The sequence below is a fragment of the Macrobrachium nipponense genome, chromosome 38 (genome assembly GCF_015104395.2).
Source record: "Macrobrachium nipponense isolate FS-2020 chromosome 38, ASM1510439v2, whole genome shotgun sequence".
NCBI classification, from domain to species: domain Eukaryota; kingdom Metazoa; phylum Arthropoda; class Malacostraca; order Decapoda; family Palaemonidae; genus Macrobrachium; species Macrobrachium nipponense.
In genome coordinates, this window is record NC_061098.1 from 15991803 (window position 1) to 16049342 (window position 57540).

The following is a 57540-nucleotide window of genomic DNA, read 5'->3' on the forward strand; positions in this document are numbered from 1 at the left end:
ATTGAGTAAAGTAAACAATTAAGGGAATAAAGCTTTGCATCTCATAATCATGTTGTCGTCTGCTGCTCGTAACTTTGTTTACGGAGTGAGTGCTTAGGAAACACGAACAGCAATGTGGTTCGAGTGCACTGTGGAGTGAATTAAGACCAAAATGTGTATAATTACAATCAAATAAGCACTGTGGAGTTTCAGTTGTGATGGCATAAAACACTGATAAAAGGGTAAGAATGAAATTCAGTTCCAACCATAACCCGGGAATAACAAGTTTCATACTTTGCACTAATATAGGCAACAAAATGTTGTTTTATTGTGCTGATTACAACTGCAATCTTGAGTAAGATCAATAAACGTTACATACATACGCTAACATTGTTCAAATGAGTGCTGGGAAGGCTGGGGAAAGATGGTGGCCGTCACTGATGAGAACCGTCCATGCAAAACGTAGCCGCCATATTGGATTTCAAAACTGCCTTGAAAACATATTTTACGAAGAGCTCACATGCTTATTTTAATTCGTATGGGGCTTTCATATATCACAATATGTTGACGAAACTTCAGTCTTTTAAATGGTATGCTTAGAGTTGCAATTGTATTCATGTTTCACCAATTAAATATCGAGTGAATAAGACCCGTCCACCGTGATGAGGGTTGGCCTGTCGTGATATTCTACCCTAGCTAGCTAGTTTAAGGAAAGGTCGGGTGTGCAGGGTAAATAACCGAGCGGCGACATAGCGGCCACCGATCCCATAATGCGGCCACCTTCCCGAAAAAGTACTTTAATTTGCTGCCATGAGCATCAGTCAAGAGCTGTGGCCCATCCTGGCAGCACACCGAGACATCTACGTTCCTCTCGAAGTAGGGTAAACAAACACGGACGATCCATCGTCACCATGCTGGCTGGGTCTTAGTCACTCGATATTTAATTGGTGAAATAAGAATACAATTACAACTTTAAGCATACCATTCAAAAGATTGAAGTTTCATCAAGTAATGTAGCCTAGGGTAAACAATCACGGACGATCCACCATCATCACTCTGGACGGGTCTTATTCACTCGATATTTAATTGGTGAAACAAGAACACAATTATAACTCTAAGCATACCATTCTAAAGATTGAAGTTTCGTCAACATAATGTGATATATGAAAGCCCCATAAGAACTAAAATAAGCATGTGACGCTCTTCGTAAAATATATTTTCAAGGCAGTTTTGAAATACAATATGGCGGCTATTGTGTGGCTGGACGGGTCTGGTCACGGATGGAAACCATCTTTCCCAGCCTTCCGAGCACTCATTTGAACAATGTTAGCGTATATATGTAACATTTATTGATCTTACTCAAGATTGCAGTTGTAATCAGCACAATAAAACAACATTTTGTTGCTTATATTAGTGAAAGTATGAAACTTGTTATTCCCGGGGTCATGGTTTGAACTGAATTCATTTTTACCTTGTAATCGGTGGTTTTATCCTTACTGCCATCACAACTGAAACTCCACAGTGCTTATTTGATTGTTATTATACACATTTTGGTCTTAATTCACTCCACATTACACTTGAACCACGTTGCTGTTCCTGGTTCCTGAGCGCTCACTCCACAAACACAGTTACGAGCAGCAGACGACGACACTGCAAAGTTTTATTCCCTTAATTGTTTACTTTGCTCATTATTTAGTTCAACTTTACTTTATTTCAAAATGTTTATTTAATTCATGTCTATTACCCCTTTTTTGCAACCAAATTACCCCAAAAAATTACAGATATTTCTAAAGTAGATACAATCCAATGTTTCTAACCTTGTCGTACATCTGGCTGCCGAAAACCATAGCGGAGCAGACTACGGATAAGTGGATTATAATTTTTTTTTTTTTTTTTTGCTAGCATTTTTCATTGATTTAAGTCTATATTAGTATTTTGATTTTTTTAAATAACTGTATGCCAGAAATAAATGTAACCTTTATATAATGTTTGCATGCTAAGAATGGCAAAATCATCGTTGCCACATTAGTGGAGCTTCACACATACGTCGATGCATTATTATAAACTGTTTCCATGAATTCTAGTTTTCATAGTAATGCAATAATGATAAAATTGCTTTAATATTTACGTATATATACTTTCAATACATAGGCTAATTTCACCAATTTCCACGTTTTGTGCCTTATACCCTGTTTGAAGGGTGAACACATACCAATTGACAATAGAGAGAGAGAGAGAGAGAGAGAGAGAGAGAGAGAGAGAGAGAGAGAGAAAGGAAGGCGAAGGAAGGAAGAAGGACAGGGGTGGCAGTGGAGGGGGGGAGGAGAGGGTAGGTGGAGCTTTTTACGCGTGTTCGTATCCATTTCTGGATAATGGAGTTTTTGTCTCTTGGTACAAGGACAAGTGTTGTTATTCTTTACGATTAGTGATTCACGATACCCTTATAAATTACGGCACTGGGTGTAATGCACTATAGCAAAATCTCGTTCTGATACGAGTGTTCATTACAGAAATATTGCCAAAAAACGTGCTTGTGCTGTCTCTGAAACCCATAGTAGGTATGCTGCTTAGTTGTCAATCAAGTTTTTTGTAATCAAGTATTTTTATGCATTCAACTTACCTGTCAGATATATACTTAGCTATAGACTCCGTCGTCCCCGATAGAAATTCGAATTTCGCGGCACACACTACAGGTAGGTCAGGTGATCTACCGCCCCGCCGCTGGTGGCGGGAATAGGAATCATTCCCGTTTTCTAAGACAGATTTTCTCTATCGGCCGTGACAGCAACATTGTTGTTGTTACTCCTGATTTGATTTTCGTGTTTTTTCATCGCTATTGATCTTCTAAGCCGGTTATTTTGGTGACGTATTGGATCTTTGGTTTGGCATACTCTTTCGTGGACTGTTTTTTGGACTTGGTTTTGGATATTTCTCATGATGTCGGATTCTAGCTTTACGGTTAGAAGACAGTGTGTAAATGAGGGATGCATGGTGAGGCTACCGAAGCTTCGGTAGGAACCCTCACACAGTTTGTAAAGGGGTGTAGAAGGAATGAATGTTCAATTTCTAACACCTGTGATGAATGTGTAAATATGAATGAGGAAGAATGGAAGAATTTAAATTCATATTTAAGGAAATTAGATATGGATAGGGCTAGGAAGGCTTCCTCCAGAAGCGTAAGTAGGTCTCGCTCTAACGAGCCTATTAAATTAACACCTAACCCTAAACCTCTATCTTCTTCCTCTAGTACTAAGACTGCAAATCCGGCAACGGAAATTGCAGATCTTAAAGCTGTGCTACAAAGGATGGAACGTCAAATGCTGACGTTGAAAGGTAAGCACGTGAGTGAATAAGTGAATCCCAAGTGTCCCTAGTGCAGTGGAGGGTGCGTCTGATCGGCTCTGTCTCGCTCCCAGGCCTAGACCTCTTCCAAGCTCACAGGCCCAGAGGAGAAGGAATGTCGAAAGCCTTACGGAGGTTACGGAGAATCCCCACCGATCAGGCGTCCCCGAACTGCCAAGGATCGCTATCGAAAAAGCATCCTAAAGAAGTGTTTTTCTTCGTCAGATTCTTCACCGAATGTAAGGGGATGGAGTTCTGATGAACTGTCACGCCCCTTAAGAGAAGTTGGAAGGCTCCAACTTTAGATTTCAAGCCCTGAGCTTTTCTCCGATCTTTCACCTTGTGAGAAGAAGAAAAGGAGATTGGTTCCTAAACGGAAATCGGAGTTTCCTTCCGCTTCTAGACATCCCTCACCTGAATCAGGGAAGGAAAAAGAGAATGCTGCTGCGAAAATTATCCTAAATGTGCAGGAGCAACTTTCGGCCTTAGTAGGAGTTTTTACTAAGGAAACTCCCAGGAGAAAGGACTCTTTCCTTCCTATAAAGAAGACGAAGGGAAGGAAAGAAGAAACGGAAGTTTCGGCTTATACTCAGAGGAGTATGAAGAATGCGCCAAAAACGCCAACCTGGCGCAATGCGCCAGATGCGTTTGAGACTCCATACGAGTCAGAAGAGCCAGAAGCGCCAGATGCGCCATATGCGCCAGAAGCGCCAGCATGGCGAAATGCGCCAGAGGCGCCAGAAGCGCCACCCTGCCGAAATGCGCCAGAAGCGCCACCCTGCCGAAATGCGCCAGAAGCGCCAGCTTGGCGCAAGGAATCACGAGCGCCAACCCGGCGCAATGAGCCACAAGTGACAAATAAGAGACGGACTTCTTCCAAAAGGACAATTAAGCCCAAGAGGAATTTGTTTAGCTTTCGGAAGGATAAACCTTTACCTGACAAGGACTCTAGTTGTCGCACAAGCGGCCGTATTCCTTGTCAGGACATAGGTGGTTCCGGAGAAAGCGATAGGAGAGGACATCCTTCGTCTGACAGGAGAGAAAGGTGTCGCACAAGCGGCCATCGCTCTTGCCAGGAGAAGGATAAGGTCGTTTTGCAGGATCAACCTATCTCTCGTAGGGACGCAAGTTATCGCACAGGCGGTCGTCGTTCTTGCGAAAGTGGGGTGGATGTTGCAAGAGGCCAGTCTCCTGATGGAAATAAACAATCCTCTTCGGAATTGGATTTGGAAGAGATTTCGGACTCTGAAGATCACTCGGCTCCGGGTTTGTCAGATTACAAGACGCTGGCAGCCCTCTTACTTCAAGAGTTTGGGGACTCTTTAAGCCCGACTGCTCCTCCTTCTCCAAGGTCCTTATTTACAAGCACGAAGGTCCCGAAACAATCATCTTTTATTAAAATGAAGCCAACCACTTTCCATGAACAAGGCTCTCCGATTCGTAGGAAATTGGTTGGAATCCAAGGAGAAGGCGGGGAAGACAGTCTTTACCTGCCCTCCTTCTAGACTATCAGGAAAGAAGGGAATTTGGACGAGACGGGCAAACCACGGGGTCTTGCTCTACCGTCCACTGCCGAAGCAGATTTTTTGAATCTGGTAGATTCGTCTAGGAGACAAGCCTTGTCATCAGCAAAGATCACATGGGGGACTTCTGAGATGGACCATCTCCTCAAGGGATTGTTTAATGTCTTAGAAGTTTTTAACTTCTTAGACTGGTCCCTTGGGGTGTTGGCAAAAAAGACACAAGAGAAGGAATCTCTTAGTCCAGAAGTCCTTCATAGTGTTCTTTCCTGTATGGACAAGGCGGTTTCAGGATGGATCAGGAGAGGTGGCCTCTCTGTTTGGAACTGGTATTCTGAAGAGAGTCTTATTTAGCTCTTTTCTGACGAAAGCAGTTTACTCCTACTCAGAGGTCATCTCTTCTGTATGCTCCTCTGTCGGACAATTGTTTCCTTTCAATCTGGTAAAAGATATTTCTCATTCTTTGACAGAAAAGGCCACACAAGATCTCTTGGCCCAATCTGGCAAAGAAATCGAGGACTTCGGGTCCTACTAAGAGAGACTCGGGCTCCTCAACAGCCCTTTCGAGGGAGTACCTCGGCCAGACCCTCTTTTAAGAAGAGAGGAGTGCAGAAGAGAGGTAGGTCTTCCTTCAGACCTATCAAGAGAGCGAAATGAGACAACAGTCCTTCAAGCACCGGTAGGAGCCAGACTTCGGAAATTTTCCGAAGAATGGGCTCGGAGACAGGCAGAAATTTGGTCCCTTTCCGTGGTAACAAAGGGATATATGATCCCCTTTCGAGACAGACCTCCCTTGGATACGAAACCCGAGGGAACTGTCAGCCCAATACAGGGACCCTGCCAAGAAAGAAGCATTATTGCAACTGGTAGAACAGATGTTGAGACAAAAGGCAAAAGGAGGCCAATAAACGCAAGTGGGTTCGGGAATCCGCATGTTCCCAGAGGATTCTACAACCGTCTTTTTCTGGTTCCGAAATCCTCGGGGGGGTGGAGACCGGTCCTGGATGTGAGCGCATTGAACCGATTTGTGGAGAACACAAAGTTCTCTATGGAAACATCAAAATCGGTTCTTGCGGCTCTTCGTCCAGGAGATTGGATGGTCTCCTTAGATCTACAAGATGCATGGTCTTTCTTATGATGTTAAACACACCAGAGGCTGGGGATCTGTGACGCTCGATTTCGTCCCGAACTTCGTAGCCAAGACTCAGAATCCGTCGATCCCTGACGACAGGTTCGAGTCTTTCACGATCCCCTCCCTTCTGGACTTCACCGATAATGATGCGGATGAGATGCTGCTTTGTCCTGTGAGGGCGCTACGGCGCTATCTGAAGAGAACTCGACACCTCAGGCCTGAGTGTCGACGCCTCTTCGTTAGCACTGGGGTTACCAAGAAAGAAGTTTCCAAGAACACGCTTTCTTTCTGGTCTCTCGTGAGGTGATCAGGAGAGCGTACGAGGCTGATGGTAGCGACGACATCCGTACGCTCCGACCGAGAGCCCACGAAGTCAGAGGTATCGGACCCTCCTTAGCGTTCCGTAAGAACTTCTCCGTGGCGCAGGTCCTGAAGGCAGGTGTCTGGGCCAACCAGACCACCTTCACGTCCTTCTACCTTCGGGATATTGCCCACAAGTCCTTGGATACTTTTTCCTTGGGACCTGTGGTGGCTGCTCAACACGTTGTGTAAGCTTACCCAGCACCCGAGCAGGCAGAACAGCATCGATTCCTGGTATGACTGGGAGAATGAATGTGCGAATGAGAGAGTGACTGGCTTCTCTTCACCATCTTTCTCTACCTCTACCTGTGGGCAGAGGGATACGGTCGTTACCACGCTGGAAGGGAGTCAGATGCAGGTAAGCTATTCAACCGAGCTCCATCCTATCTCTTTAACTAGAGATAGGAGTGTATATCCACCACTTTCTCCAACAAGGGGGAGATAGTGGATGCCTACATGAGACAAACCCATTACTTTATATTTGCTCATGTACAGGAAAAAGTTCTTACAATGCTGGTACGAAGAGATACGCTTGCCTCTCTCTTAGTACTCGGCCCAGAGGTCTGACCATTGATCCTGCGGTGCACACCCCGATCAATCGGACAGAGGCTTGGATCCCTCCCTCGCTCTTACGACCAGGGAGGCATTCCAGGGATGGACGAACACCAGTCTGTTCATCAAAAGACTCAGATTCCTCCCACCAAGAAGTGAGTCTTCCTATTGTTAAAGGACCGATGGTTTGTATTACGTATCGGAACAAATGACAATTTGTCGAAAATTGCATTTTTCCTAACTATACAAACCTGAGGTCCTTTAACAATAGGAAGTAGCTAGCGGCAGCTGGAACGGTCGTAAGCTTCGAACAAGGGGAGAACGGTAGTTAACTGCTTGTCCGATCGTCGCGCGGCGAGGTAAACAAATCACTTTTGCTTTTGGCCCATGCAAAATACGCAGAGTGAGGGGTGGCATGAGGAGGGACTATATGTAAAGGACCTCAGGTTTGTATAGTTAGGAAAAATGCAATTTTCGACAAATTGTCATTTTAACGACTTTCTGGTCACTGCAAATTCGGCCCCATTAATTTCTTATGGTGCGAAAACAGACAGAGGCCCAGGGACCGAAAGCGATTGTGTCACACTATGGCGGTAATCTGGCAGTAAAACATCTTCATATATCCAAAAAGTAAATAATAAAGATATATATGCACATTATGATTATAACAATTACATGAATAGCTGATAACAATCTGCATGAATAACTGGTAAACTGTTCTGCAAAAAAGTTGAGTATAGCAATTAATCTACAATAGGTACGAAAGTCAAGATGTCGTGACGTCATAATACAGGACTTAAAAGAACGTTCTAATTCCGAAAAACAATTACTTAAATTAGAGTCAGAATTGAGTTACTTTTTCAATAACGAATGTTTTCAAATTAATCATCATAAATATGTAAAATATTGATGTTTTACTATTTATTTAAATAATTATCTAGTGCACGCTTCGTCGTCGTCTTCTACCAAAACCATAGTTTCCTTAAAAACGTTGTGGTTAGGGACAGTGTTCCGATTGTTGTGATGAAAGTGCCCCAGCATCTATGGGTACAAGTGGTGTGCGGATTTATCACAGGAAATGGGAAGTTTGTTGACACAAGCGACTCCACAAACATCTAGATGGCGTCTATCTTCTAAGATATTTAAGCGTAAGTAAAAATTTCGAAAGCGTTTTGGTGAGATTTGCACTGCGTTGGACACCCTTTTCACTACCCTCTTTATTGCTTTAAATTTAGCCTTAATTTCTAACTTTGGAGAAAATACTTACTTCGAAAGGAGAGAGAAAGTATGAAACTGGTTATTCCCGGGGTCATGATTTGAACTGAATTAATTTTTACCTTGTAGGGTAAGCAATCACGGACGATCCACCATCATCACGCTTGCCGGGTCATATTCTCTCGATATTTAATTGGTAAAACAAGAATACAATCACAACTCTAAGCATACCATTCAAAAGATTGAAGTTTCGTCAACATAATGTGATATATGAAAGCCCCATATGAACTAAAATAAGTATGTGACGCTCTTCGTTAAATATGTTTTCAAGGCAGTTTTGAAATCCAATATGGCGGCGATCGTGTGGCTGGATGGGTCTAGTCGCGGATGGACACCATCTTTCCCAGCCTTCTGAGCACTCATTTGAACAATGTTAGCGTATATATGTAACGTTTATTGATCTTACTCAAGATTGCAGTTGTAATCAGCACAATAAAACAACATTTTGTTGCCTATATTAGTGAAAGTATGAAACTTGTTATTCCCGGGGTCATGGTTTGAACTGAATTCATTTTTACCTTGTAATCGGTGGATTTATCCTTACTGCCATCATAACTGAAACTCCACAGTGCTTATTTGATTGTTATTATACACATTTTGGTTTTAATTCACTCCACATTGCACTTGAACCACGTTGCTGTTCCTGGTTCCTAAGCACTCACTCCACAAACACAGTTACGAGCAGCAGACGACGACACTGCAAAGTTTTATTCCCTTAATTGTTTACTTTGCTCATTATTTTGTTCAGCTTTACTTTGTTATTTCAAAATGTTTATTTAATTCATGTCTATTACCCCTTTTTTGCTACCAAATTACCCCGAAAAATTACAGATATTTCTAAAGTAGATACAATCCAATGTTTCTAACCTTGTCGTACATCTGGCTGCCGAAAACCATAGCGGAACAGACGACGGATAGTGGATTAGAATAGTTTTTTCTTTTTGCTAGCACTTTTCATTAAGTCTATATTAGTATTTTGATTTTTTAATAACTGTATGCCAGAAATAAATGTAACCTTTAATGTTTGCATGCTAAGAATGGCAAAATCATCGTTGCCACATTAGTGGAGCTTCACACATACGCCGATGCATTATTATAAACTGATTCCATGAATTCACGTTGTCATAGTAATGCAACAATGATAAAATTACTTTAATATTTATGTATATATATATGTACTTCCAATACATAGGCTAATTTCACCAATTTCCACGGTTTGTGTAAGTCTTATACCCAGTTTGGAGGGTGAACACGTACCAATTGGCAACAGAGAGAGAGAAGGGAAGGTGATGGAAGGAAGAAGGACAGGGGTGGAGGTTGGGAGGGAGGGTAGGTGGAGCTTTTTACTCCTGTGTTCGTATCCATTTCTGGATAATGGAGTTTTTGTCTCTTGGTACAAGACCAAGTGTCGTTATTCTTTACAATTAGTGATTCACGATACCCTTATAAATTACGGCACTGGGTGTAATACACTATAGCAAAATCTCGTTCTGATACGAGTGTTCGTTACTGAAATATTGCCAAAAAAACGTGCTTGTACTGTCTCTGAAACCCATAGTGGGTATGCTGCTTAGTTGTCAATCAGGTTTTTTGTAATCAAGTATTTTTTACAAGCTAGCTATTGTATAAATTTGTATATTTCTCAATCAAAACATATGCTCCTCAATACTAACTTTCCTCTTTTAACGACTTTCTGGTCACTGCAAATTCGGCCCCATTAATTTCTTATGGTGCGAAAACAGACATGAGGCCCAGGGAGCAAAAGCGATTGCGTCACACTACGGCGGTAATCTGGCAGTAAAACATCTTCATATATCCAAAAAGTAAATAATAAAGATATATGCGCGCATTACGATTATAACAATTAAATGAATAGCTGATAACAATCTGCATGAATAACTGGTAAACTGTTCTGCAAAAAAGTTGAGTATAGCAATTAATCTACAATAGGTACGAAAGTCAAGATGTCGTGACGTCATAATAAAGGACTTAAAAGAACGTTCTAATTCCGAAAAACAATTACTTAAATTAGAGTCAGAATTGAGTTACTTTTTCAATAACGAATATTTTCAAATTAATCATCATAAATATGTAAAATATTGATGTTTTACTATTTATTTAAATAATTATCTAGTGCACGCTTCGTCGTCGTCTTCTACCAAAACTGTAGTTTCCTTAAAAGCGTCATGGCAAGGGACCGTTTTCCGATTGAAGTGATGAAAGTGCCCCAGCATCTATGGGCTATGGGTACAAGTGGTGTGCGGATCTATCACAGGAAATGGGAAGTTTGTTGACACAAGCGACTTCGCAAACATCTAGATGGCGTCAATCTTCTAAGTTATTTAATCGTAAGTAAAAATTTCGAAAGCGTTTTGGTGAAGTTTGCACTGTGTTTATTACCCTCTGTTTAAAGCTTAAAATATGGCCTTAATTTCTAACTTTGGAGAAAATACTTACTTCGAAAGGAGAGTAGAGGTCTTTAGCTTCGTCTCTCACCAACAACAACTTGTGACTGATGACCATCTCCGGTGTCAGGATGCTTTATAAGTACTTTTTCGGAGGGTGTCCAGCCGTGATCGTTGGTCAGTCCATGCGGTGTTTTACCCTAAGTGTTTTCTCCAAAATTACGAAATCATAGCATCGTTCAAACACATTTTTGGGAAGTGGCTGCATTCCGGGATCGGTGCCCGCTATGGGTAGATCTATACTATTACCATTCCGCAGCGGCCTCGACTATGGCAGTTGCGATTTTTCTATGCAGTCTTACCTCCTGAACAAGAATTTGTAAGTAATATTTATTCGGATAACTGTAATTAACCCCCAAGGGCTCGTACTAAACACAGCGAAGTACATTTGACGGCCCAATTCCTCGTGGCTTTCGTATTCACGGGGACAAACGATATGGTCATGCGAAATGCTTATATAGAAATACCCCGCTATGTTGCCGCTTGGTCATTTACCATAGGACAAGGATATTTAGTGCTCTTTGGGGGTTCCAGGGGGAGCTAGTCCCTTCAGGTTAGGAAGGTAAGGTCTGGTTAGGTCAGGGCATGGCAATCTAGGAATGTTTAGGGTTTCCTACCCAACTAAGGTAAAAACTAGGGCTGCAATATGCCTATTATGAATCCAGTCGCCCCCTGGTTTGCATTTTTCCAAAATGTTTCCTTCTAGCAAAAACTTCCATAGAATAAAAGTTATTCTCTGTGCTCTAAACCACCCAGAAACCAACTTAATAAGTGAATTTAAGTCAGATTGGTGATCGACAATTTTTTTATGTGAAAAGTAACTTTTTCTAAGTTTGCAACTGATGTAAACAGTGTTATACAACACCTGCCTCCTGTAGGTAGTTCTTGAGGTGATCATGGTGTGTCACCTCAATCATCCCAAATTCAGGTTGTGTGATATTTTATTCTTTAAATAAAGAGGGATCGTAAATGTTTCACAAATGGTAAATTATTGGAAGGGGAGGGGTTTGGTTATTTTAGTATATTAGTGGGTTACTTTATTTTATTGAAAAAGACCATTCCAGGAAGGTAATCCCCACATTCTGCAATCTTTCTCCATGGTTTAGATGTATATAGGGGGTTGCTTTTCCTCCATGAAATAGATGTTATAGAGATAATGCCTGTCTGCAAAATGTTTTTCCTCGGTGGTTTTCCTCTGCTCTATACAAATACTACTGTCTTAGTTTATTTATATTTATAATCAGTTAGATATTTTTGTAGTTATATCATCTTATCATTTGTAGAATAACTTACTGCAAATATTCAGTTGTGCTTTTTTACAGATTTGATCATGTGCATCTTGTATTCTCTACAAAATTGATATAGTTATCTTGGTTAAGATTTTGAAAACCTTTCAGGAGTTGTAATTGGCTATTTTTTATTACAGAGCTGCAAAGGAATTACAGAAACTGCTTGTGAAGAGAGAAGCGGAAGAGGAACCAAATATTAAGGGTTCTTCAAAAAAATTAAAATCTCATGTTGTTCAAGAGACCAAGTCAGAGCTTCGGTAAGTGAAGTCCTGGTTGTTTTGTTGATGAAATTTTATAATTGATTACTGCACCTCAGCTCGTTGAGTGAGTTGAGATGTGGTAGAGCTTAGAGTGAGGAGTATCTTCTAGAACTTGAAGGTTCTCAGTGCTGGGATGTATCCTTGGTGTCTTCATGTATTTATCAAGCCCAGTCATTGACCCCTCAGAGATGACATCAGTAGGACTATGGCCCTAAAGACTTGATTCCCTCTTTGCTGGACTTCAGCAAGAATGGTAAGTGTGAGTTCAGCAAGAGGGATAAGCATGAGTCACACTGTTTAAAGCAATATCTCACATTCTAGTGGCTGAAAGAGCTCATGAATGGGATAATTATATCATATTTAACCAAGCTTGAGAGCGAAGAATACAAAAAATGGTTTTGCCAACAAGAAATCAATGCAAGTGTGTGACCCTCCAAAAACCTTCAGCTTCAGATTACTGTGCATCTCTGGAAGTGCTGCCTGCACAAGTGGGCTGATGTAAACTGATGGGTTGTATTGAAAAATAAATGTTGTGCTCACAGCTCACAAAAAAGATGTAATTCCTTTCCTTTTGTTTGTAATAAATATTTTGTTGTTATTAAACCTCTAGCTGTAATTATTTTTAGCAGTAACATTTTTACCTTGTTCCAGGCAAGCAGAAGAAATTCCACGGATAGCAGTTCACAGCATAGAAACGTATGAAGCTTGCACGCATGAAGTTGCTGTTCCAGTTGGCCAGTCTTACATTCCACTTCAAGCCCCAAAGGACAAACCAGCAAAGTCCTACCCATTTATGCTAGATCCTTTTCAAAAAGAAGCCATTCTTTGCATAGACAATGAGCAGAGTGTTTTAGTGTCTGCTCATACATCAGCTGGTAAGACAGTGGTTGCAGAATACTCCATAGCAAAGTGCTTGCAGAATAAACAGCGAGTCATTTACACAACACCCATTAAAGCTTTAAGTAATCAAAAGTATCGTGACTTTAGTGATGAATTTGAAGATGTGGGTTTGTTGACTGGTGATGTCACGATCAATCCAAATGCCTCCTGTCTTATTATGACAACTGAAATTCTAAGGAGCATGCTCTACAGAGGCTCTGAAGTTACCAGAGAAGTTGGTTGGGTTGTCTTTGATGAAATTCATTATATGAGAGACAAGGAGCGTGGTTATGTTTGGGAAGAAACCATTATTCTTTTACCAGCAACTGTTCATTTTGTGTTTCTTTCTGCTACTATACCAAATGCCAGTCAGGTAAGTGGAGAATACAATAAGTTGAAGTAGTTCTTTAGCTTAACTTCTTTTGATTTGAAATTATTTGATTTACTATGATCCTTATAGTTTCCTTTTTGTGACAATTTACTTGTTCGCTAGTGTCAGGGCAAGCATACGTATTCTTTGTTAAATGTCACACACTAGCATTATTTGCCGTGTCACAAACCTCACTGCTACCTCAATTGTCACATGGTGTAAGAGACTTGAGAAAATGACAGAATTGCCTTTCAATGATAGCTTTAAGCTTTGTGTAAAGGATTGCACATCAAGCAGTATGCATGAGTAAAATCAGTATGAAATATTGTGGTTCCTTTATTATTTTGAAAATTTCCAGGATAAGTTTATGATAACTCTTTTGCATATTTTAACCTTTTCATAGTTAAATTGAATTTGTTTACAGTTTGCCCAGTGGATATGTTATCTCCACCACCAACCTTGCCATGTTGTATACACTGACTATCGGCCCACACCACTCCAACATTACATATTTCCTGCTGGTGGTGAAGGTATATACCTAGTTGTAGATGAGCACTCCAAGTTCCGAGAAGACAATTTCAACGCTGCCATGACCATTATTCAAAATGGTCCAGAACAGGTATTGTGACTTCATCGAAAAATACAATATACATAAGAGGTTTTGAATGTATTGCTATTGAATTGTTAATATTTTGAAGGTCAAAGTGAATTTTTTGTTTGAACCATTGTTTAAACAATATTCTTGTAAATGGAAAAACGTTTATAGTATAAGAATTGTAGTTTACTGTAATCTTGTCACATAACCACTTTTCCATATCTGCATTATGCCCTAAACTACATTCTGTTCAGTGCAGTATGTCATGTACTCAAGAAGATGAATATGTACTGTGTCGATGACATTAGTACTCATAATTACATATGGAATAAACATTAAATGTTCTTGGACCCAAAGAAAATATTTGTGAAACCATCCTTTTTCATTAGATACTTTTTCTCTATGTTTCAGGCAGCTCCAAAAGGAAGGAAAGTTGGAGCTCAGCAAGCTGGTGACTGTTTTAAAATAGTAAAAATGATTATGGAGAGGAATTTTGCGCCTGTCATTATCTTCAGTTTTTCCAAAAAGGAGTGTGAAGCATATGCCCTACAGATGTCCAAATTAGACTTTAATCAACCAGAGGAAAAGACACTTGTTGATGAAGTTTTTGAAAATGCCATTTCCATTTTATCAGATGAGGACAGGCAGCTGCCTCAAGTTATTTCTGTGTTACCATTATTAAGAAGAGGAATTGGTATCCATCATGGAGGTACAGTATTTCTAAATGATTTGTCTCTACTAATAAAACTGCAGTCATGTTTGGAACTTTTGGAAATAATGTTTATTATACTCTGGCTTCAATAAAATTAACCACAGTTTTACATGAGAAATGACTTTTGGACATCCTGAATGAAAAGCATACAAGCTGTTTGGGGATTTCGTTACTTATCAGGAGGGCAGACTCCTCTAACTCTCTGTGAAGTTTGGGTGCAACTTGTGGAGAAGTTTGAGAATTCTTTTAAAAGTTCCCTTATGAAATACCATCCTTCATCGAAGGTTTTCATCTAACTTTGTTTCTCTGTTCACCAGGACTTTTACCCATCATAAAAGAAGCCATTGAGATTCTGTTTGGTGAAGGATTGATTAAAGCTTTGTTTGCAACTGAAACTTTTGCCATGGGTTTGAACATGCCTGCTAGAACTGTCCTCTTCACATCTGTACAGAAGTTTGATGGCACAGATTTCAGATGGGTGAGATTATTACTTTACTTCAGTAATGGAATAGGTATTAGCTTCTACTCTTGATTGAAATAGAGCATGCTATTTGTTGAAGTGATATGTGATCGTTTTTCAAGTTGATGGCTGTGTGTGGTATGTGAATACATTAGTACTTAAAATAAAAACTCAGTGTTATAAGATATATAGTATATAGATATTTGTATTCTTCAGGTCACTTCAGGAGAATATATTCAGATGTCTGGTCGAGCTGGCCGACGAGGAAAGGATGACAAGGGTATTGTAATCATGATGGTTGATGAAAAGCTGAACACTTCAGTGGTGAAAAACCTTGTTCATGTAAGTGGAAATTTTTGTTGACTTTCTCGTTAAGAATATTTTTATACTAGTTATTGTAAGCTTTGCTTGTGTTTGTATGATTATATAAATGTTCTCATCTTATTCTAGGGAAAAGCAGATCCCATTGATTCAGCCTTCCATCTTACCTACAACATGGTTCTTAACCTGCTTCGAGTTGAACAGATTAACCCTGAGTACATCTTGGAAAGGTCCTTCTACCAGTTTCAGAATTTCTCAGCTATTCCTGAACTTTGTGATCGTAAGTGTACAGACAAACATTATTTATTTAGAAATTAAGGATATTTCATCTTTCAGGTTATTAAGCAAAGTTGAAAAAAATTAACTCATTTTATTCGTAGGCAACTACATATAGTCGAACTTCAACAAGCATCTTTCCATAAGCACTGTTTAAGTTTTAGGTTTTGTAATCCTTTTCAATACACATTATGAGTTGCTATGATCTTGTCACATCTTGGTTACCAATCTTTTAGGCTTTTAGGCTAATGCTGTGAAAATTTAGAAAACAGACTAGATGGAGTGTTAAACAGTTAAGTACGTACAGTATATACTTCCTACTGGGTTGGATTTTCATTTTCTTACTAACTGTTATACTAATCTTTGACTTGAATTTCATATCAAATGGATTTTTTCCTGTACATTAGTATTTCTTTCTTCATGTTTCTGAAAACTAGAATAATTTCCTTTTATTTTTCCTGAATTTTAGGTGTGGCAAAATCAGAGAAAGACTTGGAGAAAATGCAGATACCAAGAGAATCAGAAGTGGAGAGCTATTACAAGATTAAGCAAACCATCCACAATCTTAAAATGGAGCGTCATGCTTTCATGACAAGGCCAATATATATTATGCCTTTCCTGCAGCCAGGGAGACTTGTGTATGTAAGTGCATATGTCACTTTTATTTCATGCTAAAGTAGGGGATACCACCTACACTGCTAGCATGCCACACCACACTAGATGGTAATAGAGCCTTATATAACAAAGAAAATCTTATTTTTTCAAATTAAAATTTGAGAAAATACTTGCATTGTGAAAGAAATTGCTATGCTGTTGTTTAAAGATAATATTTTGCTCTAGCTGTAATAAGTTGTACGTGTAGTATTTCAAAGTTTTAACATTTTATTAGCTCTTCTCCTTTTTTATATAAATGCAAGAATGTGGAAATTAAAGTATTTGATTTGGTACTGTAATCTCACAGGGTCATTGGGATTTGCTAGTAAGCTAGTGTTATAGCAGTATATTACTCAGTGATGTACCATTTATTATTAAATCAAAAGTATTGTCTCCTTAGATAAAAAATAATGAAGATGACTTTGGCTGGGGAGTGGTGCTAACTTACAAGAAGAAAGAGGATAAGAAAAATCCATTGGAAGCTCCTGTTGTAACTATAGATGCCATTCTTCGAGTTTCAGAGGCGTCAGCAGCCAAGAAGGTAAGAATAAGTACTTCATATTGCAGTGCAGATATTTTACAAGTACTACAGTGGTGATGATTTGAAGCTAGGGCATGAGAGTTTATGGTACACGAAACTCTTATCCATGGGGGCTGCAGTTCCTTTTATGAGAACAAAAAGTCATTAGTGAGCAATCAAGGAGTTTCAATACTTAGGCACTAGTACTACTGAGAGTTCAAGGGTTAGAGGTTTCCTGTTGGGAAGGAGTATACTATGTTAGGCTACTACAATGGTTCTAGTAGCTCTCATGGAAGAGAGGCTGTGTATAATTCCATATTGCAAGGTTGTTTCCAATCATTGGATGAAGTTTAGGATTGTGTACTATGCTTCTTATTGTTGGAGGAAATGTCTTACATTGTGCCACAGTATACAAGTTTTGTAACTGCTTCCCATCGCCTGACTATCCAATTTTCTTATCGTTTTCCTTATTCCTGTTCGCTGTTATGGAAATTAATAACAGTGTCAAACTGCTGTGATTGTAGATATTGTTTACAGTGCTTCCCCTCACCTATAGGAAAAGTAACATATTGTTTGGAATTTTATACTACATAATTATTCATGCAAACATTTTCTTTCAGGTTACATCGGAACTGAAGCCTCCAAAGCCGGGAGAAAAGAGTGAGCCAGTGGTGATGTCTGTTTTACTAAAACTAGTTCACGATATTTCTGCAGTAAGACTAAAGTTACCCGAGGACCTGAAGTCACTTGACCAGAGAGTGATGGTTATGAAAATGGTTCAGGTAACGTTCAAGTTTAATCACAGCCTTTATTCTTATTCAGAATCTGTGTCTGGTGTAAATATGTATTAAATACTACTGTTAAGAAATGTCATCAAAATGTAATGTGGCACATTGTTACCCCACTTTTTCCCGCTTCACTTTGTCACAGATTTTTGGGGAACATATTTTTTCACATTTTTGTGGGAACTTTAACCAATTCGCAAATTTTTCTATGGGCTATATCTTTAAAATTATTACTAATTCGGTTTTTTCTTCTTAAATTAGTCAGTGAACTGTTAAAATAGGCAGGTATAAGAGGTACATGGTATCTGGCAGTTATAAGCGTTTTGAAAGGGTTTTTCACTTCCGCGGATCCACGACAGGTAGCAGTAAGGCGTGAATATAAAATTTTGCATTACTATGTCAATTCCTCTGTTTACAGGAGGCTCTAAGGCGTGTTCCTGAAGACCAGTTCCTTTTGGACCCAATCAGGAATATGAAGATTAAGGATGAAGTGTTTGTTGATATTTGTGACAAACTAGAAAAGTTCAGCGCTCGATTAGAATCTCACAAACTGCACAATGATCCACAGTGTGATGAGTTGTATGCTGTGTATGAAGAAAAGATGGAGGTGAGGCCAGTGCCTTTTTTTAATTACATGTACTATTTGTTTATAACTGTCCCAGCTTTTTGTATTTTCCACTAAAAGTGACTTGTTGATAATCCTGACAGAAAGCTTATATATGATCATTATGGGGGAGAATTGAGTAAACACACTCCAGTCTGTCTGTCTGTGTTTCTTTCCAACCCGTTTTATTGTAATTTCCTTGTTATAAACAACATTGGTAAAGCAAAGTGAATAACATAGGCATTGTGAAAACGTGGTAGGCCATGAGTCTGATGGTGATTGTGTGGATAAATTTTACATTATTTTCCTTGAGTAGATCATATTGAGTCAGTTGTCTTGGTATGTTTATCTTTTGTGTATGCAGATGTTTATGTTAATGAAGGATATTTCCAATCAAAGCAGTTTTTACTCGCTACTTTCACTCCAGTGTAGGAAATCATTGTTCTGATTCATATGCTGCTTTTACGAATCTTATATAATCACTGCACTTCATACATTAAGATGCAATATATATTTACTCCCAACTTTAATGTTAATCATTAATGGATTATTTTGATGCCGGTATATTAAATTGGATTACATTTGCAAATGCTATATATTTTCAGATGATGAAAGAGTACCAGAATGCTGAATATGACCTAAAGAAAGCTAAAAGTGTTTTGAAAATGGATGAATTAAAATGTCGTAAAAGAGTTCTGCGTCGTCTAGGATATGCAACGGCTCAGGATGTCATCGAACGCAAAGGACGTGTCGCATGCGAATTGTCAGCTGCTGACGAACTCCTCATTACTGAAATGCTTTTTAATGGTCTTTTTAACGACTTATCACGTACGTTTTGTGTACTTTTATCAAGTGTTTCTTGTACAAATGTAAAGATGACTTAAAAAATACCAAGTTTTAAAAAATCTATGGAAATATGTGAGATTACCATACAATATGAAATTTACACACATATGGTAGTATGTATTTGGAATGTACTATTAAGAGCATAACATCTTATCTAACATGATAACATTATATTTGCAGCTGCTCAGACATGTGCTCTGTTAAGCACGTTTGTTTGTGATGAGAAGGGCACAGAAATGCCCAGGCTTGGTGAGGAATTATCAGGTCCACTTAGACAAATGCAAGACATGGCCCGACGCATAGCTCGTGTTAGTCACGAGTGTAAACTAGAAGTACGTATGTTTACCAAGCTCTCTTTTCAGTTTTTGTTGACAAATTAGTGGTGAAATAGAAATACATTGATACTATATCCAGAGTAATGAAACAGCAATTTTGTAAGATGTATCCTGTTGAATTTCTTGATTAAAGAGTAAATTTTGACAAACACATCTATTTCCAGATCAATGAAGACTTGTATGTAGAGCAGTTTAGACCTTTCCTTATGGATGTTGTTTACGAATGGTGTAACGGAGCATCCTTCCTGGAACTTTGCAAAAAGACAGATATTTTTGAAGGTGAGTTTGCATCAGTTTTTAATTCATTTAAGTTTTCTTTTAAAATCCTTTTTTGGCATCTGTGCACACACATATGTCTGGCATAAGCTTGCACTTATTTCACTTATACAGAATACAAATTTTCATGGTCTCAAACTACCATACATTACACACATTCCAAAACTAATTTTTTGAAATGCTGATGAAAAATTCTTTTTGGATGACAATTTATAACTTGTGTTTGTGTATGCAATTTCAGGTTCGATTATCCGAGCAATGAGACGACTGGAGGAACTACTAAGACAAATGGTGCAAGCATCAAAAGCAATTGGAATAGATCTTGAAAACAAGTTTTCTGAGGGCATCAAGTTGTTGAAACGTGACATTGTTTTTGCTGCCAGTTTATACTTATAATTTTTGCTCTTTACACAAATAGGATTAGCATAAGTCTCTGTGATGTAAAATAATAGTTTGCATTATTTGTATAATATCATGACTTTTTTACAGAGAGAATACGTACATATTCATGTATTTTTGGTATGGTTTTCATTATTATTCATAGATCCAGTGAAAGTTAATTGTCATGAAAATTAACTTCTTGGGTCTGGAGATGGAAGTAAAGGCTGAGGTAATTTCTGGAAATGCAAAATGCTGAAGAAAACATCAGCTGTACAACCAGACTTAGTTGTATGTATGTACGTCTAGAATTTCAACTTTATTTTATTAAAGGAGCAAGACTTAATTGGTGAAACCAACATTATGTTATCGCATTTCTCTTTTCCATGGTTTAGGATTGCATGACTGTAATGGAAAGTATATTTTAAAATGCTTTGTCACCTCTGTACAAATGAAATGGACAGTGCCATGGATAACTGTATTGCAAAATCTATTTGAGCCTTAAAAAGTTGATACCAGGAAAACTATAGAACAGTAACCATATTCAAACAAGATTCCATGTTAAATTATAACCTGTTGTATATACATTTTAAGATTTCAGTTATTTTACACTTAAGACAAAACTTTTGAGTGATTTTCTTTGGTAAAAATATATTTACTACAAGTATCAGTCTTTTCAGTTGTATACATCAAATCACTTGCTAAAACTTTCATGAACTATCAAAAATTATAGCCTAATTTGGAAGTTTTCACTATACAACACCTCAAGTTGAGGTAAGAGATTGTGCATGCAACACAATCATTTTCTAATTCAGGCAAAGGATAGAGGAAATAGTCGTGAAGGGATGCTTAAATATGTGAAGGCTAATATGCACTGTATACTTAGCTAATAATTGATGTTTGAGAAGAGTTACAATGATCAAGAAATAATCCCTCTACGATTTTTTTTTAAAGGTCACACAAAGCTTTCAATGTATCATTACACAACCTAAAATTCCCTCTAAACAAAGGTGAAGCAAAAACTAATTTCACAACAAAGTTTTATTTAAATTAGTAAAACAGCTATATATTTTAATATATCATATACTTACTTATTTAGCACGCACTTTGCTTCTTTTCCCAGACTGAGAATTGCCAGCAGTAGTTTTTAGGGCTGCATGTCCTTCTGCCTTTATATGAGTGAAAAGCTTGTTCTTTGAGGGGAACTCAGCCCCACAAATAGTACAACGTAGCTCCTGAAAAGACAAATGATAAGCTGAATCAAACCTTTAGAAATGTATGAATAATACCTACACAATCTCATGAAAATGTAGTTAAATCCTTTAATAGTTGAAAATGGAATCAGTAAAGACACTTAGCAGCTGTAACTTTCAATAGCCAAATCTCTTGGTTAATGGGTTGCACCAAGCACTGAATCCCTGTGAACTAATTATGTTTTGTCAAATATACTTGGGCATTACCACAATGAAGTATAGGATTCTAAAAAGATGGATAAACATGTTTCACGTAGGGATTGAAATCTAAGTTGTTTTTTCAAACCAGAAGAAAAGTTCAATAATGACTAGTTATTTACAATAGCAAAAAAGGCATAAAGCTCTTAAAGTGATTTGAGTTTAGCAAGCAAAATAATATTAAAAAATGTTTAGTACACTTTCAAAAGGTTTTACAAAAAAAAATTAAATAACTCACAATGGCACTCCATATTTTGTAAGGAAATATGGAGAGTAATATAAAATTATAAAATCTTACAATAGTTTCTGGTGGTTTAGAAGCTGCATTTGCTTCTCTAGCTCTTCTTCTTTCTTCTTTTGCTTTCTTTCCCTTCTTTGCCTTTGAGGATACTTCTTGATCACTCTGCTCTTTAACATCGTCTCTAGATTCTTTGTCTATGTCTTTATTCTGGCTACTGTCCTCTGAGTTTTCATGGCCGTTAACTGTGGTCCTGTCGCTACAATCTAACTTTTCTGTATCAGGGGTCGAATCTGAGCTGTCTTCCAAGATTAACTGTTGTCTCTTCTTCTTCTTTGATTTTCCACCGGCTTTGCTAGTAGAGGTAAGTGGGGGGGTGACATCTTCTGTAGAACTCTGTTTCTTCTTCTTCTTTTTTTTCCTTGATTTTGGCATGGATGCTGTTGTGGTTTCATCATCTGAAAGAAATATTTAGTAGTATATTTAGTAACACAGAGAATAACAAATACGTTAGGAAATAGAAACAATAATTATATAATGTATAGAATTTTTTTTAAACAAATGCAAAGTACTTCTACAACAAATTTTAAATTCAAGATATGCTGAAGCAGAATTAATATGATAAAAATAGAAACCAACACTTGATGAAAAGTACATGGAGCAAAATATTTAGAATATGTACATGAGTATAACATCTAAAAATATTTAAAAACTTTCATTATCTGAAGATGTAACTGACCAGCTGATCCGCTATCAGCAAGACGTGAAGTGTTTTCTACAGGTTGTTCCTCTTCCAGTTGCTTCTCTTCTGCCAGCATTGTTACCTTCAGTGACTCCACGTTTTCTCGGTGCTTCCTTGATCGCTCATGGTTTTCCATCCTATGAGAAATGATACAAGAAAATTAAATTAGAATTCAAAACAATAAAAGCCTTGCCTAGCGCATGAATTCCCAGTATGTATGCTGGGGACCATGAATCATTTGAAATTAGAATTCAAAACAATAAAAGCCTTGCCTAGCGCATGAATTCCCAGTATGTATGCTGGGGACCATGAATCATTTGAAATAACTCAAAATCAAAGGGTTCAAAGGTAAGAGATACTTTTAAAAATACATGAAAGCGGGTTAAGCTTCTCGCAATTACCACACAATGGAGTTAAGTATATTTTAGTTTAACCAGACCACTGAGCTGATTAACAGTTCTCCTAGGGCTGGCCTGAAGGATTAGATATTTTTACGAGGCTAGGAACCAATTGGTCACCTAGCAATGGGACCTACAGTTTATTGTGGGACCCAAGCCATATTATATCAAGAAATGAATTTCCATCACCAGAAATAAATATGATATTGTTATAATACAATAAAGTTTCATACATACTTACCTGGCAGATATATACATAGCTAAGACTCCGTCGTCCCCGACAGAAATTCAAATTTCGCGCCACTCGCTACAGGTAGGTCAGGTGATCTACCGGCCTGCCCTGGGCGGCAGGACTAGGAACCATTCCCGTTTTCTACTCATATATTTTCTCTTCCACCTGTCTCCATGCGGCGAGGCTGGGTGGGCCTAATCGTATATATCTGCCAGGTAAGTATGTATGAAACTTTATTGTATTATAACAATATCATTTTCATACAATCAACTTACCTGTCAGATATATACATAGCTGATTGGCACCCTTCGGTGGAGGGTAAGAGACAGCTACTACTGGAATAGACAGGTAAACAACATCTGTTGTAGGTATAAATTAAAAACCTTGGTTCCTACCTGATAGGTGGTAGACTTCGTGGGTGTTTTCCCCGTAGTCTGCATCACCTCAAGAAACTTTAGCGAGATATGTGATCTATGGCACCCAAGAATTCTTGTGGGTCTGCCGAAGGGGTCTTATCCACTTACTCGGCAGAGCCTGAAAGGACTTTGTCAATGGGTGCTGATCCACTTACATGACAACACACCTTATTAAGGAGCAAACAATCAATCCCGACCACCTGATCCTAACCACCATGTTAGTATTAAAAATTGCTCAGAGTTATCCCCAACTCTTCGCAACAACCGTAACTCAAAACACAATGCACAAGCACACAATAATTTCAAAAAAAAATTTTATCTATTACAAGATATCACAGAGTTCCTTACTGAACTGAAGTGACTGGCCGCTTGTGCGGCAACTGCACTTGTTCAGCAGAAAGTCTAGAACATCTATAAGACTTAATAGTAAAAAATAAAAAAAAAAATTTAAGGATTGTTGTAAGCTCCTGTACCCAGGATTGTGCCCGCAGACACAAAAGGACCTAATGAAAAACATTTTTCATAGGTCACACGCACGTCCTTCAAATAGTGAGCCGCAAACACAGAATTACATCTCCAATATGTCGCTTCCAAGATATTCTTCAGCGACATATTTCTCTGAAAAGAGAGACGTCGCCACTGCTCTCACTTCATGAGCTCTTACTCTCAGGAGTTTTAAAGAATCATCCGTGCAAGCCTTATGAGCGTCCATAATTACGTTCCTGACAAAAAAGGCTAAGGCATTCTTAGACATAGGTCTTGATGGATCCTTCACTGAGCACCAGAAGGCCTTGTCTAGAACCTCCCAACTGTTCCTTTTTCTTTAAGTAAAACTTTAATGCCCTTACTGGGCAAAGAGACCTCTCCGGTTCCCTGCCGACGAGACCCGATAATCCTTTTACTTCGAAGTTTCTCGGCCAGGGTTCGAAGGATTTTCATTCTTCGCTAAGAATAATTCCTTGAAGGAACAGATGGCTGAATCTATATTGAACCCGACTTTGTCACTAAGGGCGTGCAGTTCGCTAACCCTTTTTGCCGTTGCCAGAGACAAAAGGAATAAACATTTTCTCGTTATATCACGAAACGATGCCAAATGTAGGGGTTCAAATCTCTCTGAAGCCAAGAACTTCAGCACTACGTCTAGATTCCAGTTAGGGGGAGAAGTCATTCTAGACTTCTTGGTCTCAAACGACCTAATCAGATCATGCAGATCCTTATTGTTTCCCAAATCTAGGCCTCTATTCCTAAATACGGCCGATAGCATACTTCTATAGCCCTTTATCGTGGCTACGGAAGAGCTGCGATTCTTCCTTAGAAATAACAGAAAATCAGCTATTTCTGTTACAGAGGTACTGGAGGAGGACAACTTCTTTGACTTACACCACCTTCTAAAAAACTTCCCACTTGGATTGGTAAACCCGGATAGTGGAAGTTCTCCGGGCTCTAGCGATCGAGCTTGCTGCTTTACTAGAAAAGCCTCTCGCTCTGACAAGTCTTTCGATAGTCGAAAGGCAGTCAGAGCGAGAGCGGGGAGGTTTTTGATGAAACCTCTCGAAGTGTGGCTGTCTGAGAAGATCCCTCCTTTGTGGAAGGGATCTGGGGAAGTCTACTATCCACTCCAGTACCTCTGGAAACCATTCTTGAGCTGGCCAAAAGGGGGCTATCAGGGTCATTCTTGTCCCCACTTTTGAAGTCACAAAGAACTTCCTGAGTAACTTGTCCTAGAATCTTGAATTGGGGGGAAATGCGGTAAAACGGTCTACCTGAGACCAATCTAGTAGGAAGGCGTCTACTGCTAGAGCTCTGGGATCTTCTACTACTGAACAGAAGACTTCCAGTCTCCTCGAGAGGAACGTGGCAAAGAGGTCGACATGAGGAGTTCCCCAAAGAGACCAGAGCTTGAGGCAAACTTCTGAGTGGAGGGTCCACTCGGTATGAAGGACCTGGTTCCTCCTGCTCAGCCTGTCCGCTCGTACGTTCCTTACTCCCTGAACGAACCTCGTCAAGAGAGAGATGTTCCTTTGGGATGTCCACCAACAGCAGTTCTCTTGTGAGTTCGTAAAGGGCATACGAGTGAGTACCTCCTTGCTTCCGAATGTATGCCAGAGCGGTTGTATTGTCCGCATTCACTTGTACTATTTTGTTGCATACTAACGGTTCGAAGCTCTTTAGAGCTAGGTGTACAGCTAGCAGTTCTTTGCAGTTTATGTGCCAGGACACTTGAAGAGCATTCCAAGTGCCTGACACTTCTCTCTTTCCCAAAGTTGCTCCCCCCAACCTTTTTCCGACACGTCGGAAAACAATACAAGGTTTGGGCTCTGTATTTCCAGGGAAGTACCTTTGTTTTCCCTCATGGGGAGTAACCACCATTCTAGATGTCGTTTTATCAGATCTGGAATGGGAAAGAAGTCCGAGAGGAGTCCTGTCTTCATGTTCCACGAACTTCTGAGGAAGAACTGAAGAGGACGGAGATGAAGTCTTCCTAGATGAAAGAACTGCTCGAGTGAGGAAAGGGTCCCTAACAGGCCTCAACCATTCCCTCGCCGAAGTCCGTTCCTTCCTTAGGAAGAGAGAGACTTTTTCTAAACCTCTCGCTAGTCTCTCTTGAGAAGGAAATACTCGAAAATCCCGAGAATCCTATCCGAATCCCCAGATAGACCAAGTTCTGGCTGGGGATCATTTGGGAGTTGGGACATTCTCGAGGTTCACGAGTAATCCTAAAGTCTTTATTAGGTTTAGTGTCACAGTCAGGTCCTCCAAACACTGTTCCTCTGACTTTGCTCTGATAAGCCAGTCGTCTAGGTATAGAGATATACTGATTCCTTTCAGATGAAGCCATCTCGCCACATTTTTCAAAAGGTTCGTGAAAACCTGAGGCGCCGTCGACAGGCCGAAGCACAAGGCTCTGAATTGGAAGATCCTTCCCCCCGTCATGAAACGGAGGTACTTCTTCGACGAAGGATGGATCGGGACGTGAAAAAAGGCGTCCTGGAGATCCAGAGACACCATCCAATTTCCCCCTTGGCGAAGAGCCGCCAGGACTGAAGCAGAGGTTTCCATGGCGAACTTCTGTTTTTGAACAAACTTGTTCAGAGCGCTGACATCCAGAACTGGTCTCCAGCCCCCGAGGCTTTCGCAACCAAGAAAAGACGATTGTAAAACCCCGGGAGCTTTGATCCAGCACAAGTTCTATAGCTCTCTTGTCCACATCTGATCCACCATTTGTTGAAGAGTATCTTTCAACACAGGGTCCTTGTAATTGGCGGACAATTCCCTCGGAGTTGACGTCAGGGGAGGATTGTCCAGGAAAAGGAATGAGATATCCCTTCTGAAGAACCGACATCGACCAAGGGTCTGTTGTCGATGTGAGTCCAGGCCTCCGCAAATCCCCGAGCCTGGCACCTACTGGTGTTTGGAGGAGCGCCACTTCACTTTCCCCTTTTAAAGGGGCGGAACGAGGCTCGACCTCTCTTCTCGGTCGTTTTCCTTTTAGCGGTAACTCTATGGGAGGGCCACCTCGAAAGAAAGGGGCCGAACAGGAGTAGATGCCACTTTCTTTTCTCCCACCATCACTGGTCTCTTCTTCCTGGACGATTGCAGGAGAAGATCCTGAGTCGCTTTCTCCGTCAGAGATCGGGAAATATCCTTCACCAACTGTGACGGGAAAAGAAAATCAGATCTATGGGGCGAATAACAAAGCTGCTCTTTGTGAATGTGACACTGCTTTCGTCAAGAAAGCGCTAAACACAGATCTCTTCTTAAGAGACCTGCTCCAAATAAGGAAGAAACTTCCCCTGAGCCGTCTTGCACCGCCTTGTCAATACATGACAAAATTGCCAGGAGTACATCCGGTTCTAGCCCTTCAGGGGCATGAGCCTTCTTGGACATCACCCCAAGGGACCAATCTAGAAAGTTAAAGACTTCTAGAATGTGAAATAGTCCCTTGAGGAGATGATCCAACTCTGAAAGTCCCCAAGTAATCTTAGCCGTGTGAAGGCTATGTCTCCTGGATGCGTCTACCAGACTGGAAAAGTCAGCTTCAGCTGAAGCTGGGAGAGTGAGACCCATATTCTCCCCAGTCTGGTACCAAATCCCTCTCTTGCCCGTAAGTCTAGGGGGAGGCATGCAAAAGACTGTCCTAACTAGCTCTTTCTTAGTTAGCATCCAGTTATCCAGCGATTGCAGAGCTCTCTTCATAGAAATCGTCGGTCTCATCTTCAAGAAAGCCGACGATTTCGGAGTCTTCGAGCATGAAAACAGTGAACGAGGCGAAGGAGGAGCGGCAGGGATCAATGCATCTCCGTATTCCTGGAGAAGGAGAGCTGTCAAAACTTTGTAGTTCGACAGTCCTTCTTTACCGTGAGACTCGTCCTCTGATTCCTCTTCCATAATCGGATCAGTAGGAGAGGCCACTTCCCGTTCCGGGTCTTCCTGTCCAACCACTCTCTCTACTGGAGACAAACTCCTAATAGGAGAGGGGCTAAGAGAGTGTACAGAGCTCCTATGCTTGACTGGCTCTTCGTACTTGGCTGGCTCCTCGCGCTTGGCTGGCGCCTCGCGCCTGGCTGGCGCCTCGCGCCTGGCTGATTCCTCGCGCTTGGCTGGCGCCTCGCGCCTGGCAGGATCCTCGCGCTTGGCTGGCGTCTCGCGCCTGACTGACTCTTCGCGCTTGGCTGGCGCCTCGCGCCTGACTGGTGCCGTCGCGCCTCTCAAAATCTCCTAGCGCCTGACTGACGCTTCGTGCCTTGTTGAAGTCTCGCGTCTTCCTGGTGCCACATCCTTGCGTGACAGATGCTTGTCTGGAGCCTCACGCTTGGCTGAATGCTCACGCCTGGTTAATACCTCGCGCTCGGCTGAAGCTGCTGATCTGGCAGACGTATCCCATCTGGGAGAATCCTCTGGTCTGTAATGCGTTTCTCGCTTGTCTGACTCTTTAACCTTAGAGGACGCTTCTCGTCTGTAGGACGCCTCGCGCTTGGCTGGCGCGACGCGCTTGCCTGGCGAATCAAAATCTTCCCACGAGTCTCTATCTGAGTTCTCAAAAGACTCACGTCTCACAGGAGCCTCACTCCTGGTGGGAGAAGGAAGACGAGTCTTCTTGACCGGCAGTCTGACGTCTTTTTCTTACGAGGAGGATCCTTCGAAAGGACTCCTACTAAGGCGGACAGCTGTTCCTGCACCGCCAAAATGATCCTCTTGGACGCTTCTCCTGCGTCTTCTTGAACGGGAGAGGGAGACCTCGAAGGCGTGTTGCCCCCATCATGGGACGGCAAAACCCTCTTCGCCTTCTTGATAGAAGGAGGCGCTTCTTCCGAAAAGCGTTCTGGGCTTGAATCCAAAACAGGATCTCTCCAGTGCCTTTTCAGGGCCTGGACAATTCCGAATCCTTCCACCCTCGTTTAGGAGAGGAGAAGCGGACGAAGAGAAGCACTCTCTGAGGACGCTTTTCGATAGCGGTCCTGAGCAGGCTGTCTATATACAGCACCTGCTGAAGGGACGCCTGACCGGGGGGAATTCTCCACAACCTCCGTACGGCTTTCGACTTTCCTTCTCCTCTGGGCTTGGGAGCTTGGAAGAGGTCTAGGCCTGGGAGCGTCGCAGAGACGGTCAGACGCCCCCTCCACAACACTGGGGACACTCACTTCACTAAAATCACTTTCACAGTCCTTACCTTTCATGGTAGCCATTTTTGATCTCATCCTGTGAAGCGTAGCCTTCAGATCAGCAATTTCCGATGCCGAATCTGAATGTACGGCCAGTGAGGGTCCTGATACAGAATCATAATTAAGAGAAGAGTTAGAATTATCCAAAGGCTCAATAGGCCTTGTACTACTACCCGCCATCTTAGATGCAGCCCTTCTGACTCTATCCCTTTCTAACTTCTTCAAGTAAGAAGTTAGAGTCCTTCCATTTCCTCAACATTCAACCTCTCACACTCATGACAGGTGTTAGAAATAGAACAATCAAAACCCCTACATTTGCGACATACAGTGTGAGGATCAACCGAAGCTTTCGGTATCCTCACCTTGCAGCCTACATTCACACACATTCTCACACAAACACTTGAATCAGACATTCTGAAGAAAAATCAAAAAGCAAGTCCAAATCCAGTCCACAGTAGCGAATGCCAAAACAAACGATCCAGGTACGTCACCAAAAGTCCACAATAAGATGATCAATTGTTTAGAAAAGCGAATTCCAGTCAAGAGGTGGCGCAGCAACGATGTTGATACCACCGGCGACAGAAAATATATGAGTAGAAAACGGGAATGGTTCCTAGTCCTGCCGCCCAGGCAGGCCGGTAGATCACCTGACCTACCTGTAGCCTGTTAGCGGTGGCGCGAAATTTGAATTTCTGTCGGGGACGACGGAGTCTAGCTATGTATATATCTGACAGGTAAGTTGATTGTATGAAATTCTCTGATTCCACGTTGGCAGAGCCGAGAATCGAACTTCAGACCACCGGATTGGCAGCCGAGAGCGAAAACCCCTTGTCCAACGAGGAACTACACCACACTAACGAACTGGCACATAAAACCTGTAGAGCATACTTACGCTCTGTCAGTCTTGAAAGTTTTATTACAAGCAACACAATAGAGATTATCAATAAGATAGTCGGCGATATCTTCGTCGTCACCAAGTTCAGCCACCCCATCACCAGCATCCTGACTGACCAGGGCCTCTTCATCATCATAATCACTCTCCTCACTTTCAGTTATTCCCCATTCCTTTGCAAACCGGGCCTCCATTTCCTATTAAATAATGTTCACTTGATTATCCAAGCATAAAAGTTATGAAAAATCTTGTCGTGTTAAAAAAAAAAAAAAAAAAGTACTGTATACTTGTCCAGATCATCATCTAAGAAAAAATCTTATCCGAACTGCTGCAATTTAATACCATACTGTATAGCACAATTTTGTGAAGTCTGGAAACAACCTTTGTTACAAATTACTGGAATTATCTGATGCTGTCTGATTAATCATGTAATAATATAACCATTAAGATGCAATTCGACCATTATTTGACCATCAAACACTATACAAAATGCTAATCAAAACCTACTTGACTTAAAATTTCTATCCAAAAACTTATAAGACTCCACTATACCCCTAAAAATGAAATGGTTTATACGGAAGCAATAGTAAACTATTCTATCTATGTAGTTAACAACAATACTGTACTAGGCTGGATCCAAGCTTGTACAGACATTAAACGAACAGAAGTTAACCTTGTAGAATGCAGCAAGTGTTTATTTGTAGTGAAGCAGTCATAAATTCAGGCCATAATAGTGAATACTTTACTGGTATATGTTCTTGACTATACGTTTACGTATGGAATTAGTAGGGTGTGTAAAAAAAAAAAAAAAAAAGATAAAACATTAAAAGTCAATGCTTTGGGCTTTCTGATAACATTAAAAAACAATGCCTTTAAAGTGCAGTTAGTAACACCAGGTGTACTCCTTGAAATGTTTTGTCAGTAAAGAACTGCCACTTACTGTTTCCTATAACTTGCACCTTTGAGATGAATCGAATGACCCTTTAGACCCTTTAAAGCTTTAACTTTATTATTCCCCCTCCCCCCCTCTCTGTCTTCCTGAAGGCCTACACTAAATCAATATGCTACACTTCCAAACCGTTTAGTTTTCACACAAAAATAATAAAACATACCCTTAACTGTTCTTCATATGCAGCCATATTTTCCCTTTCTTGCTGGATACTTTCTTCCATTTGTTTATTTCTTTCTTCCCTTTCTCTGTCCTGAGCTTCTTTTTGCCGCTTAGCTTTTTCCTCAGCTTTGGCAGCTTGTAATTTCTGTATACAGATACCAAGCTATCAGATTCATGTTATGATTAACAAAAATGATAAACATTATCTTAAAACAGGCAATGCTGATGAACCACCATTACAGTAGTGGAAACTTAATATTACAACACTCATATCTGGTATTACAAATTTAAATGACTATTTTAATGCAAAATTCAAAACTAATTTTTATACCTTACGCTCCAGCCAGCGTTTATCCCTCTTGCGAACGAAGGCCACCAAAGCCCTAACTTCTTCATTAAACTGCTTACGAGCTTTCTGACGGGCTTTATTGTTCTCTTTTTCAATTTTCTGAAAATTTGGAATGTGTATTAAAGATAGTGGCTAAGTTGAAGAGTCTCAGTATTTAAAGGAATACATCTAAAATTAATGTACAAGAAAATAGTGTAAACAATTTTTTTTAAAGAAACTTACCATAGTACGTAGTACTAAATAAATACATTAAGTACTTTGTTTGAAGATATTTAACTATGTATGTCTATTATATTTTATCTACAAAAAGTGGGTATTTAGGGGAATTTAAAATTCCTTCTTAAATTGCTCTAAACAACCACTTGCAGAAGGAAACAACACTAGTTTGTGTGTACAGCTGTTAGTGGAATTCATTACTTAAGGCTTTCACCATATTCTTTATGAATAAGACTATTGCTATGTAATGCAGACTTGGATAATAGTCAATTATAACTGCACAGTAGTTACTAATAACTTAGGAACCAATTTTGTTCGGGAGGGGTTTGGAGTTCAGTTTACAGGCAACTTATTACTAGAACCACAGGGTAACCATGACACTGACTCCTACCATATAAGATGCACATGGATTTTCCTTGACCTTTCGCTGGAAAAAGTGCGCCTCATATGCCGGCAAATAAAATAACTGATGGGCTAACAAAGACAAACCCTTAAGGTTTTGTTTGTGTGGTGCTTTTAGGTTGCATGGAACTAGTGGTTATTCAGCAACGGGACCAACGGCTTTACGTGGCTTCCGAACCACGTCGAGAGTGCATTTCTATCACCAGAAATACACATCTCTCACTCCTCAATGGAATGGCCGAGAATCGAACCCGCAACAACTGAGGTGGGACCTCAGCACCATACCAACCACACTACTGAGGTGCGTCAAAACCTTAAGGTAACCAAAACAAATATTCTAAACAACTTTAAGAAAAGTACATTAAAGAACAATACCTCTTTGGTGAATAATAAAGCATTCATATCGTATACTGGCCATAACTCGGGAGCCTTTTAGCTTGAAAACATTTTGGTAGAACTCACCTTCTCCACCCAACGTCCCATTTGATGAGCTTCTCTTATGTCAAATTCATCAGCCCACTCAAAAGCCATTGAAGTACAATACCCTGACCAGTAAGTGTAAAATCGAGCAACCTCCTGTTTTGAAGACAAAACAAATTTTAAAAGATTTAAAAAGAGGGGGGGGAGGGGGAGGGGGCACAAAGTTAATGAAATATCTTATTATGATCATGGAGCAACAATTCTTTTACCTTACAGATGATAAAACAGTTTTATGCTTTACTCCTAAAACCTTCAAACTGACAACATTCACCACCTATAGGTATTGGCTTGAACAATAAAGTAAAAGTACAAAATGATAAACCTAATGATTATTGTAGAAGATCAATATTTCAATAACAATTTAGATTAAAGTCTGAAACAAATAAGACTAAAATATCCAGACTATTTAAAAAAATGCCACGACTTTCCTTTTTTCCCACATACGTACCTCTAAATCCATGTCACTATGTCCGAAGCTTGGAATTATGATGTCATCTTCTTCATCCATATAATTCAGATCATTAACTGCAATTCTCTCAAACAGTTGTCTGTAAATTTTTCATCATCATTATTATTATTATCACCCATCATCTGATTCATTACATTGTTTGCAATACATCAAAACCATTGAAAGTAGTTTTTTTTATTAGGATTTTTGATGATTTTCAATGATGTTCCAGTTTATGACGCAGCGTACGAACAGAACACGTTGTAAACCGGGGACTGCCTTATACTTAAATAACTATGCCCTCATTCAGTACCTAAATTAACTACATTAAATGTTTTTAGTTACTACCTTACAAGCTACAGTCATTACCAACCCCTCATGACATGGACAATCATTCTGCAATGAACTCTTTAAAAATAAAATTCACCGAAAGCTGAATACCTACACCTAAAACATACTTGTATATTTTCAAAAACATTTTTTCCCATTTGATTGACATTTGATATGGTAACACACCCCCTCCGAAAAAATACCTTACCTATAAACAGTGTAAAATCCTTTTTCTGAATCATTGAAACCAGAGTAACACTGAGAGGAAAAGTACTCATACATCAATGTTCTGTAACCTTTACTATCCTTCATACCTGCAAAATACCAAAGAATAATCACATTAAATATAATAAAAAAATGACAATTTGTCCAAAAATGATATTGTTATGTTACAATAAAGTTTCATACATACTTACCTGGCAGATATATACATAGCTTAAGGACTCCGTCGTCCCGACAGAAATTCAAATTTCGCGCCACTCGCTACAGGTAGGTCAGGTGATCTACCGGCCTGCCCTGGGCGGCAGGACTAGGAACCATCCCCGTTTTCTATCATATTTTCTCTCTTCCACCTGTCTCCTGCGGGGAGGCTGGGTGGGCCTTTAATTGTATATATCTGCCAGGTAAGTATGTATGAAACTTTTTTAAAAAATTTGGGGGTAACATAACAATATCATTTTCATACAATCAACTTACCTGTCAGATATATACATAGCTGATTGGCACCCTTCGGTGGAGGGTAAGAGACAGCTACTATATGGAATAGACAGGTAAACAACATATGTTGTAGGTATAAATAAAACCTTGGTTCCTACCTGATAGGTGGTAGACTTCGTGGGTGTTTGCCCAGTAGTCTGCATCACCTCAAGAAACTTTAGCGAGATATATGATCTATGGCCAAGAGTTCTTGTGGGTCTGCCAATGGGGTCTTATCCGCTTACTCGGCAGAGCCTAAAAGGACTTTGTCATGGGTGCTGATCCACTTATATGACAATACACCTTATGAAGGAGCACACAACCAATCCCGACCACCTGATCCTAACCATATGTTAGAACTAAGGATTGTTACGAGTTATCCCCGAACTCGTCACAACAACCGTAACTCAAAACCACTACGCACACATACATAATTTTCCAAAAAAAATTATACTCAACTAATTGGATATGACAAGAATTCTCTTACTGAACAACATAGACGGCCGCCCGTGCGAGCCAAATCCTCCATTGTTCGAAGAGACTCTCGACCATATCCAAAAAGAAGAACAGATATACATTTAAGGATTGGTGTCGGCTCCCGTACCCAGAATCGTATCTGCCGATACGATAGGACCTAGAGAAAAACACTTCTCATACGTCACACGTACGTCTTTCAAGTAATGAGATGCAAATACTGAGTTGCATCTCCAGTATGTCGTATCAATGATGTTTTTAAGCGACATATTCTTATAAAACGAGAGAGACGTCGCAAACCGCTCTTACTTCATGAGCTTTTACTCTCAGTAGTTTGTATTGTTCTCAGGACAGACCTTAATGAGCGTCCGTAATGACGTTTCTTACAAAGAACGCCAGAGCATTCTTGGACATCAGTCCTTGTGGGGTCTTTTACCGCGCACCAAAGACCTTGTCTAGAGCCTCCCAACTGACGCTTTCTCTGAAGGTAGAACTTCAGAGCTCTAACAGGGCATAGAGACCTCTCTGCTTCTCTGCCTACGAGACTCGACATTCCTTTGACTTCGAATGACTTAGGCCAGGGATTCGTGGATTCTCGTTTTTTGCTAAAAACAGGGTCTTAAACGAGCAAATAGCCGAGGTCTCCCTTGAATCCTACTTTATCCTGCAGAGCTTGTAATTCACTAATTCTTTTTGCCGTAGCTAAAGATAAAAGGAATAGGCATTTTCTAGTTATGTCTAAAAAAAAAACGATGCCAGATGAGGAGGTTCGAATCTATCCGAAGACAGATATTTAAGGACTACGTCCAGGTTCCAGTTCGGAGGTATTGGTTCCTTAGACTTTGAAGTCTCAAAAGATCTTATGAGATCGTGGAGATCTTTGTTATTTGCCAGATCTAATCCTCTGTTCCTGAATACAGCCGAGAGCATACTTCTGTATCCCTTTATTGTGGATACGGCTAGATGAGATTTTACTCTCAGGAATAGCAAGAAATCAGCAATTTCCGCTATAGAGGTAGAGGAGGAGGACAACTTCTTGGTTCTACACCACCTTCTAAATACCTCCCACTTCGACTGGTATACTTTTGTAGTGGAGGTTCTGCGTGCTCTCGCGATCGCGCTTGCCACTTCGCAGAGAAAAGCCTCTCGCTCTGACAAGTCTTTCGATAGTCGAAAGGCAGTCAGAGCGAGAGCGGGGTGAGGTTTTGGATGGTACCTCTTGAAGTGTGGGGTTGTCTGAGAAGATCCGTCCTTCCTTGGTAGGGATCTTGGAAAGTCTACGATCCACTCTACCACCTCCGTGAACCATTCCTGGGCCTGGCCAAAAGGGGGCTATTTAACGTCATCCTCGTCTCTTTTGACGCCACAAACTTTTTCATTACTAACCCCAGGATTTTGAATGGGGGAAAAGCATAAACGTCTACTCGAGACCAGTTTATGCAGGGAGAGGCGTCTACCATATTGCTCTTGGATCTTCCACGACCGAGCAAAACACTGGGAGCCTTTTTGAAATGAATGTTGCGAAGAGATCCACATGAAGGAGTTTCCCCACACAGAGACCAGAGATCGAGACACACTTCCTCGTGTAGAGTCCATTCTGTATGAAGGACCTGGTTCCTCCTGCTGAGCCTGTCCGCCCTCACATTCCTTACTCCCTGTACGAACCTTGTCAGCAGGGAGTAGTTCCTGTGAGACGTCCAAAGTAATAGGTCTCTCGTGAGCTCGTAAAGGAACGAGGAGTGCGTCCCTCCCTGTTTCCGAATGTAGGCAAGTGCGGTGGTGTTGTCCACGTTTACTTGCACTACCTTGTTTGACACCAGAGGTTCTAGGCTCTTTAAGGCCAGATGTACGGCGAAGAGCTCCTTGCAGTTTATGTGCCAGGACACCTGTGCTGGTTCCCAGGTGCCTGACACTTCCTCTGAGCCTAATGTCGCTCCCCAACCTGCTCCGACGCGTCGGAGAACAACACTAGGTCTGGGTTCTGTGTTCTTAGAGAGATCCCTTTGTTCTCTTCCAGAGGTAGCAACCACCACTGTAGGTGTGCCTTTATCTCCACTGGGATGGAAAACGTCCGACAGTTGTCCGGTTTTCCAGCTCCAAGACCTCTTGAGGAAGAATTGAAGTGGACGTATATGAAGTCTTCCTAGAGGGAAGAATTGTTCCAGCGAGGAAAGCGTCCCCAGAAGGCTCAACCATTCCCTCCCGCCGACGCCATTTGTTGCTTCTCTAAGAGAGAGATTATCCGCAAACCTTTTGCGTTTCTCTCTTGCGAAGGAAAAACTCGAAAACCCGAGAATCCATCCGAATCCCCAGATAGACTAGGTCTTGTCTGGGGTCAGCTGAGACTTCTCGAGGTTCACAAGCAATCCCAACGCCTTGGTCAAATCCAGAGTCAACTTTAGGTCCTCCAAGCACTGTCTCTCCGATCTGGCCCTGATGAGCCAGTCGTCTAGATACATAGAGACATCACTCCTTTGAGGTGAAGAAATCTCGCCACATTCTTCATCAGGCTTGTGAAGACCTGAGGAGCTGTGGACAGGCCGAAACACAAGGCTCTGAACTGAAAGATCCTTCCCCCCGTCATGAAACGGAGGTACTTCTTCGATGAAGGGTGGATCGGGACGTGAAAGTAGGCGTCCTGGAGATCTAGAGACACCATCCAATCTCCTTGTCGAATGGACGACTAGGACTGAAGCAGAAGTCTCCATGGAGAACTTCTCCTTCTGAACAAATTTGTTCAGAGAGCTGACGTCCAGTACTGGCTCCAGCCTCCCGAGGCTTTCGCCACTAGAAAAAAGGCGATTGTAAAACCCCGGGGAGTTTTGATCCAGTACTAGTTCTATCGCTCTCTTGTCCCACATTTGTTCCACCATCGATCGAAGAGTATCCCTCAGCACAGGGTCCTTGTACTTGGCTGATAGTTCCCTTGGTATTGACGTTAGGGGAGGAGTGTTCAGGAAAGGGATACGATATCCCTTCCTTATGATAGTCATGAAGACGCGTCCGCGTCTATCAGTGTCCAGGCCTCCACGAAATCCCAGGTAGCCTGGCACGCCTACTGGTGCTTGGAGGAGAGATGTTTCATTTTCCCTTTTTAAAGGGACGAAAGGCAGACCTACCTCTCTTCTCCGGAGCCTTCCTTCTTGGGCGGGGAGGTCTGGAGGTCGGACCACCTCGAAAGGGTGGCTGCATTGATGTACTAGGTCTTTTCTTGTCAGATACCGAAACAGGTTTCTTCTTCCTAGCTGACTGCGTCAGAAGATCCTGAGTCGCCTTCTCAGTTAAAGAGTGAGCAACGTCTTCACTAACTGAGAAGGGAACAAAAAGTCGAAAGAGGCGCATACAGTAGAGCTGCCCTCTGAGCATGCGAGACTGCCTTTGTTAGAAGGCGCCAATACACCGTCCTTTTCTTTAAAAGACCTGCTCCAAATAATGAAGAGACTTCAAAAGAACCATCCTGTACCGCTTTGTCAATGCAAGACAAAATGCATAACAGGGCTTCAGGTTCGATTCCTTCTGAATCATGGCTTTCTTGGACATCACCCCCAAGGGACCAATCTAAGAAGTTGAAGACTTCCAATAATGAAAAGAGTCCCTTGAGGAGATGATCCAGTTCAGAAATACTCCATGTAATTCGTGCAGAATTGAGACTTGGACGCCTTGAAGCGTCAACCAAAGTCGAAAAATCTGCCTCTGTTGTAGAAGGGAGAGCGATACCCATATTCTCTCCCGTCTTATACATATGCCTCTTTTCCCAGCTAATCTTGCTGGAGGCATGCAAAAGACTGTCCTGACTAAGTCTTTCTTAGACTTCATCCATGAGTCTAAGGCGTGTAATGCCCGCTTCATCGAGATGGTGGGTTTCATGTTTAGAAAAGACGAGGGCTTCTTCTTCGTCATAGCACTGGAAAAGAGCGAGCGCGGAGAAGAGGAGCAGCAGGAGTCAACTCGTCTCCATACTCCTCAAGAAGCAGGGGTAGTCACAAAACCTTATAGTTGGACAAACCCTCTCTTCCATGATCTTCATCATTCCGAGTTTTCCTCCAAACTCGGGATTTATCTGAGTCGCGCCGTTCTCCTTTCTGAACTTTCCTCTTCTGGAGGAGACAAACTCCTAATAGGAGAGGGGCTAAGGGAATGATTACTCTTTCCTCTTTCCCGTTTTAAAAGGGACTTGGGAAAGGCGTCACAAAGCTCGCCGGCTTCTCTTGAACTTTAGAAGACGCCTTGTATGACGCTTCCCGTTCTCCGAGCGTCATGGCTGACGTCTCTTGCTGACGTCTTGATGACGCTTCGCGCCTGGAAGACGCTCCGCTCTCTAAAGGCGTCCTACTCGGCGTCACAATATTGGATGGAGCGTCACGTCTAAGATCCGCTTTGAATGACGCTTCACTTCTAAAAGACGTCTTAACGTTTCTCTTGGCTTTACGAAACTCTCGTAAGCCCCCGTTCTAGCTCTCGAACTCGCAGCTTCTGCAAGACGTTTAGCAGTTTCACGTCTGTCTGACGCTTCTCTTCGAGCAGGTGAGAGAGGACGAGACTTCTTAATTGGAAGCGTCACGTCCTTCCGACGGGGCGCTAAAACTCCCACAAGAGATGACAGTTGTTCCTGAACCGCCATAATTATCTTTCTTGACGCTTCTCCCACGTCTAGTGCATGACCCTTTCGTCATCACTCGGTAAAGAAGAATGAAGGTGTAGCTTCGCAGAAAGCGTCAGGTGACGCTGACGCCACCTTCGCTTTCTTAATAGCAGACGGAGCGTCATCTGAGAAGCGCTCTGGGCTCGAATCTATGTCGGGCTTCATATGACGCTTCAGCGGTCTCGATAAGTTCGACTCCTTCCACCCTCGTTTAGGTGAGGGAGAGGGAGAGGACGAGAAACACTCGCGAAGGACGCTTTTTCTATAGCGCCCTTGAGCCGCCTGCATGAAGCAGAGCTAGCTGAAGGGACGTCTGACCGTTGGGGATTCCCCACGACCCCTCCTTAAGGCTTTCGACTTCCTTCTCCTCTGGGCATGGGAGCTTGGAAGAGGTCTAGGCCTGGGAGCGTCGCAGGGACGATCAAACGCCCCCTCCACAACACTGAGAGAACTCACTTCACTGAAATGTTTCACTATCACTAGCCTTAACTTTGGAGTTCAGCCATCTTGGACTTCATGTCTCTAATAGTAGCTTTCAGATTGGCGATTTCCGATGCCGAATCCGAAAAAGCACTCTGAGAATGAGATATATAGGGAGAATCTACATCAGTAGGATTAGAATTATCCGTGAACGGCTCAATAGGCCTTGAACACACACCTTTCAGCCGTCTAACTCTATCCCTCTCTAACTTCTTCAAATAAGAAGTCAAAGTCTTCCACTCTTCTGCATTCAATCCCTCGCATTCCTTACAAGTATTAATAGCAGAACACTGAACCCCCCTACATTTACGGCATACAGTGTGAGGATCAACCGAAGCTTTCGGTATCCTCACCCTGCAGCCGACATTCACACACATCACACTCACATTAGAATCAGACATGACTGAGAAAAATCCAAAGAGTTATTCCAAAAACAGTCCACAGTAGCGAATGCCAAAACACGATCCAAATACGTCACCAAAAAGCCGAAAAAACCGAAAAACGTTGATCAAAGGTTGAAAAATGAATCTAAGTCAGGAGGGTAATAACAACAATGTTGATACCACCGGCGACAGAGAAAATATGATAGAAAACGGGATGGTTCCTAGTCCTGCCGCCCAGGGTCAGGTCCGGTAGATCACCTGACCTACCTGTAGCGAGTGGCGCGAAATTTGAATTTCTGTCGGGGACGACAGGAGTCTTAGCTATGTATATATCTGACAGGTAAGTTGATTGTATGAAAATGCAATTTTGGACAAATTGTCATTTGTTCCGACACGGCATACAAACCTTCGGTCCTTTTACAATAGGAAGACTCACTTCTTGGTGGGAGGAATCTGAGTCTTTTGTGAACAGACTGGTGTTCGCCCAACCTTGGAAGCCTCCCTGGTCGTAAGAGCGAGGGAGGGATCCAAGCCTCTGTCCGATTGATCGGGGTGTGCACCGCAGGATCAATGGTCAGACCTCTGACGCGAGTTACTAAGAAGAGAGGCAAGCGTATCTCTTCGTACCAGCAATGTAAGAACTTGTTCCTGTACAGGAGCAAATATAAAGTCATGGGTTTGACTCTTGTAGGCATCCACTTCCCCCCCTTGTAGAAGGAAGTGGGTGGATATTCTGCTCCTATCCCTAGTGAAAGGGATAGGATGGGGCTCTGTCATATAGTCTCACCTGCATCTCGTCCTCATCCAGCGTAGTGACGACCGTGGCCCTCTGCCCACAGGTAGAGGGAGGAGGAAAAGACGGGAAGTAGGGACCGCCAGTCACTCACATCATTCACACATCCATCCACACAGTCACACCAGGACTCGATGCTGTTTTCAGCCTGCGAGGGTCTGGGTTAGCTACACAACATTGTTGAGCAGACCACCACGGGTTCCCAAGGAAAGGTATCCAAAGCGACCTGTGGGCAATATCCCGAAGGTTAGAAGGACGTAAAGGTAGTCTGGTTAGACCAGACCCCTGCCTTCAGGACCTGCGCCACGGAGAAGTTCTTACGAAACGCCAACGAGGGGCCAATACTTCTGACTTCGTGAGCTCTCGGACGGGGACGTACGGATGTCGTCACTACCATCAGCTTCATACGCCCTCCTGATGACCTCACGCAGCCAGAATGAAAGAGTGTTCTTGGATACTTCTTTCTTGGTGACCCCGGTGCTAACAAGAAGAGCGTCGACACTCAAAGGCCTGAGGTGTCGAGTTCTCTTCAGATAGCGCCGTAGCGCCCTCACAGGACAAAGCACGCATCTCATCCGCATCATTATCGGTGAAGTCCATTAGGGAGGGAATCGTGAATGACTCGAACCTGTCGTCAGGGATCGACGGTTTCTGAGTCTTCGCAACGAAGTTCGGGACGAAATCGAGCGTCACGGATCCCCATCCCCTGGAGTGTCGTACATCATAGGAAAGACCATGAAGTTCCCCTACTCTCGCCGATGCCAGGGCCAGCAAGAAGTAGGGTCTTGAGGGTCAGATCCCTGTCTGACGACTCTCGGAGTGGCTCGAACGGCGTTCGGGACAGACACCTAAGTCAGAGAGTCACATCCCACGCAGGGGGCCTGAGTTCCCTGGGTGGGCAAGACCTTTCGAAGCTCCTCATAAGCAAGGAGATCTCGAATGAGTTCGAGATGTCCAACCCCCTCAGTTTCAGGACGAGCGCCAAGGCAGGCTCTGTATCCTTTGACTGTGGGGACTGAGAGGAGCTTCTCTCGGCGAAGAAAAACGGGAAAAATCCGCTACCTGCTGAAGAGTGGCTCTGAGAGGAGATAGACCCCGTCTACGACACCAACCACAGAAGACGGCCGACTTCCCCTGGTACACAGCTGCAGAGGACTGACGGACGTTTCCAGCCATCTCTGTTGCTGCGCTACGAGAAAAGCCTCTCGTTAGCAAGAGATGGTGGATAACAGCCAGCCGTGAAGACGAAGGGACTGGACTGCTCGGTGGTACCGCTCGACGTGTGGCTGGGCGAGAAGGTTGTGCCAAGGGGGAATCTCTCTCGGTTCTCCTGCGAGAAAGAGCCAGCAGTCCGGATACCAAATGGCCTGTGGCCATTTGGGAGCCACCAGGATCATCCTGAGATTCGGGGTGACCAGTGCTCGACTGATCACCTTGCGAATCAGGGCTGAACGGGGGAAAGGCATAGACGGAAGAGGTTGTCCCACGGGTGTTGAAGAGCGTCCTCTGCAGCTGCCCATGGGTCCGGCACGGCCGAGAAGAACACCTGGAGCTTCCTGTTGTGCCGGGTGGCGAAACAGATCCACGACTGTCGCCACCCCACGGTCGAAGAGCCTTTTCCGCCACGTCCTGGTGTAGAGACCATTCGGTCCCTATCAACCTGATTCCCGACGGCTGAGCGTGTCACTGCTACTAACGTTTTCTTCCTCTTCCCTGGAATGTAGCGTGCGACAGCTCTATTGAGTGTGCCTCGGCCCACTCGTGCACCTGCCGAGTCAACTGGTACAACGGGAGAGACACTAGGCCCCCCTGTTTGTTGACGGTAGGCCACCACCGTGGTGTTGTCGCACATCAACACCACTGAGTGTCCCATCAAGCGGTCCTGGAACTCTTGGAGAGCGAGGAACGCTGCCTTGAGTTCCAGTTACATTGATGTGAAGGTGCTTGTCGTTCTCGCCCCACACTCCTGAAGTCAGCAACTCCTCCAGGTGTGCGCCCCATCCCTCGGTCGATGCGTCTGAGAACAGCTGCATGTCCGGGGGGGGAGTGCGCAGAGGCACTCCTCTTAAGAGGTTCCTGTCGTCCAGCCACCAGGCTAGGTCCTGCCTCACCTCCTGTCAGTGACACTGGAAAGCTTGGGGGATCCGTCGCCTGTGACCAACTCTCCTTTAGTCTCCACTGAAGAGACCGCAGTGAAGACGCCCGTGAGGGACTAACTTCTCGAGTGACGACAGGTGTCCGATCACGACTTGCCATCGCTGAGCTACCTGTTCCTGCCGAGACAGGAACTGGGTTTGGCTGCCTCCCTGATCTGCTGATCCGCGAGTCTGCGGGGAAGACTCGCCCTGCTACCGTGTCGATCAGCATACCCAGGGTACTTCATCCTCTGCTTGGGCTCGAGATCGACTTTTCGAAGTTCACAACGATCCCCAGATCGCGACAGAACTCGAGCAGTCGATCCCTGTCCTGTAGCAACTGCGAGCGGGAGCTCGCCAGGACTAACCAATCGTCGGAGATACCCTCATCCAGACGTATCCCGTGCGAATGGGCCCAAGCAGACACCAGAGTGACACTCGCGTGAACACCTGTGGGGCGGGTTTGAAGAGACCGAAGCAAAGTGCCCTGAACTGGTACACGTCCCGTCGAGGATGAAGCGAGGTACCTTTCTGGAGGACTGATGAATGGGTATTTGGAAATACGCATCCTTCAAGTCCACTGAAAGCATGAAAATTGTTTCTCCCTGATGGAGTCGAGCACTGAGCGTGCCGTCTCCATCGTGAACCGGTCTGGCGAACAAAGCCGTTCAGGGAGAGGAGATCTATCACCGGGGCGCCAGCCTCCCGTAGACCTTTTCCACCAGGAAGAGCGACTGTAAAGCCCGGTGACTGATCCGTGACGATCTACAGCTCTCTTGCTCAGCATGGTCTTGATCTCCTGTCTCAATGCTACGTCCTTCGATGACCCTGGAACGTACGACTGCTGTTGGACCGGGTTGGAGGTGAGGGGTGGCCGAGATTCGAAGGTAATAGATATCCCTCCCGAAGGACATCTACAATCCAGGTCTCGGCGCCGTAGCGCTGCCAAGTTGCCCAATGGCTGGCCAAGGCACCCCCCCACTTTCCGGCAGCAGGTGAGGGGGGAACGCCGTCCCTAGCGTTTCCCCCCTTTCTTCGACTTCTTCCCAGAGCCTCCACGGGAGGAGTAGGGCTGGGAGGAGGGCTGGTTACGGCTCCCCTTGGTAGAAGTCGAAGAAGACGAAGTCTATCCCCGGGGCTTCGACGCAGCTATCGTCTTAGCCACCGAGGAAGGCGCTATGCCGAGCTTCTTAGACTTGGCCGCAGTCCGAGGCTGCCCAGAAGTTCCTTCGAGACTGCCTGGTGACCATGACGGTCACTGTCGTCAGTGCGCCGTCTGTCCACCGCAGCGTCCCACCATCTCTCCTGGAAGAGAGACGTGGAACTCCGTAAAGGTCCGTTGCGAAGTCCCAACGCCGCTTCACGCCCGGCCGCCCTGGAAACCCGAGTAAGGACAGCGTCCCTTCGTCGGAGAACCAGGTTTGGCCCACAGGTTCACCGTCTGGTGGGCAAGGAAGGAGATGGCTCTTCCTCCAGACTGGCAAAGTCTCCCCCTCTGAAGGCCGAGTTCGATCGTTCGGGAGAAATTCCCCCGGAGTTGGCTGCGACCTTAGATACTGTAGGGACCACAGATCTAGCCAGGAGACGGCCTGGAAAGCTGCCATGGCGGTAAGATTCCAGGCCGAGTGCCTCTTGCTGCGGACCACACGGTTCTCGGACAGGAGCTGCTGCAGAGACACACGCCCGGAGTCAGCCTGGCTAACTCCGGGTTCACCTGTTTTGGGCGGCATCGGGTCTTCGGATGGCACGTAAAAAACGCCGCTGTCGCAGCAGAGGAGGTGGAAGCTAGCTTGCTCGACCTGCAGACTTGAGCGAACCGTCTGTCCGGAGACAAGCGATTTCAACCTGGTCCAGCACTGAGTCCGCAAGCTCAGAACGCGGCAAACCCACCGTCGGTCTGGGTTTCCCTCTTCTTGGGCCCCAGAACGACTCGAGCCGGGAACGGTGGGCTCGGATGGTGGGAGCGGCGATCCTTCCCCCGAGGTCGTTGTGCTGACGAATCAGCGCATAACCTCGGCAAAGTTCCTCTGGATCTCAGGAGTGACTGCGTCCTGCGGAGTCGGACCGTCCCAGTCCCCCCCTCAAACAGGAGCATCTCCCGAGACCCCCTCCCTCCTCCCTCAAGGGGGAGGAACAGCGACAGACCCGCCCCTCTCGGTCCTCCTCCAACCACCTGTGGTGCGTACGACCTGGCTGGCCCGAGAACCGTGCCTGGTACGTACGACGACGTGGTGGGATCCTGAGGGGCGCACCCCTCACGATCACTCCTCAATACCTCGCCCCTCCCGGTGTAACCCGAGGAGGTTGAAGGTATGGGAGAGGCAGACCTGACTGCTCCCTCCGTCGCTCGAAAAAAAAAAAAAAAAACGCTGGCAGAACCAGCGGGCTTGGAAGACTGCAGGCGATCGCCAACCCGCGGTGGCGATCGAGCTGCAGACCTAGTCGAGCCGTCTCGCTGTGGAGAACGGCTGGACCGAGAACAGCGGCCCCCGGTCCTCGTGTGTCAGAGGAGCTGGTGCTGGTCGCCGTACCCGATCGCTCTCTGTGAGAGTGACGGTCAGGCGAGCTCCACTGTCAACGGTGAGATTCGGTGCGTATCCTCACGGTGCGTCCAGTTCGCTGGTACCACCAGCCGTGGCTGGTGCCGGCGAACGGGACCTCTTCCCAGCCTCAGCCCGTGGCCGGTCATGGACCGTCACGTCCGCCTGGGTAGCCAGCTGCTCGCCGTGAAGAAGCAGAGCTGGTCTGGTGAGAGTCGCGTGAGCGGCTGTCACCATCTTCCGCTCCGTGCCGTGAACCTGAACGCTGGAGCGGACTCAGAGGTCTGGTTCTTGGCTGTACGGCCGCTGTTAGGCGACCGTACACTCGGTACCTCTCGCGAACGAGAGGCCGAGACGGACCCTGCTGCTGTGGCCGAACCATTGACAGCAGGTGAGGAAGTGCCGGTGTTAGCCGGCACTCCTCTGGTCCCCGTAGTCTTCTTCCTTGCGGAAGAAGAGACGGTCCTGCCCCCGAAGGAGCAGGGTGACCAGCGGAAGAACCCCCCGTCTCACCAGAGCGAGACGGGCCCTTAGAAGTTCCGGGAAAAGGAGACTTCTTGGGGGGGGGGGTTGGGGGGGGGGGGGAGGGGGGGGGGGGAGGCGACCTTCTTCTTCTTCGCGGGGGAGCCTTAGAAGAAGAAGAAGGAGGCCAGCCACGACGACGACGACGAAGAAACGATGAAGACGACGACAACACCTTCCTCCTCTTCTTCTTCTTTTTCTTCGTCAACCTCCTCAGGACCGACGTCAGATCTGTCATCCAGAGCGGAGCCGGGGCTGCTGTTGCCGAAGTCAACAGGGCCCGGCGCACCCCTGTCCGAACAGATCAGCATCGGGAGCAGCGGCGCCAGGAACAGGAACAACATCAGCAGGTGCAGGCATCACAGGAACGGCGAAGAGACAGCATGAGCAGGTACAGGAACGGCAGCAGTGTCAACGTCACGTCCGTGGACAGCAGCTGGGCAGGTACGGCAGGTACGGCAGACTGTGTAGCTGTCCCAGATGGGCGGACCAGCGGTCACAGACATCCTAGGTACCGGTGGGTAGGTCCAGGGCGAGCTCTTGCGGGCACACGAAGTCCGGTCGCGGCAGCACGGCAAAACCCCAGGTGGCGGCATCACACTCCCCCGAGGTACGGCGACTGCCCCTCCCCGCACCGATGTAGTGGGTGTCACAGAGACCGCGTGCGGGGTGTACACCAGGTGAGGAGGTGAAGCGTAGCCGGGTGTTGTAAGGGTCGTGGTGGTGGTTCGTGACCGTAGCATGGGTGACCGCCACGGAGCCAGCGAGATGGTAGAGCGAGGCCCCTGGACACTCGCACGCCCTGCAGCCCCAACGATGCCCACACCTGTCCGAGGTAGGTCATCCTTCGCGGCAACCGCACCTGAGGAGGCAAAAGTCGGGTGATTAGGGGGATCCTCTACCCGTTCGCGCGAAGACGAACGGATAGAGGACCCAGAGTACAACCTTCGACGTCAGTCAGGGTATCTAGCGCCCTCCTCCACACTCGACAAGTCAGGAGAGAGAAGGACCCGGCCTAGAACCCCCCCCCCCCCGAAGGGGAAGGCGCGATACGTGGAAGTTGAGCGGCGCAGGAAAGAAGACGAAGTGTCCGTCACCAAAGGAGTCGCGGGAGAGCTTTTCCGACGACTCCTTTGCAGGACTTCGCTTCTTCCTGCCCTCATACAAAGTCCACTGCGCCTCCGACAATTATTGCAACATCACATGGCTCGGCTCGGGTGTCATTCGCGCCCCCGACCCGCACCGAGCACACAAAATATGAGGGTCTATCTCCGGAAAGAGCGGAACTTCCCGCATTTACGCCCTTCGGTACCCGGGCATAGTCTCCGTGGGGTAGCGAGGCGAGGAGATTCCATCATTATCAAAACACTTCAAATATTATGAAAAGAGAGAAATGATTGTACTTACAATGAATTCTTTCATACACAAACACAACCATATACTCAGAAAGCAAACGACGAGAGAAGGCGGGCAGAGAGCGTCGAACACACCGTCCACTCGCTGTGAGGCCCGAAAGCAAAAGTGATTTGTTTTACCTCCCAGTCGCGCGCGCGCGGCCTGTCGACAAGCAGTTTAACTACCGCCGAACCCTTGTTCGAAAGCTTACGACCTATCCAGCTGCCGCTAGTACCTTCCTATTGTAAAAGGACCGAGGTTTGTATGCCGTGTCGGAACAAATATATGTATATATTATAATACATAAGAACGCATAAATGAACAATGACTATCTTAATTTACAGTCGCCATTCCTTAAGGTGTACATTGATCTTAAAACAGAGCCCCCATTATTTCTCTTCTAACACAAGAGTTGGAAGCCACAGGTTAAGCTATTTTAAAAATCACCTGTGCATAAAAAATCATTGCCTGCTTATAAAAGACCAACCAAAATAAAGGAGAGGGCAGGAACTGGTATTTGTGATGTATAATGCTACAAAAAATTACTTTCTTATGGTAACTGCATATTGCACAGATGCAAATATGGGTACAAATTGAACCAAGAAAAAATTAAATGATATTGGCCAGCTTGTTGGGAAGAGACCACCACCATCACCATTAGTATGCTAATTAAATGTCATTTCCCTTTACTAAGTGCAATGTAAAGATTTTATATATATATATATATATATATATATATATTATATATATATAATATATATATATATATATATATATATATATATATATATCCTCTCCCTGTCTTACATACTATACTTGAATTTTCACCTAGTGAGAGTCTTTATTTAACCCCTTTTGCCTACAATTTGCTGAGCAATCCTTCTACCTCCATCCCAGTAGTTTCATATGGACAATACTGATTTGGAAAACTCCTTCACTAAAGATCCCATTACCACAATCACCTCAATCTTTAAGATTTCAAATAAATTTTCCAGCCTCAGGACATCACATCTCCGCAGCAACTTCTTAACTTTTGATATGATCTTCAAACAAAAATTCACTTACTGATATTTTGTCTTTTGCCTTTTTTTTTTTATACTAGTGTGTTAACTTTTTTTTGTGCCTATCATCACAGCAGCATTCTTTTCCCACCTCTTTCTTTATCATATTTCAAGGATGGAAATTGGAGCTAAACACTACAATTGCGAGCAAACTGATGAGAAGAATACAGTAATAAAAATAGAGAGCGTTGTATGCTGAATGATGTTAAAACATCAACTATTTTCTATAAAACTGCCCTTGGAGAGGTCTTCTTCCAAATATAAACTTTGGTAATAATGATTAAAATAATATGTTTGCTTCACTCATAAAACTGATCCACACAATGCAAAAAAACTATTCGTAACTTGACCAGGAAAATAGTAAAATGACACAAATACAAAACTATTCAGCAATGTGAAAGTGAAAGCTATGTCCAAGAGCACATCAATATCTTACCTCTTTCTCTTAGAAAACTGTCTCTGTTACGGTCATAAAACGCTCGTTCTTGAGGGTCACTCAGCGTTTCATATGCTGCCTGAACAAGCTGAAATTGCTTCTTTGCCTCTTCTAACTGGTCAAGATTTTTATCTGGCAACAAAAAGATGAAAGTTATACATACAAACAAATGTAAAAACTACAAATTGTCATCATTTGTCATCAACACCTACTAAATTCCCTTATATGCCTATACTTCAGGAGGCTTATGCACCTTCAAACAATGTGACATACTTCTTGTATAGCAGTGCAGTTGAGTTTGTTACTCTGAAACCCCTTTGGATTACAGTGACATCAATTGTCCATATAATGGTCACAATATATACTTTTCTCCCTTATATTATATTCAACCTAGACTACTGTTTAATAGCAAGGTTGTTTTGTATATGTACAACATTACAGATTGCTAAGTGGCCATGGAAGTTCTTATCTCTCCAATTTTTAACTAGAAAAATTGGTGAACATAGAAAATAGGACGGGTTGACAAGTGTGGTGCCATGGCCTAATATACAAATACAGTTACATACGCAAAGAATAAATGCTCTAAAATGAATTACGCAACACTGCACATGACCAACTGCATATATAGTAATGATGTCACCATGCATAGGTATGTGCAGTACCTTGTGTACATGATGATACTTGATAAAAAAAATGTATTCTGTGTTTCATGACAGCCCTGGGCGAGATACTATACTTTCTGAAGTGACATATTTATGGGTAGATTCCAAAAAAGGTTCTATTGGCCTTATTTTATACAGCAGTGCTATCCTGTTCTTGTTCCTGTGGATTCTATATATGCAACTCAGTTTTCAAATATCCCTGAGCCAAAATAATAAAAATTTATTGCAGAATTCTTATTAAAATTACCCAGAAGGTAGGGAAAGGGAGAGGACAGTCCAGGAGGAAGAAGCCAAGGCAATGCAATAGTATCAAAGGCAGAGTACAGTAATCCTCTTTGAAGTAACCATCCAATATCTTATATACTTTTCTTCAGGTGCAGCCAACCTCCACAGAAGGAGACCAGCTAGCACTCTTCTTGCAGGACCTATCCCTGCAGAACAACAAAAGTGATTACCCAAACACCAAGGACATAAAGCAGCCAAACACCTACTTCACACCTTTTGCTATTCACTTTCCTTGTTCCAATCCATGTTGAACAAAAACACAGAACACTATACAGTAGTGCCTCAGGTTACAAAATTAATCCATTCCGAAGTGGCCTTCGTAACCTGATTTTTTCGTATCTAGAACTATGTTTTACATGTAAATTGCCTATTCTTTCCAGGCCCTAAAACACACACTATAAATAATAAGCTAAATTGACCAATAAACAATGAAATACAACAATTTGGACCATTCAATACCTAACCTAACCATGACTATACGTACCTGTAAATAAAGTGTATTAGTGTACAGGATACAAGAAATACTGTATGTACATTTACGTATGTGTGTAGTGAAATGTGGAACCTTACCTGTCGAGTGAGGTGATGTCCGAAAGTGGCGACAGAGGAGAAGGACAAATGGCAGTAAACATGAACACTTAACTTTACGAAACATAAAAAAATGGCAGAAAACATTAACACTAAACTTTACAAAACACATTAACAAATGGCAGAAAACATTAACATTTCTTGATTATCTCGATCTTCGTCTCCATAGAAAGCATCCTCTTCTTTCCGTGAACTTCAGCAAAATTTTTTGGACCCAAGGCTAATAACGTAAGTAATTATGTACTTACACAACATGATAAAGTAACTTACAGTACAACGACGGCGAAATCACTAACATGAATATACGTTAACAAACGAAATCTATGTGAATGTTTACGATAACGCTGCCGCAACGAAATGGTCAAGGAACGCCTTTACATAGATGTATGACGGGACAGATGTAACTGACCAATAGGAGAGCAGGATCTTACGGCGGAGACTAGCATCAGGAACCAATGGGAGAGCAGGAGGATGGTGGCGAGTCTACTGAGTTGGCGGCACTCAAGTTTTAAAATTGTTCTCCTTTCACAACCTGAATTATTTTCATAAACAGATACAAAAAATCTTCGTCTTTGCCTTCGTAACCTGGATTTTTTGTATGTAGGGACTTTCGTATGTAGGGGTATGACTGTACATACAAAACAATGAAAATGATACAGGAAGTTTTAACCTGATTATGATTCAGAGCACAGCAAACCTCTTAACTTAGCCACAGCCAAAGAAAATGTACAGGCTACTGGGGGATCAGAGAGGTTCCCCCCAGCCCCCGATCCCATACCCACCTACTTCCAATTAACCACTTAGTGACCAGTTTCAATTAACATTTCCAGCTGTCCCTGAGATAAACTTCTACATAAAGAATATGGTTTGTATTTGTGAGTGAACACAAGCACCACAGTATACTCGATACAGCAACAGTAGCTGCAACTACAGTCAAGTAAAGGGCACACACCCACACATATCCTAACCACTAAACCACTAAAGAAAATGTGTTGCCTTAAGGAAGGTGAGTGTGCCCCATCCCCATACACCTCACACACACACACACACACACACAAACACACACAAAAATTACCATCAGCTTAAACTACCACGTCCAGCTCACACCGGAATGCTCCTTTGTAAAAGGTAATGGCTTCCATTTCTGTTGAAACAAATTACATTTAAAAGTAGGATACCAAACAGTGTAACTTCTCACCTGGATGCCATTGTAAGGCCATCTTCCGATAGGCCTTCTTGAGTTCTTCATTAGTGGCATTTTGTTTAACGCCCAGGACCTCGTAATGGCACCGCATTTTATCGATGTAACAGAATTTTTATCTGAAATGAGTAATTCAGTAATGAAAATTATGCAAATGAGGTAATGAATAAATAAGGTACTTGGGGCATAAAGCTGTGTTGGGAATGGAAGGTCATTCAGCACTGTCATAAATCTTAATGCTGGGAATGTTATGTTGAATGAATAATTTAAAAGAATAAAAATCAGTAAAATACACTTACACAAGCAGATATAACAAAACAAAGTTTTGTGGTGCTCATGCACCCATACTCCTATTCACTGAAAATACAAAAAAGCTAAAAACTATTTAAAAAATAAACAACCCACCCGAGTTTCATGAAAATCTTAATTTTTTTTTTTTTTTTTAAACCAATTTGGCACTCAATGTAAAATATCACGGCAGCACATCCTCTAAAAGAACACTGTACTACACCTTTCTCTATATTGTTCAGTAAAAAAAATACACCTTTCTCTATATTGTTTAGTCAAAAAGCTGTATTAATCAATAGGCTAGGCCTGAATATATATGTGCTGAGGTTTTCAATAGAATCACAGTATTTTTCTGACAAGTCCAATATTACTTGCATTTTAGTATTTTACTTTTTTTTTGACATTTTTCATACAAACCAATTGTTTCTGAATTCTTATCCATAGGCCTATAACAATTATGAGAGCCTCTACAAATGGGAGGGGAGGGGCTGAAGTTAGCCTTTGAGGTTAGGCAACTACCGTATGATAATTCAGACTAGCCATTAGGTGCCTACCTTTGATTTGATAAAAATTATAACCACATTCTAGCCAACTATTAAAATAGGCCTAGGCTAAGTCTACGCTAAAAACCGAACATAGCCCTGCCTAAATATGCTACTACCCACAAGCCTAAACTACCATACCTATCTTGATAGGTCTATCAATTACCTTGGTAGATCTATAAGTACCCTACAAATGGATGATAGTGACATCAAGATACCTAGGTAGCTATCTATCCCGTATTGTACCTAATTAGGAGCATAATGGAGTTAAATTTAATGTTAATCTTGGTGAAAATTATTTATTGAAGGCTATCTAGTGTATTTTCTTGCCTATATAACGTATATGTTTAATATATATCCCATAGGCTTAGCTAAATGGATAAAAGTGATATCGAGAAACCTATGATGTGGTCTATTTCCTGTATTAAGTAGAAGTATGGTGGGGTTAAATTAATGTTAATCCCTCTGAAAATTATTTATTGAGGCTATTTAGTGTATTTTTGTTCTTATATAGCCTATAGGCCTACTATATATCCTACAACTGGATAAAATTAGTAAATGATATCGAGTTAGTTATGATAGTCTATTTCCTGTATTGTAATTAGAAGCATGGCAGGGTTAAACTAATGTTAATCCTGGCGATAACTATTTATTGAAGGCTATTTAATTTAATTACATCACCATAGAAGACCTACTAGGTAACTTGTATCGTATAAATGGATAAAAGTAGTAAATGATATCGAGTTGGGTATGATAATCTATTTCCCATATAACTAATTAGAAGCATGGGGGGGGGGGGGGGGGGGGGGGGGGGGGGGGGGGGGGGGGGGGTAAATCTAACTCCATTATGCTCCTAATTAACACGGGAAATAGACCACATCATACCTAGGTATCTCGACATCACTTTTATCCATTTATAAGATATATAGTAAACCTATAGGTTATATAGGCCAGAAAATACACTAAACAGCCTTCAATAAATCATTTTCCTGGGATTAACATGACAATTTGTCGAAAATTGCATTTTTCCTAACTATACAAACCTGAGGTCCTTTAACAATAGGAAGTAGCTAGCGGCAGCTGGAACGGTCGTAAGCTTCGAACAAGGGGAGAACGGTAGTTAACTGCTTGTCCGATCGTCGCGCGCCGCGCGACTGGGAGGTAAACAAATCACTTTTGCTTTTGGCCCATGGCAAAATACGCAGAGTGAGGGGTGGCATGAGGAGGGACTATAGTAAAGGACCTCAGGTTTGTATAGTTAGGAAAAATGCAAATTTTCGACAAATTGTCATTTGTTCCGATACGTAATACAAACCCTCGGTCCTTTAACAATAGGAAAGACTCACTTCTTGGTGGGAGGAATCCGAGTCTTTTGATGAACAGACTGGTGTTCGTCCATCCTGGAATGCCTCCCTGGTCGTAAGAGCGAGGGAGGGATCCAAGCCTCTGTCCGATTGATCGGGGTGTGCACCGCAGGATCAATGGTCAGACCTCTGGGCCGAGTACTAAGAGAGAGGCAAGCGTATCTCTTTGTACCAGCATTGTAAGAACTTTTTCCTTACATGAGCAAATGTAAAGTAATGGGTTTGTCTCATGTCGGCATCCACTTTCTCCCCCTTGTTGGAGAAAGTGGTGGATATACACTCCTATCTCTAGTTAAAGAGGTAGGATGGAGCTCTGTTGAATAGCTTACCTGCATCTGACTCCCTTCCAGCAAGGTAACGACCGTATCCCTCTGCCCACAGGTAGAGGTAGAAAAAGATGGTGAAGAGAAGCCAGTCACTCTCTCATTCACGCATTCATTCTCCCAGTCATACCAGGAATCGATGCTGTTCTGCCTGCTCGGGTGCTGAGTAAGCTTACACAACGTGTTGAGCAGCCACCACAGGTCCCAAGGAAAAAGTATCCCAACCAAGGACTTGTGGGCAATATCCCGAAGGTAGAAGGACGTGAAGGTGGTCTGGTTGGCCCAGACACCTGCCTTCAGGACCTGCGCCACGGAGAAGTTCTTACGGAACGCTAAGGAGGGTCCGATACCTCTGACTTCGTGGGCTCTCGGTCGGAGCGTACGGATGTCGTCGCTACCATCAGCTTCGTACGCTCTCCTGATCACCTCACGCAGCCAGAAAGAAAGCGTGTTCTTGGAGACTTCTTTCTTGGTAAACCCCAGTTGCTAACGAAGAGGCGTCGACACTCAGGCCTGAGATGTCGAGTTCTCTTCAGATAGCGCCGTAGCGCCCTCACAGGACAAAGCAGCATCTCATCCGCATCGTTATCGGTGAAGTCCAGGAGGGAGGGGATCGTGAAAGACTCGAACCTGTCGTCAGGGATCGACGGATTCTGAGTCTTAGCTACGAAGTTCGGGACGAAATCGAGCGTCACAGATCCCCAGCCTCTGGTATGTTTAACATCATAAGAAAGGCCATGTAGTTCCCCTACTCTCTTCGCCGATGCCAGGGCCAGCAAAGAAGAGGGTCTTGAGGGTCAGATCCCTGTCTGACGACTCTCGGAGTGGCTCGAAGGGTCTTCGAGTCAAACTCCTAAGGACGAGAGTCACATCCCACGCAGGGGGCCTGAGTTCCCTGGGTGGGCAAGACCTTTCGAAGCTCTCATTAGCAAGGATATCTCGAACGAATTCGAGATGTCCAGTCCCCTCAGTTTTTAGGACGAGAGCCAGGGCGGCTCTATATCCCTTAACTGTGGGTACTGAGAGGAGCTTCTCTCGGCGAAGAAACACGAGGAAATCCGCTACCTGCTGAAGAGTGGCTCTGAGAGGAGACAGAACCCTGTCTACGACACCAACCACAGAAGACGGGCCCACTTCCCTGGTACACAGCTGCAGGAGGACTGTCTGACGTGTCCAGCCATCTCTGTTGCTGCGCTACGAGAAAGCCTCTCGTTCGCAAGAGATGGTGGATAACAGCCAGCCGTGAAGTTGAAGGGACTGGACTGCTTGGTGGTACCGTTCTACGTGTGGCTGGGCTAGAAGGTTGTGCCAAGTGGGTAGCTCTCTCGGTGCATCCGCAAGAAGAGCCAGCAGGTCCGGATACCAAACGGCTTGTGGCCGTTTTGGGAGCCACCAGGATCATTCTGAGATTGGGAGTGACCAGCGCTCGACTGATCACTTTCCGAATCAGACAGAAGGGAGGAAAGGCGTACGCGAAGAGGTTGACCCAGGGGTGTTGGAGAGCGTCCTCTGCAGCTGCCCATGGGTCCGGCACAGCTGAAAAGAAAACCTGAAGTTTTCTGTTGTGCCGGGTGGCGAACAGGTCTACTACCGGTCGGTCGCCCCCACATTGAAGAGCCTTTCCGCCACGTCTTGGTGTAGAGACCACATCGGTCCCTATCACCTGATCCCGACGGCTGAGCTTGTCTGCTACTACATTCCTCTTGCCTGGAATGTAGCGTGCTGACAGCTCTATCGAGTGAGCCGTGGCCCACTCGTGCACCTGCACCGTCAACTGATGGAGCGGAAGAGACACTAGCCCCCCCTGCTTGTTGACATATGCCACTACTGTGGTGTTGTCGCACATCAACACCACTGAGTGTCCCACCAAGCGGTCCTGAAACTCTTGGAGAGCGTTGAACGCCGCCTTGAGTTTCCAGGACATTGATGTGAAGGTGCTTCTCGTGATGGTCCCACACAACCTCGCAGCCAGCAACTCCTCCAGGTGTGCGCCCCATCCCCTCGGTCGATGCGTCTGAGAACAGAAGCATCTCCGGGGGGGGAGTGCGTATGGGCACTCCTCTTAAGAGGTTCTTGTCGTCGAGCCACCAGGCTAGGTCCTGCCTCACCTTGTCCGTGATAGCCACGGGAAAGTAAGGAGGATCCTTGGCCTGAGACCATCTCTCCCTTAGTCTCCACTGGAGAGACCTGCAGGTGAAGACGCCCGTGAGGGACTAACTTCTCGAGTGACGACAGATGGCCGATCACGACTTGCCATTGCTGTGCTGCCTGTTCCTGCCGAGACAGGAACCGGCCGGCTGCCTCCCTGAATTTGCTGATACGCAAGTCTGCGGGAAAGACTTGCCTGCTACCGTGTCTATCAGCATACCCAGGTACTTCATCTTCTGCTTGGGTTCGAGGTCGGACTTCTCGTAGTTTATCACGATCCCAGATCGCGACAATCTTGAGGAGCCGATCTCTGTCCTGTAGCAACTGCGAGCGGAGCTCGCCAGGACTAGCCAATCGTCGAGATTACCTCAGAAGACGTATCCCGTTCGAATGGGCCCAAGCCGACACCAGAGTGAACACTCGCGTGAACACCTGTGGGGCGGTTTGAGAGACCGAAACAAAGTGCCCTGAATTGGTACACCGTCCCGTCGAAGATGAAGCGGAGGTACTTTCTGGAGGACTGATGGATGGGTATTTGAAAATACGCGTCCTTCAGGTCCACTGAAAGCATGAAATCGTTCCCCCTGATCGAGTCGAGCACTGAGCGTGCCGACTCCATCGTGAACCGCGTCGTGCGAACGAAGCGGTTCAAGGGAGGGTTGAGAAGGTCTATCACCGGACGCCACCACCCCCCGATGCCTTCTCCACTAGGAAGAGGCGGCTGTAAAAGCCCGGTGACTGGTCCTCCACGATTTCTACAGCTCGTTTCGCCAGCATGGTCTTGATCTCCTGTCGAAGAGCGTTGTCCTTTGTTGATCCCCGGACATAGGTCTGTAGATGGACCGGTTTGGAGATGAGGGGGGCCGAGACTCGAAGGGTAGTAGATATCCCTCCCGAAGGACGTCTACTATCCAGTTCTCGGCGCCGTAGTGCTGCCAAGTCGCCCAATGGCTCGCTAGGCACCCCCCACTTCCGGCAGCATGTGAGGGGGAACGCCGTCCCTAGCGTTTCCCTCCTCGTTTCGACTTC

General features: G+C 43.6%; 2 protein-coding genes across 2 annotated transcripts; one reads left to right on the plus strand and one right to left on the minus strand.

The window, feature by feature from the left end:
- The first annotated feature begins 12831 nt into the window (after positions 1-12831).
- On the plus strand, positions 12832-20852 carry LOC135209670 (exosome RNA helicase MTR4-like). Its single transcript, XM_064242406.1, has 14 exons — positions 12832-13426; positions 13848-14042; positions 14430-14727; positions 15048-15208; positions 15407-15532; positions 15641-15791; positions 16257-16429; positions 16842-16982; positions 17582-17743; positions 18165-18353; positions 18956-19178; positions 19377-19528; positions 19696-19810; positions 20049-20852. The coding sequence occupies exons 1-14, from the start codon at positions 12968-12970 to the stop codon at positions 20201-20203; spliced, it is 2700 nt and encodes an 899-aa protein (XP_064098476.1). The 5' UTR covers positions 12832-12967; the 3' UTR covers positions 20204-20852.
- Positions 20853-21211: 359 nt separating this feature from the next.
- LOC135209672 (dnaJ homolog subfamily C member 21-like) lies at positions 21212-51990 on the minus strand. The gene is made up of 12 exons (XM_064242407.1): positions 51844-51990; positions 49111-49242; positions 37474-37501; positions 33762-33842; positions 33224-33323; positions 32758-32871; positions 31660-31776; positions 31330-31473; positions 30218-30414; positions 22614-22753; positions 21935-22332; positions 21212-21420 (listed from the first exon to the last, which is right to left on the minus strand). Exons 1-12 carry the CDS (start codon positions 51938-51940, stop codon positions 21277-21279), a joined length of 1692 nt encoding a protein of 563 aa, XP_064098477.1. The 5' UTR covers positions 51941-51990; the 3' UTR covers positions 21212-21276.
- Between the last annotated feature and the right edge of the window lie 5550 nt (positions 51991-57540).

Bases quoted from the DNA above. Each gene is read 5' to 3' on its own strand.
- LOC135209670 (XM_064242406.1), top strand. From the start codon at position 12,968: ATGCTAGATCCTTTTCAAAAAGAAGCCATTCTTTGCATAGACAATGAG. The intron at 15,533-15,640 runs GTAAGTGGAAAT...ATCTTATTCTAG, and splicing joins TGGTGAAAAACCTTGTTCAT to GGAAAAGCAGATCCCATTGA. The intron at 15,792-16,256 runs GTAAGTGTACAG...CCTGAATTTTAG, and splicing joins TATTCCTGAACTTTGTGATC to GTGTGGCAAAATCAGAGAAA.
- LOC135209672 (XM_064242407.1), bottom strand. From the start codon at position 51,940: ATGCGGTGCCATTACGAGGTCCTGGGCGTTAAACAAAATGCCACTAAT. The intron at 31,777-32,757 runs GTGAGTTCTACC...CCAAATTTTCAG, and splicing joins TGGGACGTTGGGTGGAGAAG to AAAATTGAAAAAGAGAACAA. The intron at 30,415-31,329 runs GTATGTTTTATT...ATTATTTAATAG, and splicing joins CATATGAAGAACAGTTAAGG to GAAATGGAGGCCCGGTTTGC.